The 70,974-nt window shown below is 37.2% G+C and overlaps 6 protein-coding genes across 12 annotated transcripts; 1 reads left to right on the top strand and 5 right to left on the bottom strand.

The window, feature by feature from the left end:
- Positions 1-13,425: 13,425 nt before the first annotated feature.
- On the bottom strand, positions 13,426-15,650 carry LOC122054232 (protein G1-like7). Its single transcript, XM_042616045.1, has one exon. The coding sequence runs from the start codon at positions 15,489-15,491 to the stop codon at positions 14,901-14,903; it is 591 nt and encodes a 196-aa protein (XP_042471979.1). The 5' UTR covers positions 15,492-15,650; the 3' UTR covers positions 13,426-14,900.
- Positions 15,651-20,936: 5,286 nt separating this feature from the next.
- On the top strand, positions 20,937-27,903 carry LOC122053325 (protein TONNEAU 1a-like). The gene is made up of 8 exons (XM_042615335.1): positions 20,937-21,076; positions 24,337-24,469; positions 24,750-24,838; positions 24,943-25,053; positions 26,889-27,022; positions 27,109-27,134; positions 27,208-27,361; positions 27,643-27,903. The coding sequence occupies exons 1-7, from the start codon at positions 20,990-20,992 to the stop codon at positions 27,282-27,284; spliced, it is 657 nt and encodes a 218-aa protein (XP_042471269.1). The 5' UTR covers positions 20,937-20,989; the 3' UTR covers positions 27,285-27,361; positions 27,643-27,903.
- A 339-nt stretch (positions 27,904-28,242) lies between these two features.
- LOC122053324 (aspartokinase 2, chloroplastic-like) lies at positions 28,243-35,962 on the bottom strand. 6 transcript variants are annotated; one of them, XM_042615330.1, is made up of 17 exons: positions 35,823-35,962; positions 35,187-35,621; positions 34,984-35,066; positions 34,854-34,894; positions 33,640-33,794; positions 32,871-33,020; positions 32,683-32,778; positions 32,417-32,533; positions 31,963-32,082; positions 31,777-31,869; positions 31,558-31,686; positions 30,959-31,075; positions 30,777-30,839; positions 29,618-30,677; positions 29,343-29,530; positions 28,356-28,437; positions 28,243-28,290 (listed from the first exon to the last, which is right to left on the bottom strand). In XM_042615330.1, exons 2-14 carry the CDS (start codon positions 35,586-35,588, stop codon positions 30,525-30,527), a joined length of 1,719 nt encoding a protein of 572 aa, XP_042471264.1. In that variant the 5' UTR covers positions 35,589-35,621; positions 35,823-35,962; the 3' UTR covers positions 28,243-28,290; positions 28,356-28,437; positions 29,343-29,530; positions 29,618-30,524. The 6 variants fall into 6 exon arrangements, with proteins under 6 accessions (XP_042471264.1, XP_042471265.1, XP_042471263.1 ...); XM_042615331.1 differs by having other exon boundaries at positions 29,615-30,677; positions 35,702-35,918; XM_042615329.1 differs by having other exon boundaries at positions 35,702-35,918.
- Positions 35,963-38,386: 2,424 nt separating this feature from the next.
- Positions 38,387-39,607, bottom strand: LOC122054231 (OVARIAN TUMOR DOMAIN-containing deubiquitinating enzyme 4-like). 2 transcript variants are annotated; one of them, XM_042616043.1, is made up of 5 exons: positions 39,453-39,607; positions 38,999-39,120; positions 38,889-38,929; positions 38,715-38,813; positions 38,387-38,612 (listed from the first exon to the last, which is right to left on the bottom strand). In XM_042616043.1, exons 1-5 carry the CDS (start codon positions 39,496-39,498, stop codon positions 38,435-38,437), a joined length of 486 nt encoding a protein of 161 aa, XP_042471977.1. In that variant the 5' UTR covers positions 39,499-39,607; the 3' UTR covers positions 38,387-38,434. The 2 variants fall into 2 exon arrangements, with proteins under 2 accessions (XP_042471977.1, XP_042471978.1); XM_042616044.1 differs by lacking the exon at positions 39,453-39,607 and adding an exon at positions 39,263-39,291.
- Positions 39,608-42,215: 2,608 nt separating this feature from the next.
- On the bottom strand, positions 42,216-44,857 carry LOC122053323 (succinate dehydrogenase [ubiquinone] iron-sulfur subunit 1, mitochondrial-like). The gene is made up of 2 exons (XM_042615328.1): positions 44,090-44,857; positions 42,216-42,597 (listed from the first exon to the last, which is right to left on the bottom strand). Exons 1-2 carry the CDS (start codon positions 44,785-44,787, stop codon positions 42,429-42,431), a joined length of 867 nt encoding a protein of 288 aa, XP_042471262.1. The 5' UTR covers positions 44,788-44,857; the 3' UTR covers positions 42,216-42,428.
- A 14,948-nt stretch (positions 44,858-59,805) lies between these two features.
- LOC122053322 lies at positions 59,806-60,893 on the bottom strand. The gene is made up of 2 exons (XM_042615326.1): positions 60,222-60,893; positions 59,806-60,146 (listed from the first exon to the last, which is right to left on the bottom strand). Exons 1-2 carry the CDS (start codon positions 60,663-60,665, stop codon positions 60,084-60,086), a joined length of 507 nt encoding a protein of 168 aa, XP_042471260.1. The 5' UTR covers positions 60,666-60,893; the 3' UTR covers positions 59,806-60,083.
- Positions 60,894-70,974: the final 10,081 nt, after the last annotated feature.

Genomic DNA, 70,974 nt, shown 5'->3' with positions numbered 1-70,974 from the left:
AGTTTCACTCTTTCACAAATTTTTAATATATATCAAATTATTTTGTTATTTGAAATAATGTTTTTTTAGACCAAGGAGACAGGGAAGGAGCCTTCTTTCATTGATGCTTTCACTCGCACTTTTAAAAAAAAAGATAACACATGGAGTGGGGCGAGAGCAAAAGCAGTCAAGGTTGGAATTAATTTTTATTTTACCTTAATATATGGTTTAAATTTAATTATTTACCTACCATTATTGTCTTAATATTATATGTGTTTCTATTATATCTAGTCAATATCGCATGTGTTTTACAAAACAGGAAAAATATGATCAACTCGATCTAGCCCAAACATGCTCACAAGCTAGTATCGATAGTCAAGGGTCTGAGGAGTCCGTTGGCAATAATTTGAGTTTATGGTTAGAGGCCAGTGGAGGACCAAAAGGGGGAAGGATATTGGAGATAGGTTCCTTGAGTAGAACCCAAAGATTAGTTGGAACATCTTCCTCCACATCAGCACTTACGACCCAAATAAATACCTTGACTGATGAGGTTAGCCATCCGAAGGAAATAATTTCGCAAAGAGACCAAGAAAGGGTGCAAAGAGACCTAGAACGGGCTAATTTGGAGAAAGATATTAGAGAAATGCGCCGACAACAAGAATTTATCATGCAACACCTTCAGTTGAGCTCCGCTCAATGTCAGAATCCTCCCAATGATGACGATGATGATGCCTACGATGATAACGATGATGGCGGTGATGATTTTTGATAATTTTAATAATGTATGATGATTTTTTTTCTTATGTTTACTGCTTTACACATTAATCAATGGTTTTTTAACTTTTCAACTCTGCCATTTGTAGGTTAAGTCTGTTGTCTTCTTGCACTGTTCCACTGTCAATGTATGAGATGACTTATCTTTGACGTAGACTAATCTATATGATTCTTAGTTGTGTACCAGTAACAAAATTAAAGCATAATTAGGCAATATGAATGAAGTCTCTAATACTCTGACTTTATTTTTTTCCTGATTTGATAATGTTGTTTGTGCAGGTCTCAAGTTGGTCTGATCTCAGTGTAGTTGAAGACAGCTGTATTTGTTCACCTCTTTTCGGTATTCCTAAGTTCTTTAATATGCATTGACTGATCTATATATAAAGTTAGCTTTAAATAATTATGTTATAGTTGTTTAATTATATAAAGTTAACTTTAAATAATTATGTTAAAATTAGCTTTAAATAGTTGTTTAATTGTGTTCATTCTTTTTGATAAGTTGCTCTTTCTTGTTTTGTCTTCAATGATAATGATGCATAAAAGTTCTGAATTTGATCTATGTATAGTTTCAAAACTATATAGATACATAAAAGTTTTATATTTCATCTAGAATTACATTACATTATTCTAAAATTCTTTACTAGATAACGATGCATCCTCCTACCTTAATATTTTGTAAAGAGTTGTTAAAAATGTGCTAAAGTTATTCATATGAAATTGTCAACTAGTTAACACAATGAAATGAACAATTATTTTAAACATCCTTTAGTTTACATTAAATATCAACCAAAGACAAAACTATAAATTCAGCAAATTAAAATGAAAAATAAAGTTAACTAAGTGAGAAAATTTAAACCCTAATATCATACTTCACAATATCTCTCTCTCTTTTTCTCTATATGATGTGTCAATTATATTAGGTTGTATCGTAGTTACGATACATGTACTTAGCTTCAAAATAATTCTTATAATTTTATTTACCGTTGTTATGACATGGATGATTCATATCGTTGGTAAATATGACTTTTATTATAATTAGGGCTTTTATTAGAATGTTTAATGAATTTCATATTTATGTTTTGTTTCCAATTATTCTTTTTACATGGCCATATCGTATAATATTTACAATCTTTCTTGTTAGACATGATCTAGTTTATTTGTTTGTTGTTATGTAGGCAAAAGAGATTTGATGGGGATCAAAGATTTTGTGACACATGAAGATCATATGACTATATGTATTCTTAGTGTTGTTGGTTGGATGATGGATTTATAAAACATTGGGTTGTTGAACTTTGTATCATATTTTCTAGTAGCTTGAACAAGATGGATATTGTAAACTTTGTTGCAAACTTTATACTTCTTGAATTATGAGTTGATCGATGTGTTGAATGTTAAATTAGGATGTGTTGAATGCATATTATTTGTTATTTGAATTTGGTTTGTATGTATTTGGATTGTATTGTAGAAAGAGATTGAAGCTGGAAAAAATTATTTGAAATAGGGATGAATTTGGCAACGAAAATTATTTGTCCCAATTCTATCGTAATTTGGGACAAAATTATTTTTGTCCCAGAATTCGTTCCAGATTTTGGGACGAATTTTGGGACGAATCCACAAAATTCATCCCAAATTTCGTCCCAGAATCTGGGACGAATCCACAAATTTCGTCCCAGAATTTGGGACGAATTCTGGGACGAAAATTTATCTGGTGTGCAAGGAAGTTGGCAAGTTTTTGTTGCGAAATTCGTTGCCAGTTTTGCAACAAATTTATTATTCGTTGTAAAATTAGGAACAAAGATGGCAACAAAAATAATTTTGTCACCGAATTTGTCCCCAAATTCGTTGCAATATTAGGGACAAACTTGGCAACAAAATATAATTTGTCACCGAATTCGTCCCCAAATTTGTTGCAAAAATCAAGACAATTTTGGCGGAAAATTTATGTAAATTCGTCCCTAAATTTGTTCCTAGGTTTGCAACAAAAATAGTTTTCGTTGCAAATTTCTATACTTTTTTGCAACGAATTTGGGGATGAAAATTTTTTTCGGCGCCAAATTCGTCCCCAAATTTGCAACAATCCATAATTCGTTCCAAAAGTTGGCATCAACCATTTTGGGACGAAAAAATTTTCGTCCCAAATTTTGTCGCAAAAATTTTTGCAACGAATTTTTTTTCAAAATTCGTCCCCAATTTTGTCCCGAAATCCTTTATTTTTTGTAGTGACTATCGTTCTCTTCCGATGGAAGAAAGCGAAGAATAAGTTGACGAGGGATAAATCGAGAGAAGGAATTCTCATATTGAATCTTTCCTAGGATGGCTACTTATAGCCTCTAAGGAATACAAAGAGTTAAGGTAGCAATTAATTCATCATTTATAATATTCATTAATTAGGAAGATGAAGAGTTATAGCCTCCATAAATTCTTTATTTATGACTTTCATTATGATGACTCTTCAACTTCCCCATTAATTATTATTATGATAACTCTTCGAATTCTCCATTAATCATCATGATTATGGTTATTCGAATTCTCTCTTCTTTGTATCAAATAAATTTGTATTTGATCTTGATCTCGACTAGCTTCCAATACCATTGGTTCATGTCTACGTGCTATGCGTACGACCCTCTAGGTTTTACATGAAGGCAGTGTAAATCATACGCAGACTAAGGTAACCGTCTAGCAACAGTTTTTAACTACCCAACGCAATAAAATTAATATCAGTCATAAACTGTAAACTACCATGAACCGATTACTGTGAAATTCAATATCTTCATCTAAGCCTACATTCCAATTAATTCGGTACATTATGCATCATTACCAAATTAATTATTTTACTTGATTTTCAAGATATAATAGACTCCCCTTGAATGATAAATCATTCCTCCCATAACCATGGATTTTGAGTCACTAATATATCTATCAAGCGCCCAAGATGTTAACTCCTAATCCAAGAGAGCGATGAATCCTCTATTGACTAACACTATTCTTTTTACGCTTTGTCATACACCCAACTACTGTATTAATCACAATCCGATTAAAGACTGCTTTTAACGGTGCCAAAGCACATAACTCCAAGCATAGAATAAATGAAGGTCTTAAGTCAAAAGATAAGTTACACTCATTCATAGGAGGAATGACCAATGATTCTTAATATGTGGTTTCCTCTTAAGCGGATCGTGTCCAATGTACCTCTAAACTCAAGGCACCCCTTAGTACACCTTGGATATCCATCCCTTGATCTATCTCGACCTACTCATACTCAGCATTGATCTAGATATCCATGTCCTCTCTAGATATCTATCTGATCAAGAATTATTTTTAAATTAATATATTCATTAATTTGTGAAACTTTATCATTAATCATATACATACAAAAAAATAAATAATTAATGATAAATACTTGTCTTTATAAAATAATTATCGATAAAATACATAAGGAGCGTCTTGGCATATAAGTGCACACACTAACAATCTCCCACTTGACTATTGCCAAACACTATGGACTCTCGGTCCTAGGCTCCTCACATGGGTCTCATGTTTCTGTAGAGGTAAGGCCTTTGCGAGTGGGTTTGCGATGTTCTCACCAACACATCACCCCTCTAAATAATCTCTCTAAGGAAGTGATACTTTCTCAGTACATGCTTGGATCGTGGTGAGACCTTGGCTCCTTTGCATGTGCAATGGCCGTCATTATTATCATAGTATGGCACAACTAGATTAACAATGTTAGGAACCACTTCAAGCTCCGCTATGAAATTCTAGATCGACACAGCTTCCTTTGCTACCTCTAAAGCTGCTATGCACTCAGGCTCAGCTGTTGAATCTGTAACTGTCTCCTGCGTGGAACTCCTCCAGCAAACAACTGCACCATTCAAATAAAACACATATCCTTGCTACGATTTCAGATCATCCTGATCTGTCTAAAAACTTGCGTCAGTATATCCTCTGATGACTAATTCCTTGTTTCCTCTGAAAACTAAGAACATGTTCTTTGTTCTTCTAAGATACATGAGGATAGTTTTATCGTAGTCCAATGACCCTCTCTAGGATCTGGCTGATATCTACTTGTCATGTTTAATGCATATGAGACATCTGGTCGTGTGCATATCATAGCATACATTATGGACCCTATAGTTGAAGTATAAGGTATCTTGTCCATTCTATTTTTTTTCTCTTGTGTTCTTGGACACATAGTCTTGGAAAGATGCACACCATATGACACTAGTAAATATCCTGTCTTGGAGTCCTGCATATCAAATCTATTCAGTATTTTGTCAATATAAGTACCTTGACTCAACTCTAGTAACCTACTCTATCTATCTCGGTATATTCTAATACCTAAGACATATATTGCATCTCCAAGATCTTTTATTGAGAAACACTCTCCCAACCAAGTCTTGGTATATTCTAGGCTAGGGATGTGATTGCCTATAAGAAGTATATCATCAACATACAATACTAGGAACGTAATCTTACTCTTACTAATCTTTTTGTAAACGCAAGGTTCTTCTGGATTCTTGACAAAAGAATAATCTTTAATAGCTTCGTCAAATCGTAGATTCCAACTCCGAGATGCTTGCTTTAGTCCATAAATGAACTTCTTGAGCTTACATACTTTATTGGCATTCTTAGATTTTATAAAACTGGGAGATTGCATCATATATACTTCCTCCTGTAACCTTCCATTTAGGAAAGTAATTTTAACATCCATTTGCCTACTTTCATAATCCTTGTAAGCTGCTATAGCTAACAAAATTCTAAAGGACATAAGCATTGCAACGGGCGAAAATGTTTCATCATGGTCAATTCTTTGATGTTGATTGAAACCCTTTACCACAAGCGTAGCTTTATAGTACTTTTGTTCCCATCCATGTCAATCTTTTTCTTGAAGATCCATTTGTACCTTATTGGTTTTACCCCAACTGACACATCAATCAACTCCCAAACTTGGTTGGTGTACATGGAGTTCATTTCAAATTTCATGGTTTCCAACTATTTCTCATAATCATTTGAAGCAACTACTTCCTTGTAAGTCGATGATTCATCATCTTCAATGAGTGACACTTCCTCATCTTGGGTTACCAGCCAACCATATCTGTTTGGCTCTCGGTGTATTCTTGTAGACTTACGTTGATCTTGTATTTCTTGAGCAGTCTCAGATGAAGGATACACTTGTACTTGTAGCACTGTCTCATTGTTCAACTATTCATCTTCCAACCTATTTGTAGAGTCTATAATTTCTTCAAGACTTATTTTACTCCCACTATTTTCTTTAGAAATAAATTCTTTTTTCAAGAAAGTAGCATATTGAACAACAATAACTTTGTGCTCACTTGGGAGATAAAAATAATATCCCGTTGTAGCTGTGGGATAACCTACAAACGTACATTTTATAGATCTTGCTACAAGCTTATTAGAATTTTCATTCTTCACGTAAACATCACAACCCCATATCTTAAGGTAAAACAAATTTAGTTTATTTCTAAATCATAATTCATAAGGAGTCTTATCTATTGTCTTGCTTGGAACTCGGTTAAGTGTGTATGGTGTTGTTTCTAAGGCATAAGCCCAAAATGACATTAGAAGACTTGCATGACTCATCATCGATCTAACCATATCTATGAGTGTGCGATTTCTCCTTTCCAAAACATCATTCCACTCTGACATTCTAGGAGGTGTAAGTTGGGAAATTATCCCACACTCTTTTAGGTAATCAATGAACTCTTGGCTTAGATACTTGCCACCTTGATCACTCCGAAGGACCTTAATCTTCTTACCACATTGATTTTCTACCTCATTCTTGAACTCCTTAAACTTGTCTAGAGTTTCAAACTTATGTCTCATTAAGTAGATATATCAATATCTACTTAAATCGTTAGTAAAAATCACGAAGTAAGTATACACTCCTCTAGCCTGAATTTGTAATGACTCATAAACATCACTATGTATGAGTTCTAGTGGTTCCTTTGTCCGTTCATCTGTGCTTCTTGGTCATTTTTCCTTGTAAACACGCGTCACATGTATTTATGAGCTTTAATTCAAAAGAGTCCAAATACCCATTACTAAGTAATCTAGCGATGTGTTTCTGGATTATATGACCAAATCTATAGTGTCAGAGATATGTTAAGTTTGAGTCATGCAATTTCTGTTTCTTACTTTCAATACAATAAACCGGTTCATCTAAGTTAAGAATATAAAGATCATTATTCAATGAACTATTCTCATAGACTACATTGTTCAAATAAAAGGAACATAACTTGTCCCTGAATTGAAATACAAATCCCTTATCATTCAAACTCGACATCGAAATGATATTCTTTGAGAAACTAGGAATAAAATAATAATTTCCTAAATTCAAAATAAGTCTATTGGGCAAATTTATTGAATAAGTTCCTACAGCTAACGTAGTAACTCTTGCTCCATTAGCTACTCATAGGTCCACATTCGCCATTGGACAACCGTTTGTAGTCACTTAGACCCTGCATGCTCGCACAAATGTGAGAACTACTTCCAGAAAGTAGGACCTATGATGAAGAAACAGAAAGATTACATTCTATTATAAAGATACCTGAAGCATCCGCTCCATTAACATTCTTCTTTATGAAAATATAGTAATTTTTCTTCTAGTGACCTTTCATGCCACAATGGAAGCACATCTGCACATGACCTCATTCTCATCAGATTAGGGTACCTGCATCCCTTTTTTAAGCTTCTTCTAAGCTTGATATTTAGGATTCTTCATTGCATTAGCCTTGGGATTAAACTTCCTGGTGCTAGGACGCTTGTTGGTCTTTCTAACCATCATTGCAAGCAGTGAAGGATTTACCTTCATATCCTCCTCAGCAGTTTTTAGAGATGTAAATGAACCAAACGGTTCACGAGCTATTCGAAGCTCGATTCGGTAAAAAGCTCGTTCGAGTTCGTTCGTTTATCTTATCGAGCCGAGCTCGAGCTCGATTTCGAGCCGAGCTCGAGCTCGATTTCGAGCTCGACAGTTTTATTGAGCTGAGCTCGAGCTTAAGGATATTCGGCTCGTGAACATGTTCGTTTATAGCCTTGCGGGCCAAAAAAATGAGCCTTAAAACAAGTCTTAAACCGAGCAAAAAAACAATCTCAAAAACGAGCCAAAAACGAGCCCGAAAACGAGCCCGAAAATGAGCCTGAGCTCGCTTAACGAGTTAGACTCGTTAACTTTGATAATCGAGCTAATAACGAGCCGAGCTCAAACTGTTCGCGAGTTTGATAATTCTAAAACGAGCCTAGCTCAAGCCTTGTGATAAAAGCTCGATTCGAGCTCGAGCTCGAATATAACTTAAACGAGCCGAGCTCGAGCCTAATACTGTTCGGCTCAGTTCGGCTCGTTTACATCCCTAGCAGTTTTTAGCTTTATCATTAGATTAGTCAAACTCTTGTCCATGCATGTTGTTCATGTCAAAGTTCAACACAAATTGGAAAAATGATGGAGGCAGTGACGACACTGTCGACCCAAAAGGTCTCATGCCAATGGAGATATTTTTTCTTATAAATACATAAAATACATGATCTTTTCCATGTGTTTTCAATATGAGACTATGTTGCAACCTTGCAACCCCAACACTGTCGACAATGGAAGCAGGGTATGTGACTTGTGCAGTGGTTATACAAGAAATTGTCTGGTTAAAAAGGTTCCTGAAGTATCTGAAAATTGCTAAGGACAATAGGAGTATTGTTACATTGTATTGTGACAATCAAGTTGTAATAGTTTGTTCCTAAGATCCCAAATATCACAACAAAAGCAAGCATATAGAAATTAAGTATAATTTTGTAAGGGATATTATTGTCAAGAAAAAATAATTCTTGAGAACATCCCTACGCGTAATATACTTGCACATCCTTTTACTAAAACATTGACTAAAGAGTTATTTCAAGAACATGTGAAGTCTTTAGGACTTCAAAGAATGTAATATATTATAAAGACATTTAGATATTTAAAAATATCATGATCTATTCAGTGTATATATTTTTGTTACATTTGAATAAAGTCTTGATAACATGTTGGCAAATTGAGATTGGTTCACTCACACAATCATTTTTATTTGTTAAGCATAAATAGAGGTAAGGTCATTATTTAAGGGACAACTTATATAGGTATGGATAGAGACATACCCATAAGTTAAGGTTGCATTGATAATTGTGTCAAGATGAGATCATTTATGTAATGATTGGAGTAAATGAACCTACCATTTACTAAATCTACTTAAGGCCAGATTGAAATTATATGTTAAATTCAGGATTAAACATTAGGTATGTTTAGATCGAAATATGTACGATGTTAAATTTTGAAAAAAAAAATATGAGTTTTTTTAGTAACAAGAATAACATCATGGCATGTGATTTATATCACATATGTTATGTCAACGAGAAGGGTAGTAGGAGAATGGATCTCTGCTTCTCTACTATGTGAGACCTTTGAGATTATAAGTTAATCTCAATCTTACCTTAAGTGACTATTTTAACTGTCTACTTGAAGTTCTAATCAATGTCTGCTACATTATCATGTATCCTATTGACCATGATTGATTCAGTCTATGGAGCATAACTAAAAAAACGACTGATTAGAATGAATAGATTCTACTTGAAAAGGAATATTAAGATTAATTTACATGTTTAGCATTTATTCACTAGTATCAGTTATATTTTTTTTCAGTATATAAAATATAATTGTAAAGATTGAAAATGTTGAACATGCTCTCGACATAATAGTCATTATGAGGTAAGTTATTGATATCTCTAATTCATTCTATAGAGCAGTTATATAAGTTGTAACAATCTTCCTAGTAATAATTGCTTAGTGTGTTTACTGTCGCACGAACCATTTTTCCTAAAAGTATGGATTGGATTTCTTGTTTGGTCTTTATAACTAATTAATTTTTTTCTCTGGTCTTCGTCACTTGATCATCTTATAATCTATGTGATTAACATGGTTTTTGTGACTATATAACCTTTATGGATTGATTTAGATAAGTGGAAGATGTTTAACGATTTGAAACGTTGCAGAATTTGCAACGTTAGACATGGAGGAGATGATTGGTTCATCACCCTCCATTTATTACAATGAAAGATCATTAAAGCATCGATTACAAACCAATGCAATCTTCCTATATATCTATGCGTCAAAGAGCAATCAAAGAGGGAACAAAGGTGTAGGTGAACATAACAATCGAAAAAGGATCTAGTGAGATTAGGATTTAGCTCGTGAAATCAGAAGAATTCTTCGGTTCATCTGTGATTACTCTTTCGACGGTAAGCATGAAGCTAAAGATTTGTTGCCGACATCCATTCGAAGTAAGTGTTTATATTTGATGTTGAATTTCATGCTCAATAAAAAAAAAGATTAACCAGGTTGGGTAACGTCGAGTCTGGGGTGATCGGCCCAACCCTACGGAAGTTTCCCATTGGCTACCAGGGTAAATCGGGAAGCGCTTGGAGCGGACAACCCAGGAGCCTAACATCATTTAATTGCGTGTCTCATTTGGAGAAAAAATTATTAAAATTTCATGCTAAATAGATGCTACATGTCATGCATAATGTATAAGATTTTGTTGTAAAATTTATCAATTTTCATTATAGAAAAAACGACGAAATTTGTTTGTCACTTATTTTCACCAAAAATGATTTTCATTGTTAATTTGTGATAAATTTTATGGCAATTTTTATTTGTTACAAATTTTATAATAAATTTTTATTTTTTCCGTAAAATTTTGTGAAGAAATATTTTTCATGGTAAAGAAAAATTGTGATAATTTTTTTAAAAAATTTGTCATATATCTGTGTTTTTTTAGTGGAGTTTATATATATAAAGAAATAAATTTATTATTTACTTATTCCTCCATAAAAATTGTAGTCAACTTAGTCACTTAACTTTCATTTATTCGGGGTAACAAATAAAATCAATAATTTTTTTAGGAGCTTACTAGAAGTTCATGACAAATACTCATCTAATTGTATAGTTAAGCTATAATAAAAAAAAAATACACTTAGTTTACTTTACTGATGGCTAAGATTAATGGTGAGTAAAATTTTATTCAGTTGAAATACTCAATCAAATCAAATTCGGTCCACTCCGAAGATTATTTTTTTAATATCGATCATTTTTATTAAAGCAAATTAATTTTGGTTATTAATTTTAAATTTTGATTAAATCTGTTAAATCATTTTTATTAAATAATAAAAAATTAATATTTATTAATTTTTTATTAAATTGATTGTTTTTATTAAAAAACTTTAATGTTTTTACTTTTTTTTTTTTAATTAATTAATTTGATTATAGATCGAGTTAATTGATTTTTTCCATTCGATTTGTTTGTTTGATTTTAATCAAACAAATCTCGACTGATAGAAAATAATAATTAGTTCAATTTTAATAAATTTAATGCCATCAAGATTTTAAAGATTCCTCTCCTTTGTTAAGAGTTTTTTCAAAACAAATTTATATATATATATATATAATATAAAGTTAAAACTAGAATGTGGATGAAAAAAAATCAGGTTAATTGCAGGTTTCTTTATATTAAATTTTATTTTTTTAAAATGAAAATTCAAACTAGAAAATTCTTAAGCCACAAAAATTGAAAGATTCCGTTTAAGATTTACTCCCCGCTCTGTAAATATAACTACTAATCATAACAAACTCTTAATTAAGCATTCTAACGAACTAGTTCTTAAGACACACAAAAAAAAAAAAAAAAAAAAAAACCTTATAAATGAACGAATGAGTTTGATTTTGTCCGGTTTTTCTAATTCATTATCATCTAGCCGATTGCGGCATATTAGAAGATGAAGAACATAAAAACTATAACACTTCAAATGGAAGGAAATTATTTCTTATCATCTTTCCCTCATATGAATTGTTAAATACATCATCCTAGGAGTCATTCATGAATCCTTCAAAAAAAAACCCCAATATAATTCATACATATAATATTAAATACTTAATTAATCTGATTTATATTTTCAACACGCGCGGCTGGGACAAATTAAATTATTTTTTTACTTTGCTTAATTATTGGAAAATATTTTTCAAGCTATTTCTAGAAAGAAAAATGAAAATAAAAACATGATTTTAATTTTATCTATAAAAAAAATTTCCTTAAGTGTAAAATTAATGAGTGGCATATAAAATAAAGCATGATAAATGAAAAAAAAAAAAAATTCTATTCGAGATGAACTCTCTTGCTTCATTTAAAGGGGAAGACAAATATTTGAAAGATTTTTTTTTAATTCGTCCTTCCTAACAAATCATCAATGGATATAATTATCATGAGAAACCAAAAAGGGAAAATATATTTTATGATAACGTACCAGTAGAGCTGACAAAATATATTTTTTATACTGAGAAAAAAATAAAACGAATAAATAATAACTTTACCTTGCTATGATTAATGTTGTCAAAGTTTCTATTGTCGATAAAAAAGAGTTGTTGATGAAAAGAAAAAAAAAATTATTGTTGCCGAAGTTGCCAGGGTTGCCACATATGGACGATAATATTAAACCTCGATGTAGAAGAAATAGGATAGAGAATAAATTGATATTTACTAAAGTCAATAAACTTATTTATACAAGTTGTCTAAAAGATTAAATATGATGTATAAGTTATAAGCATAGTAATAAATATAACAGATTTAGAAGTATTATTATTTTTTGCTATTTGATTCATGTGATCTAGATTATAGTGTCGATCTTGATTATGATGTCAAATATAATAAATTTCAATTGATTAAAATCAATTGGAGATAATTTTTCATTATTGTCATTATCTCGATCTTTAGACTCTTCGATGACAATTACGATATAATTAAATTTTGAATCCAAATATCTCAAATTTTTTTCAACAATTCGATCATCTTTCATATCATCTCCATATCTTGTCAATTGATTAGTGACCACCAATACTCTTGAGAAATAATCCGAAATGGATTCAGAATCCTTCATACATAGAGATTCAAACTCTCCTCTCAATGTTTGGAGGCGTATCTTCTTCACTTTATCAACACCTTTAAATGAAGCTTGAAGAGTTTCCCATGCTTGCTTGGAAGTAGTTGTCGCAACAACTTTCTTGAACATCTTTTCATCCAAATTGTAATAGATGAGGGTGAGCATCTTTTGGTCCTTTTTCTCGACGGATACCTCATTTTCATCAACGACATTCTCCGCGGGATCCCAAACTTCATATGCTCCAAGCAAAGCCTTTATTCTTATGCACCAATTATCATAATTTCCCTTGGTGAGAGATGGAACAACAATGGAGTTCCATTCGATATTTTTCCTTCAAACTTTGTCTCCAAACGCAAATGGTGTACTCTGATACCACTTTGTTAGAAGATGAAGAGCATAAAAACTATAACACTCAAGATGGGAGTAAAGTACTTCTTATTATCTTTTCTTCACATCTAAATTGTTAAATACATAGAGTATTTATATGGAATACCCAAGATATATCTACATAAATACATGAACTAATAATAAATGACATACATGCATCATCCTAGGAGTCATTCATGAATCCTTCAAACGACCTCCAATATTTTCATGTACATAATATTAAATATTTAATTAATCTTGTTTATATTTCGGACAAATTAAATCATTTTTTTAGTTTACTTAATTATTGGAAAATATTTTTCAAGCTATTTCTAGAAAGCAAAATAAAAATAAAAACATGTTTTTAATATTATCTATTAAAAAAATTTCTTTAAGTGTAAAATTAATGGGTGGCATATAAAATAAAGCATGATAAATGAAAAAATTTCTTCTAAAACAGATGAACTCCCTTGCTTCATTAAAGGGGAAGAAAAATATTTGAAAGATTTTTTTTTGTACTCGTCCTTCCTAACAAATCATCCTTAAAAATATTAATTAAAACACTATTATAATTATTCAAACCAAATCAAATTTGGAAACAAAAAAATAACAAAAAGGACATGATTCGGCACTTATTAAGACTAGCAAGAAACTCTAGCATCCAAGCCATATGCGCATGAAATTAAAACATCATCATAACATGCCTATCTCTAAACCAGTTGAAAATCGATCACGATTAGTAATAATCTGCTTGGTTTGAACTTGAACAAGACTCTCTCAGCACCAAAATTAACTCCATGCCCAAACCCAACAAGTTTTGAAGATCCTTATTTGTCTTCCAAGAAATTAAAAGAGACAGAGAGGATCTCCAGGCACACTATTAATTTGTCGCCAAGAAGCTAAGTGAAAAATGGAAAGCTGCATCATTACATCTATGTATGATTCAGTACTACCTCACTTCTCTCTTTGCTAAACGTGTTGCTGTTCCATTAATAATTCTATACGTACGAACCAAGACTATACTAGAGTCAACAATTACAATTAATCTAGTACTGGAACTGAGTAGTGATGAATGGAAAGCTGTAACATTAAAATCCAGTCTGAAAAAGAAAAAGGAATGCAGAGGCAGCTAGCAGTTTAATGATGATATATACATGTTGATGGAGGAGGTCAAGAATTCAATTGGTATATATACTACTGAAGTATAATTAATGTGCAAACATGTTATTAGATCCATCACATTTCAGATTCTTGCAAAACATATATAAATAGGGAGAGAGACAAGATATAGAAACATTAGGGTATAATATAACTATCATGAGAGAGAGCATTGTGCAGCGAGCAGTGAGCAAAGGTGTGATGATTGCAAATTGCCAAGAGAAGAGATCAGTAATGAAAGAGAAGGCAGCAGCTAGCGTTATCCAGAGTCTCAACCAGAGACCAAAACCTAAGACTGAATACTTCATGCGCTGTTTCTTCGCATCAGATCAGTGTCAGATTGATCCAGACACATCAGAGAACAAACCTGTCAATTATTATAACTTTTTTTTTCCTCCAAAAAATCTAGTCGATACGTAAACTAATAATGTGAAATGAGATGGAGGAAAAGATGTGTTTTTAAAGACGATAATTAAAAGAAATGATAATGTTCTAAAATTAAACCGCAAGAGTTGGCTGCCATAAAAATAAAATCTCTCGATTAGTTAATTATTTGTTTTTCCTCGAAAATATAAATCGTCAAAGTAATGCAGGCTTACGAGAGAGATCAGACAGAAGAGAGATAGATCTTTAATTATTAGAGCTAGTAGCTAGCTGCCACCAGGAGCGGAGCCACCGGAGCTGTCGCCGCTGATGGCGGCGGAGGAGGAGGCCGACTCACCTCCGGGGGCGTCGGCTGCGGCAGCTCCCTTTCGGCGTCTCTTCTTGTGGTAGGGGATGCCCCGGGCCTTGGCCTGGGCGTCGCGAACGTCGCGGAGGTAGATGCGGACGGCGCGGGCGGCGAAGGGGTTGGTGTCGGCCGTGCCGGAGCCGGACTCCTCGTACGCGGCGCGGAGGCGGCCGACGAGGGCGTCGAGGGAGCCCCAGGCCTGGCGGAGCGGGCACCCGCAGGTCGAGGTGGGGTCCATTGCTAAGTTACCGGCATCCACAGCGGCGGCGCCGTAGAAGGGGCAGCGAGGGACGTGGACCTTGGTCTTGCCGTACTGGTCGAGGTGGCGCAGGAACTCGATGACGTGGGCGGCGCTGCAGCGCGAGAGCACCAGCGGCGGCTTGTGGTTCCGGAGGTACTGCAGGAACGTGTTCCAATCCCGCCGCTTCTGCGACTCGTACCTGCTCGGCCGCGACGAAGACGAAGACGAAGACGCCCCTCCCGGCCCTGCCGCGGCCCCCGACGAGTCCATGCGGCTCCCGGAAGTTGCTACAAAAACGCCGGGATCGAGGAGGAGGAGGGGAGCTGGCTATTCCGTTAGCGCCGGCCGGAGGGAACTATGAGATGAGAGGGCGATAATGTCACATGGTGGCCCAAATTAGAGCATGGGAGGGTTATTGTTCTGTCGACTATCTGGCGGGGGCACATGCTCTCGTGGAAAAAAAAAATCAGAATTAATTTGCCGATCGATCATAAGTTGATCCTATGATTTACTTCCTTTCATATAATCTATAGATTGCAAGGTGTGAAGTCGCGGGGTCGAAATTCAAGATAGTCGGGGCGTAAATCTTCAGTTCCTGTGCAACTCACCCCACCTGTCACATGCTCGCTCATGATACTGTGATTTACCTCCCTCGTGATAGCCTTAGGTCAGGTGTGACAAGGACACTGAAGGCGAGCAATTTCGCCTTTTGCCCATATAGATTGCAAGGTGCATCTTAGATGAGCACAATTACCTTTTGCTATAATCTATCTACTATCACTTCCCTAAGGCCAAATTTCCTCTTTTTTTTCTCCAACAAAAAAACAACAATACATTTTATTTTGGTATTTTAGAGCAATTATTTCCGATTATTTAATCTCCACTGCATGTACTTATAGTCTTAGATAACTTAATGAAGGTTATCCGTTCTTAGGTTTAAGTATTCTTAGGGATCTATTTGCTTATTATAAATTAGGGTATTTTAAAATGCAAATTAGTACGAAAGTTATTTTCTTTAATTTTTTTCTTTCTTAAAGTATTAAAGGACAGTTAGATATAGCATTTTTTAAGTAGTAAATATAAATGGTAGAGAGACTGAAAGCATTTTTTTACTAGTTATTAAGAGATATCACTTTAAGTTTATATTGGGTAATGTTATAGAAAAAATGATTGATCATCCCAAACAAAGTGATTGAGATGCAATCAGTCTTAAGAAAGTACTACTGATATTGTTATCTAGAATTAGTTCTTTTAACTTTATGATAAATCTAGTGAGGAACTAATGCATGAAAGGCACTATTGAGTTGCCTGTTAATTTGAAACAATTAGGAGTAAATTTTGAAAGTTAAGCTTCTTTTGGAATAAATCACCTATTTATTTGCATGTTTAAGGTTCTAATGAGTTCACAAGAGACACCAAAAAAATATATATAAAGCATAATTCATACATATCTCAGGGAATGTCAAGGGTAAAACCTGTGCTTAAGTACTTAAGTTAATTAGTAATATAATTGATATCCTCTTTCCAAAGGCTTAATTAATTATAGTTGGATCCTTATCTCTCTATGTTTAAAATTTTGAAATCCTGATCCCTAATATATAAAGGATTTAAGTGATTAAGTAGATAATTACTCTCAGTCTACCTCATCAGACAATGTTTATATATCAAATTGACACCACATTAGGCACAAAATTAATGATTTATCTAAATAATAATTAATATGTTTCTCAAGAAAATTTTAATGTGGTATCTTATTAAAGAGTCAAGTCATATTATGGATGAAACAATCAATCTTTTTTAAAGATTTATAGTAATTTCCTCTTGTTTGCAAAGGTAATAAACCAGATCAAATTAAATTGATTTACAGTAGTACTCAACCAAAACCAAGATATAATGTAATTGGAAGATCCCAAATGGGGCAATAGAAGGTTCTTACTAGTCTCACTCCTTTGTATGTTTACCTTTCAATGTATGAGAGTGAGAAATTTATTGTGAAGCCACTAAATATCGATATGCCACAAGTAGATGTAATATACAATTAGCTTCCGCTTGAGAAAATAATAATGTGTTATTAGCATATATTGTAATATATGAAAAATTGATTTTGAGCATTATCCTGTGATGCCGGATATAATAGCAATTATTCTAGAGGTTAGTTTTCACAGAAAAATTTTAAAAAGACAAGAAATCGACAAACACAGAGACATCAGCTAAACAAAGGTTTAAATAGTCTCAAAACACTGACGATATTGTAAAAGTAAAAAATAACTATAAAATAATGACAAAAATTATTCGAAACCTTTGACAAAATTTAAACAATATTTTTTTGTGTTTTAAACTGGGTTGTTACGGGTTACATCGATCATCAAGTGTAGATTTCTAAACGAGATTCAATTTAATATATTAAAGGTCTCATGATTCAATCTAAGCTAAGAGTTATGACCTCTTGAAACTCGGATTCATGTATCATCGTGCTACCCTGTTAGGGGTGTCAATTAGAGTGAGTTAAGTTAAATATTTTTTTAATCTCAACCCGAACCAAAACCCTAAATCTGAATCTGAATTCAACTCAAAACCCCTAAACCTAAATCCGAACCTAACCAACTAGACCAACTCGAACCCGAGCCGAATAATACGATCGAAAGAACCGACTCAATCTGATTATTTTTTAGGTATTTTTCTTATAATTCTTTATTTTTATCTATACTCCATCATTATCATACTAATATTAATATTAATATACATAAAAATATCTTAATTTTAAAATAAAATTTTATTTAATCATAAAAAATCTACTAAATTCTAAATTCAAGTTAATCGGACTGACCCGAATCAGCCAAAAAAATTTTCACCCCCGAAATCCTCCAACTTGAATCCGACCCGAATTCAAGAATTTCTAATCCGAACATGATTTTTTTTAGGTCAACTCAGATCAGATCGTAGGATCGAATTCATTTTTGACATCCCTATACCCCCTTCAATAAATTCATGATCATGTGCCAGACGTTTCCTCGGGACGGTCTAGTGATCAGTGCATGAGGTATTGCCACCATGAGGTGATGAGGTATGGGGTTCGAATCTCGACAAAATCGAGATAAATGTCTCCGCCTAGTAGCCACCTTTGATTTACCTCCTCCGTGTTGATCCTGTGACAAATTGGCGGGGATGCTAGGGATAAGCATATTCGCATTTTGCTTTGCCACCATGATTATGTGCCAGACAAAGAGATATGTGTGATGTATATATTTGTCAGTAGAATGAATAGGCAGGACGAAAGAGGATTACCCTACTACCTTAGGTCTCTATCATCATCAAACCAAGAGTTCGGTCAATTGTTCACAACAATCACTCTTTCTGCTCTAGTCACAACACTTTTCACCCTTGAGAGTCATCGCTTCGGAAAAATCTCCAAGCCCTAGAACATGTTTAAATGTTATCTGATAGTTAATCATAATTATCCTTAAACATTGATTAATTAACTAATTGCTCGTATAATTAACATCATAAATATCAGTTGATAGCATTAATATATATACTCCGGATCATGCTAATAGCTCAGATGTTTTGGTGAATTAAGTACCTAATTCATTGTTGGAGCTCGATGATAGATCAATATTAACTGCAGTGTGATGATAAAAAGGTGATAACTTTCGTCCCATGAATTCTTCCACGGTCCGTCCTAATTCCTAAAGCATGTGGAAGGATGGTAAATGAGTTACTTTCATGTGATACATATCGGAGTACCAACTCCTAGCTATGCATGCATGTACCTGAGTTCTGTTCCCTACGTCACGCATGCATGCATGCGTGTTTCAGACAAATACTGAGGGCTGAGCCATGTTAAGGAGAGGGCCAACTTGTTCAGGTACCTCCTGTCCCTCAAGCCCGACCTCAGTATACGCATGCCTCCAAAACCCTCTCTGCCAATCCCTCTTCGCCACCTACCTTGTGCATTGATGGCAAACCCTAGCTGGGCGAGTCACAGAGACAATGGCAAACTAACACGACTGCTCGACTAATTAATTTCATTGTCCAGGCAGAGCAGAGAAACTGCAGTGGCCAGCAGCTCTCGTACACATAAATTACTTGTATGCATGCGCGCAGTATTAAATCAGCAAAGGATCCATCTTGTCACGCTCATACATGTACATGTATGGATTCTCATCGTCCCTCCCTGCACCTGCTGCCATGCATGCCGATGGGCCATGCCCTTGCTCTCGCCGGACACTGCCCCGGCCCCAATCTGTCATCGTCTCCCTTCCTACTGTAATTCTAGCCGTAGACTTGATGATTAACGGACTGAGACCACCAACTGCCAGGCTCGGCAGGACATCAGAATGAATGAAAGCACTGTTGGATACATGTGAATGTGAGACTTTAATTAGTTCCACATTGAAAATTTTAAATACATCAGATGATTTATATTGTCATGAGCTTGTGGTCGATCGATTGGAGACTTGGATGGTGCATATAACACACGTGTCTTGGTCATAAAGATACTTTTAGTTTGAGATTTAGTCTGGTTGCTAGATTGCTGAATAGGCGCCATCGATCCTTCAATTCTTTTATATTTGGAATTAATTCCACATGTCGGTCTTCTTGGTTCTCTCTAGTCTCTCAAGTAAAGAACGTGGTCCAATTCCAAGGAATAAGACAAAAAATAATTAATGTGATCAATCACATCAACATAGAGCATCAATCTATTGGCGAAAGGTCAACCTAAGTTTTTTTTTCTTTTATAATAAATAAATATATATATAGTTTCTAGGGTTATTAATTTGCCTTGGATCCCTTCACTTTAATTTTGCCTTGGATCTCATAAATGAGTCTCAAATTAATTGTATGAAATTTAATTACTTCTTAACTCATTTTAGAATATTATTATATATATAAATATCTTAGCCAGGGCGAATTAAACTTTAAGATTTTACATTTCAGGTATAAATAATTTTGACCCGGTCCAATCAAATTGCAATAAATATGGTACAAAAGTGCAGTCACTTTTCCTCATGCAAACAGTTAGATCGTGTTCAATATGAATGCACAGTGATACTGTTGCAGAGGCAGAGCGGATGTCAGATTAACTGGAGCAAGCATGAGCTTTCATTTCAAAGGAAGAAGACAGGAATATCTGTCTTCTAATGCATCCACAATCTAAAGTTGGAGGTCACTGTGTGTGGATTTTGAAATATCTCCAGTCTTCTCATGCTGCATAGTGGTTGATAAATATATTCTCTTAGTTTGACCCTAAATATGATACACTTGATTTGATTCAGTGCCAATTTCAGTAGCTGCACTGTGCTTCCACTCGCCTTCTCCGATCCAAACCCTCATGATCGAATGATTATTCTAATCGAGGGGAAACAGAAGTAGTATTAATCATGCCTTATCAAGCAGCGGTATGGACTGAAATCCACACGGAAAGTAGTAAAAAAAACAAGTATGTCTAAAGTTAATTGGGCTGATAGGCAGAAGACAAGAATTATACTATTGACACACAAATAGCATACATGAACGATGTGACAAGATGGAATATATAAGGTAATTAAATATATTTAAAAATAATAATAATGTTACCTTCAGAAATTGAATGGTTTGCTACAACTTGAACCATCTCGATCCATTAATAGCCTAATGGGCCAGATAAGTATCTCATGGGCCGAGCCCATGCCAAATGCACATTTATTCTTGCATTTAAAAAAAAAAAATACGACTGAGAAAGGGGGAGTCCCTCGACCCTTGGGAGAGAGGAAGAGGAGGGCGACGAGATGGACGACTACTCGAGGGAAATGATGGAACTCAAGACGCTCGTCACCCGTACCCTTGAGAAGAAAGGCGTCCTCGCCAGGATTAGGGTAAATCTCTGCTCTTGACTCTGTTGTCTCCCTCCCCGTCATCATTTCAGATCTTGTCACAGAAGTTTTTCTCGCTGGAGTTGGGAGGTGTTAGGTCTCTGATATTTTCTCAAATTGTGGTTCTCTTTGATGCCCGATGAGGTGTGTCTAGTGTTTGAAGTTAAAGATTGTGTGTTATGGAGCACTGTTTCAATGGGGATTGATCGAGCTATTTTTTCCGTCCTTTTGTCTCTTTTAGTGGGTTATTTCTTAGGGGTGGCATAGCGGTGTCAAAGATTTTTTATTTCTGTTATCTGATTACAGGTTTTTATCAGATCTTTGAGTGTTGGGACATGGATCTGCAGATAATTGGTCTCTAGAGCTTTTTTTCTTAGAAACCCAGAAGTTGAGAGTCAGATTCTTCTGACTTGCATTTTACATCTTTGTTTTTTTTTCAATGAACATGCTGTTTTAAATCTATGTGCATTTAACTTTGATGCTGGAGGATCCATAAATTATTATCATTTTTTTTTTATAATTTTCACTTTTTTGGTATTTAAGGTATTTTAGATATTTTTGGTAACTTTTATCCTTCGTATTTTTTCGGATTCGTTCATTTAGAAATTTTAGGATTATGAGTTTGTTAATAATCTTTTTTTCTTTTAGAATTTCCTTCCTTTACAAGATAGGAATTGTAATATATATATTAGGATTTTTTTTTTTATTTGGGTCTTAGGGTTAGAGTCTATATAAATATGTGTTTAGTTGTTTGAGGAATTAATCCTCTATTCTGAATAAAACTTTTTTTTTTTTTTGTAAAACCTAAAGAACGGTGGTTTTCTCTTTGTTTTTTTTTCTCTTCTTGTCTTCTCCTTCAATCTCCCTTCTCATTAGCCCGTAGGATAATCGTTATCTTGTCCGGCTTCAATTGGTGTCAGAGCTGAGCGTCAGGTCCAATGGAAGGTTGTTATGGTGGTGCTCGAGTCGTGCCAGGTAGGTTCTTGTTGAGAAAGTCTTGCACCATGGTCGTAGCACCCAAGATGAGCTTGGGGATTTAAAGAGGCAAGTTGTAAATTTAACCAAGCGTGTGAAAATTGATGATATATAGAGGCAAGTCGTAGATTTAACCGAGCATTTAGTGGTGTGAAATCTTGAAGATCGGGAGGTATGTGGTTGAGAGGATCGACATGGAGACCTCAGATTTCGAGTTAATTTACCCGTATTTTTTGGTACATCGCCATCATAAGGCTTCGTTGATTGGATTAACGAATTAGAGAGGATTTTTTATTATGAGAAGATTCCCGATCAGGTGAAGGTAAAATTGGTGGCCTTCAAACTTAGCGGTTTAGCATCGGCATGGCGGAAGCATTTGCGATGCTCATATGACTGGTAAAGCAAAGGCTAAGATCAGAGATTAGGAGAAGATGAAGAAGAGGATGAAAAGTCACTTTCTTCCCTTTGGTTACGCTCAAACTTTGTTCAGGAACGATTAGGTTTCACCATGGCAGACGATAGCTTCGACGCCCAAGATGATCTAGACGGATTCAAAGATGACGTTGAGGAGGAATTTGACCTAGAAAAAATTGAGGAATCTCAATCTCAAATTGGAGACGAGATCGAGGTGATTGGTGAGATGGTATATGGTGATTATGGAGCGGATGAAGTACTTGATGAAGATCATTTATTCGTTCCGGATTCATGTTCTGAGTGCAGCAAGGTAATTCTGAATCTTTTATCAAATTATCTCAAGCAATTGATTGTACACTATCTGAGAAAGACCTAGAAGACAAGATCGAAGAGATTAGCGAGCCAGTGTACGACAATGACGAGTTGACAAGGTAGTCATTTCCGTCCACACTTCCTTCCTAGCTGTCGGATTCTCACTCGTCACTGTTGGTGCAAGGACCCTCTTGGATAAACCTCCTACTGATGGAGAAGTGGTTGAAATCGATGGGTGTAATGAACGTTAGTATGCCTATGCCTTCGTATACACGAAAACTAACAACGGTTCGAAGAAGATTGTGTCGATAAAGTGCTTGCCTATAGGGACGTACTCACTTTTGATGTATTGGATCTTAATGAACACCAGAAGGATCCTTTGAATCTCCAGATCAACATAAAGGAATACATGTCAGATGTGGCAGACCAGAGTAGCAATTATCCGAAGATATATAAGAATCTTAATGCTCTTGTTGATCTAGCCAAGTTGGAGCCGCGTCTGGTGGTGGTTTTTTATGGAGGTTTTTAAAGGACTAGTAGAAGCGTAGTAGCTGCTAGTAGATTATACAGATTTGATGCCAGATGATCTTCCTTTGGGCTACCACTTGAAATTTCTCTAAATTCGAGGACGAGTTCTTTCAACCCGAGGTGACTCATGCAGGAGGATCCGCAAAAACTTATTATTATTATTATTATTGATAATTTTCACCTTTTTATATTTAAGGTATTTTAGGTATTTTTGGAAATTTTTATCTTGTATATTTTTTTATATTTGAGTCCATTTAGAAATTTTAGGATTGCCTATTCCTTTTCTTTTGGAATTCTCTTCCTTTCTTTACGAGATAGGAATTGTAGTCTATATATTAAGATTTTTTTTCCTTTATTTGAGTCTTAATGTCTAGAGTTTATATAAATATGTGTTTGGTTGTTTGAGGAATTAATCCTCTCTTATGAATAAAGCTTCTTTTTTTTGGTAAAATCTAGAGAATGGTGGTTTTCTATTTGTTTTCATCTTTTTCTCTTTTTGTGTTCTTCTCCAATCTCTCTTCTCATTAGCATAATCGATATCCTACCGGCGTCAAACTTATATTGGATAGTTTAGGCGCATGTAGACAATACAAATTGTTCTGTGTTAAGGGGCTTTACTCAGCCATTACCAGGGTGTTGGAAGCCGCTCCTTTTTAAAGCTCTTTGGTGTGCCTTTCAAGTCTGTCGTCATCCATAGTGAATGCTGAATAATTCCTTGGTGATAATCTGCCCTACAGATAGGTGTTGTCTTTGAGTCATTTCCTTGTGTTATTCTACCTCCGATTATGTTTTTTTTTATGACAAGGTTATATCAGTCAAGTGTTATGCTGTTGACGATGCCATCCATTTTTTAATTCTGTGGATTAATTATTGTATGAAAATTAGGGCACTTAAGGAAATTTTCTTTGGTGATGCTTAACCAGAAATTTTAATGAGTTTTAGCTGTTAATTGGTAATTTTTGTTGGTCTTTAATTATTCCGCATAATGATACACTTTGGTTGTTGGTCCTGTGGCTTCTTCTGGTTCATGTTAGGCCGAGCTCAGAGCTAGTGTATTTGAAGCCATAGAAGAAGAAGATCAAACTCTTGAAAAAGAAGACAATGTTCCTCCTGCATTATTAGGAAGCTGCAACGATCGGGCAAAGCAACTTCATACCTCTCCTTCAGGTTTCATTTTCTACAAGTGAATATCTATATGGTAGCTCTTTGGAGGGTGTTCTTTTTCTGTGCTTTGGAGTTCTTTAATGGAATGTCTTGACGATTAAATAAATTTCACTTTTAGTTTGAAATTGGCATGGGGTATACAGGAAGGTGAATAATGAAGGCCAAGTTTTGTAGTAATTATTATTATTATCAGTGCATTGGTTGGTAAAAATTAATTACAAGGATCTTGATATGGTACATTGCCCATTTCCTTTCAGCAATATTGAGTTTATGTTGCTTTCAGGAAGGTTATTAACGGCTTTAGTTTCCGAATACTTGGAATGGGCCCAGTTAGGTCACACCCTCAAAGTTTATCTACCTGAGTGTAATTTGGTAATCGTGCTTGATTTCCTTTTTCCATTTTACTTTTGCATGAGAATCATATTCTAAAACAGCAAGACTATAGCTTTCATCTTGATGCTTATCTTTTATGGCAGCCAAAAGACTTCTGGCAACATGAATTGAAGGAATTTAATACCAGAACAAACAAAAACGGTGAAAGTGGTCCATTACTGTTAGATGTTCTTGAAGGATATCTAAAATATGAGGTTCAGTGCCTTGGTTCCCTCATATGATCAACTTTCTGTTCTCTTGTTTTTTTTGCTTTTTAGAAAAATATAAATTTTTATATATCCTGAAAGTCATAATTGCAGAACCATTTAGTATTATGATTTAATGAGTATTATGCATACCCCTTTTCGAAAGAAGCAATATATTATCACTAGTCCTACCTTCATTTTACTCTCTTTTGTTGCTTTTATTTTTAGCTGCATTTGAAACTATTTGAATGGCTATTACTAGAGGAGTATTAGCTAATATATACAGTTGAAAAATTCCTACCTGGAGAAAAAATGTTGAATAACCAACCTGGGCAATTTCAAATATTTGGTTTTAGGTAGCATTTCTTTTTCTAAAAAAATGCTAATAAGCTATTAATTCAATCCAATTTTGTTCCTGCACTATTCAGCTTTTCCACAACAAATCTAGCAAAGTTAAAGCAGACTTGTGTTTTATTTAAAAATCAGGTAATCACCAGCATAAGTAATCTCAAACTAAAATTTATTTCTAACTTAGTTATTCTCTGGATATGCAATTTGATGTCCATTACTTTGTCAGATTACTGCTTGGAAAATCTATAATAGTATACTCGCTTTTAAAGCAGGAAAACTTTAACTATGATATTTTGAATTGCGGACTCGGCAATGCATTCTCCATAACTAGACTGTATTATCTTGAAGCATTTTTTGTTGCATTTACATTCACCATATGACTAACGGTAAAGTTGTTGCCATGTGACCAAAAGGTCACGGGTTCGAATCCTGGAAACAGCCTCTCATAAAAAATAGGATAAGATGCGTACAATGGATCCTTCCCCGGGACCTCGCATAGCGGGAGCTTCGTGCACGGGCTGCTCTTTATTTTTTTTTTTTACATTCACCATATGAATCAAAATGGAATGTCTTTTTATATATATAAAGAATGTTAGCTTAGAGTATAAATTTATGAAATATTCGTATTATGTACTTATTACAGTATTTGCAATTCCTTTCGTAGTTTCTGTTTTGTTTACATTTTAGCAATAAAAAATTCATCCATATAACCAAAATATGTTGAAATGAATATCAATGAGTACTCTGCTTTCTCACCTTGCTGTTTTTCCTTTACTATTTGTTTACATTCTTCAAATTTGTTGCTCAACACTATTACTCATGATTAGCTCCCAACCTTTGCCCAGAGAAGTCAGCATTTAAGTTTAAAATCTAGATTCCTGTTCTCTACTTGAACGAGATGGAGTTCTCACCGCACCTTATGTCCTCATCTTAAATCCATAGTCGATGTTTCTTTTCTCAACACAAATTGTTTTATATAGGTTAAATAAGTTGAATCCATTAAAATTAGAATATAAGTAACAGGATTGACCATTAACTAAAAGTAATTTCAAAGATCTTAATATTACAACATTAATGTCCGGAAAATGGTGCATTTGTTGAATCCCAAGTTTTACGAAAATACTATCTGATTTTGAATTTCTATAGAATTGCATGCAAAAGTTTGAAGCATTGCTAAGTTTAGGGGTTTCAGAGCAAACTCTTTTTTCCTTTCAATCCTACTACTATACTTGAGGTACCCATATATGACAACGGTTCAAACTCCATATAAGGAATTTACATTTGTAGCTATATATATGCTTCACTATCATGAACCAAATTCGCAAATTCCCAAGGGTTGAAGGCTTGCATTTAAAAGTATTGTTTCTTTGAAACAATGGTACTCTAGTGTGCGTCCATTCTTTCTGCCATTTTCTTACGTCTAGTGTAGATTAAATAAATGATCGATAGATTCTTTAAGTTGTTTTGAGTATGTTTCGACGAATGTTGCACAGAATTTGACTCAGAATAGATTGGCTGGTGGGAGGTTACTAGATCCAGATAATGATTCATCATCTAATTTTGAAGTCAGGAATGTGCGTAGGTCTTCATCATCAGCTGTATCCGGAGGATTGCCTGCATTGAGCAGGTTTAGTTACTGATTTTATTTTTCTGTTAGTTTCTCATCTGGCAGTTTCCTAATTATTTTTCCCCATACGGATTACACAATGCCAGACCTTTACCCCGCAACTCATCTTCAGGTAAAAACAACAAATCTTCTTGTTTTATGCTATAATTAAGTGGTGGCTCACTTCAACTCATTTGCGTTTTCAGATCGAAGGCCAAGTTCCTCGATTCCCATGTCCAGGAAGGCTGATTATGGATGGAAATATGATGTTGATGAAGTATAAGAAGATGTAATTCGTGCAGCAAATGCTTTAGAAAACATCCAACTTGATAGAAAGGCTCGAAATTTGACAACTTGGAGGTATATGGCCGACCAATTCCTTTCATAAGTTAATGTTATATCACGCCCATGCTGAACTTACCGCACTATGAAAATTCAAAAACAATTTGACGTTCTTTGTCGTCAACATTATCAGTCATCTAGGAGCTTTCCTTTTACTGATCCTACTGACAGTCAGTGCATTTGCCACCCTAATAATCACTTGCTAGATTCGGTTGTGCTTTGATTCACTAGTTTTGTTGAGAAACATGTCATGGTTTAAAATGCGTCAGATTTTAATAGCTAATGGTTAAAAAATGCAGGCATTCAAGTGACGATATGATCGATGGCGATGGAAATGTTGATCGTCGCTGACTTAATTGTCAATGGTGCTAACGTACTTGCTGCTCGTTTTGTTATCCTGTAGGAATAGGATAAGAACAAGAACCTGTGCAGATTGTAAGTGTTGTTTATCCTTTTCTATTTAGATTTGTTTTTTCTTCTTTTAGATTCATGTAATTTAATTCTGTTTTTATGCAACCTAATGCTGGTCTTGTAGTTTGTATCTAGTTCTGTTTCTGTGACGTGCGTTTTCCATATCAGAAGTCCACGTCGAAGTAGTAAATATTTGATAAGGAAATCATAATTTAATTGACCACAGCAAAACAAATGTCAAGGTTTGGCAGAGAGAGAGGAAAAGATTATCCGTTGATCAGATCTGATTTTTTTTTATTTCTTTAATTATTTCCTTTTTCAAGAGTAAAATAATAAGAACAAAATACACATTTCATTTTGATATTATTGCTCAGAGCTAAAAGCACCGAAACAATGGCGGAGTCCAAAGGAATGCGATGGTTTGCTCTTGTTGGAGCTTTTTCCTTCATGTGCTCTCCTCTTCTTGTTCTCTTCCACAACTCCTCTCACTGTCGCTTGTTTCTTCTTCAAGTCCACCACATAGTCCAGCAACCCTGCTAGAATGATTAATGACAATTTATTAGTTCCATGCAATTAAATTAATCACTTAATTAATTCTTACTGTTCATTTTGGAGAGGAGCTGGGAGACCCTCTGTCTGCAGTGACTGCATTCCATATTGGCACTGATCACAATCACTTGCACCTAAACACGAATCCAATCAAATATAGTAGAGTAACATTGATAGAATGGAATGTAAAGATATTGATAAAATGCTATTATTTTCTACCCCTTTAGTTCATTTAATCCTGTAAGATAGTAGTTTCTCATGCTCAGTTTGATCATTAAATTGACACACTCAACTTGTTCGGTTTACTCGATCCCCCTGACTATACTAATTCATTGATAGGTCCACCTTGCTTTGTGGGCCATAGCATGGTTTGACTAGCCGTGATATAAGAGGTTTGCTTGGTCTAACTTAATCGGTGTCTAGCTTAGCCACTTTACTAATCCTTCTTATTTGCTACTTTATCCATTATTTATTTTTCATGTTTTAGTTTTAAAATGATAATCTATGTTTTTTTTTTAAAAAAAAATTATATTCCAGAATGACTGCAGAATGTCTAGCAACCAAGATAACTCGAAACAAAACTATTCATCCTTTTCCAAAGTATAGAATAGGTGAAAGAGAATAAGTCATTTGTCAGGTTGTATCATTGAAACTCAAATATCAATTCCAACACTAAGAGGGAATGAACCATTCCAGTTCCATTTTGTCAAACTCACCCCTAAGTTTGACTTGAATGCTAAAGTCAACGAGTGATATATATTGTATTACTGTTAATTACTTGATAGAGCAAGTAGTAGTCATGAAAAGAGAACCATTTGTAGAAATCTTCACAGAGAAAAAGCAAACGTTGACAGTCAGAAACCACCAGATACACCACACAACAATCACAACAGAAATCGAAGAAACAAAAAACACGGAAACCAATCTCCAAATTTGCTGCATGCTGAGTTAAACACCGATTCTCGAGCTAACGATTGCTCAGTGAACAGGAAAATAAAACTAGAGAGAAAAAGAAGAAGATGATGTTGAATGTTGATACCTGAGGAAGACTCAAGTTTTCTGCAGACCTCAAGGAGCTTCGTGTTCTTCTCCCTTCCCTCTCCATGGCCTTAACCTGCTGCTCTCATTTCTACCAACCTCCTTCCTAATATTTTTTTTCTCCTTCTCCTTCTCCTCCTTCTCCTCTCAGCAATTAAGTCTGAAACCAGCAGATGCAGCCACCTTTTCCTGTCATTTTTTTTTGTCTGTTTTGTTTGCAATTAAGTTCGCCACCAAAGCCTTTAAATTATGTCAATGTTGGAGTGACCTCACCACGCTAAGCCGATACGCCACTAGAAAAGTCCTCGCCTCTACACAACACTCCACATGACCAACCTTACTGCGAGACAAAAAAAACAATTGTATTACTGCAGACTTTTTCTCAGTGGATTCATACATAATGACTAACAGCCAGAGTAATAATTGCTAAATGTAAAACTAATAATTTTCTTGTGTGGAAAGGAGACATGCACTGAAATTTCATCTCTAGTTTATGTTTCAGTCCGACCCCCCAACAATCCCCACCCCACAGCCTGATCTCATCATAAAGAATAAAACCTTCATTCTGTTCTGTTTACCAGGAAAACAGATAATTGCATGTGTTGTAGTTTTCATGAGCATCTCACATGATACTGGTTTAGAATAAGGTAGATGAAGGCTTGCGTTAACGCATGGAGGATGAGAAAATTCTCAAGTCTGACACCTTACTGGAGCTGTACACATGGCCAACTCAAATTTCTGTGTATTTTTTGCTGTTTAATTATGCTGTTGACCAAAGAATAATGGAACAATTTAATTGGAAATTAATAATAAAGAATTGCTGTCAAAAGTCTATCATTTAAATAGAGGACAAGTTGTGATGCCCATGACTGTCGGAATAGCAGCATTCATTGTAGGAAAAAACCAGTCACGTACCCGTATCATTCATGCTTGGACCAATATAGTATAATACTGGTGGCCTCATGTTGTAACAAACAGTAAGTAGCATGTTAAATTAAGAGTAAGTACCATTAGGCATTAAGATTTAATTAACACTGTCATTATCGATGAAGACATCCACTAGACACTAAGATTTAAGTTTTAGACATTAAAATTTTAATTTAGGACGACTACCATTATCAATTACATCATCCAAAAATGAATCCAATGAGGAATGAAACATATCTATCCATTTAGTAGGTGGCTACAGTAGAGAAATGGATGGCACTGGTGCTCCATTGTCGCTAAATCCAGCTTCCTCAAGCTCTGGGAGAGAATCACTCTCAAAGAACGCTGCATGTAGAGCAGGCACACACTGCTTTGCTTCACTGTCTTGAACTATTAAGGAAATGTTCACCTGTAGTAGAAGGTATATATGAGAGAAATGGACCAAACTAGAAACAAATATAGATGGAATTTCCATGTCGAATTTACAAAATGAAGAAGCTAAATGTACCTTCGATGCTCCCTGAGATATCATCTGGACATTCACTCCATTCTTGCGAAGAACATTGAATGCCTAATGTGTTGCCAGACATATTTTAGTGAATGCTGAGTATCGAGTACTTTTGCTTTATAATTTTTCATACTTCTGGCAGAGTAAAAGATAATTGATTCTGTTAGTCAAAAGAGAAATACCTTTTCTAGTATCAATGATGAGCGTTGTACGTTTCCAATAAGAGAAATGATTGATCGATGCTGAAGGAGATGAACCACTGCAATTTTCTCTAGTTCTTCAACCACATGATCGAGTTCCTGCATTATGAATTGGAGAATCATGGTAGTAGATGATTTTTTTTTTTTTTTTAAAAAAAAAGTTGTCTAGGTTTGAATGGGGGAGAAAAGTAGATAATGATGGCACTACAATCAGTACAATCCTATTATCTTTAATTACTTTACAAATTCTACGAACAAACAAAAACATTTTTGGAACATTAAGTGGGAGATCTGAGAAGAACAATTGCATGCATCATTTGTTTTCACTTCAAAGCTCAAAGAAATGGGCACTGAATTAAGCATGCTACAAGCTGCATGCTGCATGCAACAAGAGAAGGGCAAAAGATGCCTATCGGAGTGTGCTCCATATTACATTTTATGTGCCTAGGTGAACTAGCATAGCCTCAAGTTTCAATCTGGAGCCTTGCTGCCTTACAGCCTACATGCCCCTTCTCAGAATACTAAGCTAAAGTAGTTCATTTGATCCAACAGTGAAAAAGAAGAATTGTAGTTGTTCATACTTCTGTACTTGCCTGCTGAATTAATTCCCTACTCCAGAGTTTTGAGGGATCCAGTGTCACAGAAATGCTAACTTCGCTGGTTGCTACACAATCGACAGAGATCCCTAAATCTTCAAATATGGAGAAAACCTGCACTCCAGAGCACAAAGTTGCTTTAGTGAACCATAGGAAAAACATAAAGCATACAAAGAATATTTATGCAAAACTACAAACATATACCTTGGCTAAGAAACCATACTGACCAAGCATTCGAGTGCTCACTATATCCAACATGGTAATATTTGACTTCAAAACAATGCTGGTTAGGACAGCCTGCACTAGACCCAAGAAGATGGTTTCACTAAAAGCATAAGTAGAGTTAGCCACAACTTTATAAACTAAATTAGATAAAGAGATTGTTCTCACCTTACTCATATCTCTCTCCTTTGTAATAACAGTACCAGGAGCTTGAGGATTGTAGGAATTTTTTACTCTCACTGGTATATCACCTTCTCTAGCAGGTCTCATAGATTGGGGATGCAAAACCTGTATATTAAAAAAAAAGAAATTTGCAATATGAACAGGTCAGAAAAGAAACCAGAACATCATAAACTGAAGAATGTAAAATGAGTAGAACATTTAAATCACCATGAGGATATGTGTCCCATAAATGAAAGCCACAAGATTCTACTTGATTTGTTTTTAAAGAAGAAAGAAAATTTGATATAAGAATAGGATATATTCATTAACAAAGATGAAAGGTCCTATGCGGCAGCAGAACTTGAACTTTTTTTATATTAGATAAACATAAGTAATGAGAAAGAAGAACAAACAATTCAGTCGGAAAAAAATCATTTATGAATTACAGAAGCAGGCATACCTGAGCACCAAAATAGGCAAGCTCAGCTGCCTCTTCAAATGTCAAATGCGGAACAGGCCTTGCTTTGGGATATATATTAGGATCACAAGTCAAGACACCATCAACATCCTTCCAGACCTGTAGATAATGAATGATACTTAATAGCTAGAAAATGAATTCCCGTAATTCGTGGCAATTATAATTATTTAATGTTGATCGAGACTTGACAGTGCAGGAAAGAATAGGTTAATCTACAATAAGACCCTTCAAAGAAAACAAGATTTAACCTGAATTTCACGTAATCCCAAAGCTTTGCCAATAGTTGTAGCAGTCAAGTCACTTCCTCCTCGGCCTAAAGTTGTAACAGCACAAGTTTTCCAACCCTGAATCAAGGAAGCAAAAGCAAAGACCTTTCAGATACAATTTAATTTGTATAATACTGCTGCAATTGTACAAAGGTAGCCTAAGAGTTTACCTTCCCAAGAAAGCCAGTAACAATAGGAATTGCTGAATCCTTAATCCAATCACCATGTAACTTCTTGGCAACGGCTGGATAAGTTGCTTCCAAAATGTCTGCATTTGTAAAGTCATCTGTGGTTATGAAACCAATATCAAACGCATCGTACTGCAAAAACATTTAAGGCAAAACAATTAGTTAATTCCAATATACCACTTTAGGAATCAATTGAAAAAAGAACACCAAATTTCACCGACACAAGTATATGCTACCTGATCATCCAAACTTAGCCTAACATCAGTTCATACAAGTCCCTCCAATGGGTTACATTTAGTCAAAATATGAACGACGAATCTCATTCGGGATTCCATTGATATTTAACACTGTTAATAAATGAATAAATTCCATTCTGATATTTTACTGCATGTGGATTTGTTCGAGGCCAACAAACCTAATAGTTCTACCTAGTCTCAAAATCTTGATAATTGCATTCAAATTTGATACAAAATGCATCAAATATAAGAGAATATCCTATACAAAATAACTGTCATAAGAGTGAAAAGGCGAGAATAGTTAAAACAAAAAAATGAGAACAACAACAAGAGCATCCTCGTGTGCAAGTCAAGTAAAAGAAGTATAAGAACAAGCCAAGCATAAGAACTAGCATACAAGCAGATTGTGTCAGCTATATATTTTTAGTTGGCAAACATTAGAGTATATTCATAATCATCCAATTTGAGACAGTTTAATTTTCATGCAATGAGACATATAAGGAGGAATGGAGTACCTGTCGTGCTTTTACACCAATTTTGTTTAGATATGCCGCAAAGATTCGTGTAGACATGCATTCTCCAAATGAAACCAGATAGTCTCTTGTGCGAAGTGTTAGCTCTTTCATCATTGCAATACCTTTCAGAAGTTGTTCTAACTCATCCAACAAAACTGCAAAATGTTCACGTTTAAAAAAATGCAGGATAAAATCATTCTTTGACAAAAATGAACATTCTGATTATGATTCACAATAACTATCCATGGGCTGCATCTCGAGTTTCTTTGGAGGAAAAAAATGCAGGATGACTAAATATGCACTAGCTTCTGAATGGTTTAAGCAATTTACAGATTGTCTGACAATGGAATCAATCACCACTCTATATACTTAGAATTGTTTAAGCAAGTGGCCACTAGCCATTCGCCTAGATACTCTACTATTGGCATTCCACCAAGATAAGATAAGATGAAGTTCCAGAGAAAACCAATCTAAATAGTAATGATGTGTTGAACCCATATCATAGTCACAGTTAATTAACAACTCTGCACATTTAGTTTTGAAATTTTCTGCTTATTAGTCTGAGGTTCGTTGTTCTTTAGTCATTAGACATATGTCAGTTTTATGCAGTGTTCATGTTAATTCCCTATTCATCAATAATATATTATGGTAAAGAGGGCTACCTAGGCTTCCTTGAGGAGGAAAACTAATTTTTCCCTCAACAACATACATAGCCTTATATAGTTTATCTAGCAACTAACCCACATTCACCAGCTTCAATTTTGTATAATCATAACTAAGATGGAACTTTCATAGCAGGCAACCTTTTGAAACCATCTCTACATGTTTTCATATGAAGAATCACGCAACCTAGCTACTATTCGTCAAATTCAAAAACTAAAAGTCAAAATTAGTTCAATCTAGAGATCGCTTTATAATAACAGAAATCTTATATACACCCAATCTTACTAATTATATCAACCAAAGAGTAATACCCACTTTCCAAGTGAAAACCAAATCTCCCATCCCATAAACCTAGCTCTTGTTTCCCAAATAAATGCATCCTTAGATGATGTTATGGCTTATAGAATACAAATTTAAAGGTAGTATAGACATTTTGTGCAACAGAAAATACCAATCGTCACCAACCTAATATTTTGTGCATTAATACATAAATATATAAACCGATACTGAACAAAAAAATCAAATAACATGGTGGAAGAAAACAAGTTCACCAGATATGATAGACTTGTCAAGCCCGAGTTCAAGAACTGCCCTGAGAATATCAATAAAAGAAAAAACAGATATATTATACTCTAAATACAATATAAGCGGGATAAACCAGGACATAACAAAATTACATACTTGAGGTGAAGCTCTTTTATCAATCCTAACTCACAAATTTCTGATACATTAGAGACGCCACAGCAAACTGCTTGCTCACCAGCCTAAGTTAATTAAGCATTGAACATTCTAGATATCAGGAAAAAAAAAAGTGTCCTGTTCTTTTTCCAATTATAGAAAAGTTTGGGCGCATAGATGGAAAGGAAGCTTCAAAGAACACGAACCAGCAAAAGTTTATTAGTCGTCTTTCCCATGGCAGAGAGAACGATCACCGGCCTTTCCTCAGAAAAGCTTATAATGAGGTCAGCTACCTCTTTCATCCTCTCCGCCGAAGCGACTGATGACCCGCCAAATTTCATCACAACACTCAGTGGCGTTGCTTCACCGTCCAAACTCTGCTTCCATGCCTCACCCTCCTTGGAGGAAGACGTTACTCCTTTCTGACAGCTGACCGTCAAAATTCTTCTATCATAACTACACTTCCTCTTTCCACAGACCCATCTCATAGAAGGTTCAGTTCCGAGCTTAATATAACAAAATCTCGATGATACGCCAATAGAGGTCTCCGAATTCCTCTTATTTCCGGTAATAGGAGATTGAAGGGCAAATTGGATAGACGCTGCCATGATTCCAGACAAAGGGAACACTCTCTATAATATCTGCAACACAAACAGGTCAATCCCTAACCGATTTCAACGCAAAGAAGAGGAAAAGGACGAACTTGAAGAAAGTTTCGAACCGGAGCAGAAAGATCGACACGAAAACCAACAAAGGTTTAGAATAATGCGCAACTAGAATCAGATATTGGCCGACTGCACGATTAGAAGCAAGAAGCAAGAAGGCAAAGAATGAGACCGTACCACGATTGGTATTTGGAAAAGGTAGGGATTAGGGTTGCCGCTGCTTCACCTCTCAAAGGCGGCGGAGTTCCTCGAGCAAGACAGACACACCACACGAACACGAGGAAGAAATGCGTGAAAGGATGGGTGGGACAGTTTTTTTTTTTTTTTTTTTTAAATTATTACTTTGAAAATATTATTATTGACATTTCAATTAGCCACAATCATTTCAACTATTTACCCAGTTTAGCTCCTAAGTTTCTGTCATGCATATTTTAAAATTTTAAAAAATTAATACTCGATTTTCATAATTTAAAATTTAAAATTTGAATTTAAGAAATAAAAAATAAATTTAAATTCAGAAACTTCGACTTGAGTCTGGTTCTAATTAAAATAAAATTCATCAATCAGACAATCAAAGTCGGAAAAATTAATTTTACTTCCCGGTGATATTTAACATTCATCATAATTCTAATCTATATAATCACCTAATTAAAAATTTAATAAAATAAAATTTATACTTTACAATTCTACGGTAAAAGAATAAAGAAATCAAAGCATCCTTCGATCCCGAGGCTATAATGTCACGGTACGATATTCAGATTATCATCCAATTTCCACGATTCGATCTCCAATTATAATATATTTGTACGAATTTTTTCTCTAAATAGGATGTGCTATCAAAGGATGTTGGATTATTCACCGCGTGCACTTCCTAATATATCCTTGTGGTCGGTGGGACTGTTCGATCCCCAACTTTATCTCGTTCATACATTAGTAATCTCGATTAGCTCCGATGAGCTCGGCTCGGCAACAATACAAAGAGAGCATGACAAAATAAGGTAAAACAAAATTATTTTTTTTTGTGTCAATAAAATTCTAGAAAATACAAGAAGAGAAAGAAAATACTAGAACTGATCTTGCTGCTGGAAGAAAATAACAGCTGATACTACCTTTTTTTGCTTGATAGAGAAGAGAGAGGAAGAGAAAAAAGAGCTCTTGTACTTGCGAAGATGAGAGAAAAAAACTACAAATTTATTGTAGTTGGAGAAGAGAAAGAGAAGATGGAAATATGAAAGAAGAGGAAGAAAAAAAAATAAAATAGGGGGATGAGTCAAGGCATGACAGTGGCGTACGACATGATGAGGGCTATTGCATGTGTAGAGAGAAAAACAAAGAAACGAGAAGATATTCTCAAAAGTATTTAATTCATTTTAAATTGACTGAACTCATTTAAATCTTAAACTTAGTTCAATCATAATTTGACCAACATAATCCTAATCTTCAAGATTTCTCATTGGATTTAGTTCGAACCTGATCTAATTTTAATTTATCACTCTTACTTCGTTCTACGATTTAATTCATCTGTTGTTTATTATTATTATTATTATTATTATTATTATTATTATATATTTTTTAAAAATTTAATACTTAACATTCCAAATCACGGTATTTTCTTGTGGTACCAATTGATAACTTGAGTAGAGGGTTTTCTAAATATGTGGTCAATTTTAATTTTTCGACTACGAGTTGGCGAATCGGACAGTCAAAGTGATGATTAGGATTTAACTACCCCATATTAAGGGAAATTCATCCGTTGAGATTTATTCGTTAGATATTTGAAAAATTTAGAAGATATATTGCCACTACTATACCATGAGCATGGATCCTTTGGTCCTGAATCTCTGAATTAATCTTGGGCTCATGCTCATTCATTGGTGGGATGAACTATACCCTACCTGTTAAATAGATAAGATCCAGTTCATCCCACCAATGAACTTGTAGGACTTTCCCTGATCCAAAAGATCTGAACTAGAGGATCTAACCTCCTATACTATTGCCCTAGGCATTACTATCCATTGTTAAAATATACTTAATTGGTTAATACATTTTATGAAGAAAATTATACTTTTAGACTCGTAAATTGTACTTTTATTCAATTTTGATCCCGTTATTTATAAATTCACATGCTTATTTTTAGTACTTAACTTAGGTTGTTTTTCAATTTCAATCATTTTTTTTTTAAATTTGAATTGATGACTAATAATTACTTAGATGGTGACGATCTGACTTGAAAAATGAATTTGGATATTTTTATTTTTAGTGAACAAATAATTACATGATAAATTTTTTAACTCTATCTAGACATTAAAATAAATAAAGAACATAAAATTTAAATCACGTCACCTAAAAAAAATAAAATCGATAAAACAACAGGATCAAAATTGGAAAAAAAAATCAGGGATTAAAAATGATTTGAGACGATTTTTTTTTGTCCTAAATTTTGTCGCAAAAAAATTTACCATGAAAATTTTTAGAAAATTTGTCCCTAAAATCCTCCTTTTTTATTTTTTATTTAGTGTTTGGATATTTTTATTTTTAGTGGACAAATTAACTGCAAGGTAAAATTTTTAAATCCATTTAGACATTAAAATAAATATAAAAAAATAAAATCAAAACCACTATCACCTTAAAAAAAGGTAAAATCCAGGATCAAAATTGAAAAAAAAAAGTCAGGGATTAAAAATGTAATTTTCTCCCTTTTATGCTCTGCAATACCCCTCAACGTTAACAATCACAGTGCCTGAAATATAATAAATTTTCATTGCTTGAATTGATCCTTTTACATCAGTTCAATGACTCAACCATTTTGATTTTGTTTTTGCAAGAGGCATCTGCAGTGCATCATAGTGCCCATACCCATGATACAGCACTCGAATCGGATTCTCTTTGCTATATTCCTGACCATACTCAGCTATGATTTTTAGGCCATCAGGGTTGTTGCTCGACATGTAAACCGTGATCGGCATCCTGCAAAAACTCGGCTTTATGATCATCTACAGAAGTTGTATATTCAGCGTATATTCAGCAAGCAATTCATATGATATGATGGTTAATTGGATTGTTACTGACTGAAGAACATGAGAACACATGAGCAGCTCTGGTTCACCTCCCCAAATGTGAGGCTTCCTGATCTGCCTCACATATGTGTCAAAGTCTCCCTCAAGAAACCTGCACTCTCAAAGAAAAAACAAGATTGACGAGCTACAAAATTTAAGATTTTGAGGAGATTTAATTTCTACTAACCATTCTGTGTCTGTCCTCCTCTTGATGAATTCATCAGCCACCTGATAAAATGAGCAGGTTTAATTTCATGAAGAAAAAAGGAAAAAAAAAAAATTTGGAAGTTTTATTACTTTTGATCTCAGCTCATCTGCAAGTTCCTTCTGGAGGTTTTCGCTTGGAGATGGCTTCCCTTCTCTGAGGCAGGCACCATGGGCTATTGATCTGAACAAGCACCTTCCATCACCAGGTATTCCTGCAACGATAATTAATGCAGCATTATATATAAATGCTTGTTAATTTTCTGGAAGCTAGCTAATCACTTCGACGAATTAACATAAATTTCTCTGTCTCTCTCTCTCTCTCTGGTGATCTAAATAAGATATCTTGAAACAAACCCAAGCCACTTCCCATTCTCACCGTTATGAAAAGCAGATCAAAAGGCATGAACTGAAACAGAAATAACACAAAAGCAGCTAAAGTTGCACCAAACTTTGGGCAGAAGAAAAGAATAGGAGTGCATGCTTGGCTTGCAAGCAGAGGACTAATAAGCTAAAGCTTTCTCGTCGATTGGAAAGGATGACATACGAATGGATCGCAGATGGCTACGGGAGGTGCGCTCCGATCCCGACATGGATTGAGGAGCACGGAAGGCAGGCGTGCATTCATGCAGCAGGCAATTCTCTGAAGGAGAGCTGAGAGAGAGTCAAGTCGAGTTAGCTGACGATCAGGGGAGGGGGAAAGGGGAGGGAATCCACGGAATGATTCGTGGCAGAGAGGAAAGGGTGGAGCAAAGGAGGGGAATCGAATTCCATGCATGGGATTCTTCATTCTTGCCTACTTTAATAGCTCTTTTCCTCAGTTTTTTTGGTTTTTTTTGGTGGCTTTTTATTCTGGTATCGGAAGAGCTTGAAAGCTCTCTGGCGATGGAGTAGTGGAGGAAGATTGATATATATATATTCATGTTCTTTAGAGAAGGAGAGCAACATGGCCAGCTGGAGATGCATGGCATGGTTAGAGCTCCCTCTAATGGTGACATTAACGATGGACAAAATGTGAAACCTAACTCGTCCAAGTTAGACGATCGAATCGAGTTAGATTGTTTGAGTCACCTTTTCTATATATCCATGTCAAATTCAAAATATATATAAAGAATGAAATTAGATTAGAAGATATAAAGTTTTATTAAATAAAAGAAAATAACTTTTCTAGATGTTTAAAATTCAGTTTAATGATTATATATATATATATATATATATATATATATATATATATATATATATATATATATATATATATATTTTGCTGAGCGATTATGCACGACTTTCACCGTAATAGATTTTTTTACTGTAATAATAACAGATGCCAAATCTATATTGTAGTACGTATACGGAATAATCTTAATTGTTACAACATTATTGAGCCTACAAATTGAGAGAGTCTAAATTTTTTTTTTTTAGTATTATATATTATAGACATGTAATTGGGGCCTTAAATAGTTGAGCCCAAATTCATATTTCAGAATCTTTTAATATTGTCTTTTACTTTTATCTTTTTAGGCATGTAATTGGGCCCTTGAGTAGTTGAGGTCCAAATTTATTTTGGACTTTTTTTTCCCTCCCCGGGCCTCCTCTGTAGAAGGACCGGAGCTGGGTTGTAGCTATCGTAACATTAAGTCGGTGGTGTGGTAATTATAAATCTGTAGCTGTTACAACGTGAACATGATTTTATTTAATCACATGATATAACAGTTATGAGTCTGTAACATTTACAATGTTAAATATGTATTGTAGATTTGCAGCAACTATAAAAACGTATCTGTTACAATGCGGTCATGATTTGTTCAAGTACATTATAATAGTTACAAGTCCGTTGCTATAACGTTTAGGGTTGTAAACAAGCCGAGCTGAGCTGATCTTTGGGGTGTTCAAGCTTGTTTGATAAGATAACCAAGCCGAGCCGAGCCGAGCTTAAAATGAACCAAGCTTTTGAAATGAGTGTTCAAGTTTGGCTTGGTTTATTTTTTATGAGCTTGAGCTTGTTTGAAGCTTGGCTTGAACTTGGTTCGTTTAGATGTTATCAAGCTTTCAATTCAAGCTTAACTTGAGCTTAGCTTGAGCTTTGTTCGAGCTTGGTTCGTTTAGATGTTATCAAGCTCTCAATTCAAGCTTGTTTGATTGTTCGAAACTTTTAGTTGTTTGATTAGTTATTGAGCTTGATAATTTAAATTTATTTATTTATTTAATTTAATTTTATTGTGTATTTAGCATATTAACATGAGTTTTATTAATGAATATGGTTCGTGAACATTGTTCATGAACGTTATTTACGAACATTGTTCACGAACGTTAACGAGCTAAGCACATATGTGTTCAAGCTTGTTTATTTAGTTTAACGAGCTGTTCAAGCTTATTTGTTTAATTAATCTTATGTATATTGAACGAACATAAACAAACTTTTACCAAACCGAACATCAAATTTATTTACGAACGCTTGGTTTATTTACCGCCCTAATAACATTAAACTTATATTATTGTAGCTATGAACTCGAAATTGCTATCAAGTGATTAAATAAATCACAACCAGCTTATAATATATAAGCTGTAGCTATTATAACACAGATTTAACGTCCATCACTACTATAAATATTTTTTTAAAAAAAAAATGAATAAAAATCAAACATAGTGGCACAGCGGGAAATCCCTCAGTTAATTTCGAGCTTCCTCTTTCAAAATCTCTCCTCTTCCTCCTCGCTCCTCCGCCTACTACTACGGCGGCACGTGCACGGCAGCAGTGAGGGGGTTGTCAGCCTTGATCTCGCACGTTCTCAACCCCCGGAAATCCGGGTTTTGACTGCATTCCTACCGTTCGGACCGAACCACCGGCCCCTGCAGCAGCAGCTCTGGCCTCGCAACCACCGCTGCCTCCTTTCGGTGGAAGAACATCGGCCGAGCTCCGGCTGCTGCCGACAGGAGCCGGTGGAGCAACCAGACAAGCAGAAACACGAACCAATATGCAACACTACGTGTTTGCTCTTGCATTCGTATGGGAGGCATAGTTAATTGTACTTGTATATATAAGTCAACAAATGCACCACAAATCGACAATTTAGTTTTTTAGGTAGAATGTCCTGACATGTGAAAAATGAAAAAAAAAAAATTAAAAAGGGTGGTAGAAAAAGAAAAGAAGAAAATTGGACTGGGTTCATCATGATCAAGAAAATTTTCTTGCATCGTCTTAAATATTTGAATGAGTCCATCACTTCCTGAGCATGGAGTTTTGAATTCCTCACATTGTGCATCGCACAAGCATTATTCTTCAATCATTGAATACAACAAAAATTAAACAAAATTTGTCCTCAATATTACTGCTCATTAATATTAATAACGTTTAAATATTAAGTATTGAATGAAATACAGCCTGCCTGCGCCTCAAATAAAGTACCTTCATGGTATGGCATAAGTAACAAAATCAAAACAATCAGCAAACCACCCGAATATTAAATATGAGCGTTCCTCCTTTATTTTCAATCACGATTTAAGTAGAAGACGTCTTCAGAAACATTTACTGAAGCTGAAGCTTCTTAATGGATTCAATTTGTTTTGCAGGATTCAATCCCTTGGGACAAGCATGAGCACAGTTCATGATAGTGTGGCATCGATACAGCTTAAACTCGTCGTTAACTGCATCCAGACGCTCCTTTGTGTACTGATCTCGACTGTCCTGTATCCACCTGCAAAAGTACAATATGTTGCTTCAACTCCATACATGAGCATTACTGATGTATTCAAACAAAACAAAATAATCATCAAAGAAGAATGAACAAATATCAACATTAACTAGTTATTCAATGTTATAACTTCACAGGCCCTTCTATATCTAGTTCATGAATTAGCACAAAGCTGCATTCAGAATAGAGGCACCAAAAGACGATTTGCCGTATTCATCTTCAAGAAATAAGAAAAGTTCAAGGCATTATCGGATGCACTCAAGGATAGCCAACAGTATTGACCAACATTAACATTCTTCATAGTGGTCACAATTTTTTTTTTTTAAAAAAAACAAGTTCTATCATCAAACGTTTGTGAATTTTAAACATTTCAAAATAGACAAATTCAAAAAAGTAAGATTGTGTTAGAAGAAATTCAACTACAGTCTGATTATCTGCAATTTTAGTACCCAATATAACCACAATCAAACCATCAATTAGTCCACTTTCTAGATTGTCTATAATTTCAACATAATGAAATGGTTATATGTTTAATACCTCCATGACAAACAATAGACATATAGTAGAAAGATATGCACTCATATCCCTTGATGTATATTGTCAACGTGATTATATCATTCATCTAAATACTCCAGGTTATTAAAATTACAGAGAATTGAATAAGTGGACTACCATATGGTTACAATTGATATAAAAATTTATGAAAACAAGTCATACAATTAGAAGTTCAGGTTATATTTGTTAAAGAACATGAAAAAATCAAGCTATAATTAGCAATTTACCATATAAAGAAACACTAAAAGATTCATTACTTGCGGACAAAAGAAAAGGATCGCCATCAGGAAACAAGATCATCCACCCAATAAGTTTCATTGTCTAGTTTCACGGACGAATAAGACTGAAAGCTCAGTCATTAACAAATAAGAAAAAATAATCAAAAACTATTTAACTAAAGATTTAGTAATCCATTGATAATGTGTTTCCTGAATTAAACAAACTCTAAAACAGCAGCATGGCCATCAAAAATCCATATATTTCAAATATTATTCATACAACAAGAGTCTCCCGAATATACAAAAAGTATTAAAATTCATTGTTTTTTGTAGAAAGTAAACATTATTCTATTATACAAACAAAATTACCATACAATTCCAGATCCTGCATTGTGTTCATTCCATTCTGCTTCACATTCCAAAGTCTCAGTAGATGCTACAAAAGGTTACGAATTTCTAGGTACCACATTCTAGCTTTAATGTAAAGGACTTCCTCAAGATAACAATGAAACTTTAAGCACTCAAATAAAGACTCAATCTTGTAAAGATGAAAATCACACCATTCCAACAACAAAAATTTGTCTACACCATCATGAAAGCATAGATAAAATTCAGGCAATAAGCATAATATGAAGAAGGAAACTATTCTCCTTAAAAAAATGAAGATTTTTGATAACTTGAATAATCAATAAGCTGTCACTTTCATTCAAAAAAATCATTACCTGTTGGCATGCAAGAGAGCAGCCGGACCTAGATAGGTCTCAGGGTTCCACCAGTAGCTAGGGCAGGATGTGCTACAACAGGCGCAAAGGATACACTCGTACATACCATCAAGCTTCGAGCGGTCCTTCTTGCTCTGCGGAATCTCCTTCCCAGGGTTCGGCGACGGATCCTTCCTCTTGAGCCATGGCTCCACGCTCTTGTACTGGCTGTAGAAGTTGGTCATGTCCACCACCAGATCCTTGATCACGTACATGTGCGGCAGCGGGGTGATGGTGGCGGAGGCCGAGGAGGATGGGATCTTGGTGAGGCAGGCTAACCCGTTGTCGCCGTCGATGTTCATCGCGCACGACCCGCAGATGCCCTCGCGGCAGGAGCGGCGGAAGGTGAGGGAAGGATCGATCTCGTTCTTGATCTTAATCAGGGCGTCGAGGACCATGGGTCCGCACTCGCCGAGATCGATCTCATAGTTCTGGAGCTGCGGCTTCTCGGGATGATCGGGATTCCAACGGTAGGTGGAGAAGGTCTTGGTGCGCTTGGGCTTGGATGCGGCAGCAGCGTCAGACTGGGAGGAGTGGGTCTGCGCCTGGAGGAGACGCGCAGCCGCGGGGGCCATGGCGGCGGTCGCCGTACCATGGGTGGGGAGAAGGCTACGCACCGCGGCGGAGCCTCGGCGGAGAAGAACCCTTGCGGTAGCCATTCAATGGTCGAGGAAAAATCAAGGGCACAGATGAGAAACAATCGAAGGTGTCTTTTTCAGTATCCTTCAGATAATTAAGTAGTGCTTCAGATAATTTGATATTATTATCAAATTCTTAGTAAAAACTTAGAAAACTTTTATAAAAAAACTTTTATAAAACTAAACCGATCACAAAATCACTAATGACGGACACTCAGAAATTTCGATATATCGTAATTATACTTCTCATTTAGAATAAAAATTCTTAGAATGCATTTATATATCGTAATTATACTTCTCATTTAGAATAAAAATTCTTATAAATGCATTCTAGTTTGGGATCAATCTGTAGAAGTCTGACTCCCTTTTATTACACTATAGCCCCAGGGTCAGCGTCTACCTGCTGCAACTTAAGAGAGAGACAGAGTGTTAATTCAGATCAAATGGAATCAGATTAAATCGAAATAAGAATATTATAAAAAAAAATTCAATCCGAATTCGAATCGAACACAATTTGAAAAACTTATATCCGAAATCAGATTATACGGCCAATTTGATTAATCCGACCAATTTGATTGTGTTTTTATTATTTTTCAAATTTTCACTTTAATCTTTAATCTTAATACTTTATCAGTATCACACTAACCTATAATATTATTATGTAAATAAAATATTTTAATTTTTAAAATAAAATTTAATTTAGTATCATACTAACCTATGTTATTGCGTAAATAAAATATTTTAATTTTTAAAATAAAATTTAATTTAACAAAAAAAACTTATAAATTCTAAATTTGGATGAACTGGGTCAAACCAAATCCAATTCGATCCTAACGCAACTAAAAAGACCTCAACTCGAATTCGAAAATTCTCAATCTTATTTTGATATTTTTTAGGACGATTCGAGTTGACAGGTTAGATTCATTTTTGACACTCTTACTCCAATCTGTAAATCATATATCTAAGGTTTGAATCATAACTCCAAATGTTAATCTGTCTTTAGTAGAATGACAAATTCGCTGACTGATTTAGATGGACAATGACGAGCACTTTTTAATTTATCATTGTGGTCGATGAAAAACTTCTGTGTGTGTGAGACGGCCAAGCGTGGGTGACGAGCTTAGCGCCCCCCCACCCCAAGAGCGTCGTCTACGTGTGTCGTCCAAGGTAAAAATCCTCTCTTATATAATAGAGGTTTGATATGTCGCGGACTTTACGCAACATACACCCTGTGCGAACCTAAAAATTTTTCTATTTAAATTTTTTTCCTTAATATTGTAACTTGACCCCTAAAAATAAAACTCTAAATGACATAATAACGAGCTTAAAAAAAAAAGGAAACTACACAAAAAAAATATATATATATATATAGGTGTGATATACTGGCCACCCAGCTTGGGCGATTGAGTGCATGAGATAATACGCAGGGCGCTCGAAACACTGAGTTGTCTAAGTTGGGCACTCACACTGGGTGCCCAACATATCATTTTTCATACACACATACACAAAAGAATGTTATCATGCACTCCTTTATGCGAATAATTGTGAGCGATATCTGACGTGAGTCATCTGACGCGGTTAAAATCTAATTTTTTAATTCACTCTCTCATTTGCATGTAACAATTTTTTTTCTCTTTTCTCTTAAATTAAAATAAAATTCTCTCTCATTTGATTGCATGCAATAATCACTATAGTGCTTAATTTTTTTAAAAAAATAGTACCAAGGTTTTGCTTGTTTTTAAAAATCAGCACTCAATATCACCTTGATGCTAGAAAACCAGTACCAATATGGTGATGGTTTATAGAAACCAGCACAAAAGGTGGTGCCGATTTTTTACAAATATAATGTTGGTTTTTACAAACTAGCACCAAGGTGGTGTTAGGTGTTGATTTTAGGGTTTATGATTTAAAGTTTAAAGTTTAAAGTTTAGGGTATTGATTTTGACAAACTAATACTATCTTTGTAAAAATCAGAGCAAGCACCATGCATCTTGGTACTGATTTGTAAAAGTCAGCCCCACCTTGTGTTGATTTTCAAAATCCCTAAATTTTATGGAGAGGTATATTTTACTAGTGTCTATTTGGAAAAAAAATATATTTAAAAATGTACATATCTCAGATCCCAAGATTGACATAAAATCCAAAACTAGTAAAATGGTTCAATTGAACCTTAACCTAAAGTCCTAATTTTAGCTTCCTCTTGATGTATCTGCTCATACCAAATTATAATGCATCCCTAACATTAATTTTATATGACATCTATACATCAAAAACTAATTTTCATACAATATGAACCCAATTCATATTTTCATGCATAAAATTTAACTCAATTGTGTCAATTCCTTGGATTTGAGATTCAATTTCATCTCTAAATTCTTTGGCACATTTGATGATCCGTCTATAATCCCAAGCACGGTTTGTTGGTGCAACCTTAGGTCAAGGTTGACCTCGTTGACCCGACTCGAGGTGACTTGACTCGAGTTGTATTTTGATGTTTGACTTGGGAAGATTGTCGGTGCAACCTTAGGTCAAGGTTGACCTAGTTGAGTTGCATGTCGATGTTTGACGAGAAGAGAGTTGTATTCTTGATGTTTGACAAGAATAGGTGTTTGGGAGATTGTAGGTGCAACCTTAGGTCAAGGTTGACCTGATTCGCGAAAAGTCCAAGCAGGTAGCTTGGCACGCGGAAAGTCCAAGTATGGAGACTTGGCACGGGAAAAGTCCTAACTGGGATGTTAGGCAGTGTGGAAAGTCCTGGTGAGTGAAGCCAGGCAGTGAGAAAGTCCTAACTGGGATGTTAGGCAGTTGGAAAGTCCTGGTGAGTGAAGCCAGACAGTGAGAAAGTCCTAACTGGGATGTTAGGCAGTGTGAAAACCCTGGTGAGTGAAGCCAGGCAGTGAGAAAGTCCTAACTGGGATGTTAGGCAGTGTGAAAACCCTAGTGAGTGAAGCTAGGTGAAAGTCCTGGTGAGTGAAGCCGGGCAAGGGAAAATCTAGATGGATCAAGGATGATCGGACATCTGGTGTTGAGAAGGTCAAGTAGGTCAAGGGAGTGACCGGATACTTGACACGAAGAGAAAAGTCCAAGTGGGTCAAAGGGATTGGCCGGACACTTGGTGAGGAGTCTTAGCAGGTCAAGGGAGTGACCGGATGCTAAGCATGATGTACCAACAGGTCAAGGTTGACCGGATGTTGGTTTGGGAGACTTGGGACTTGGTTTGGGCAAAAACCAAGCTCTGGATCGGTCTGCAGACCGATCGGCGATCGTTGTGTATCGATCGGTGCGGTGACCAATCGGATAACAAAATGTGGGCTTCTTGATCGGTGCGGGACCGATCGGCGTAAACTGATCGGTCCCGGGACCGATCAGGGTGGATCGGTCCGGGACCGATCAGATTCCACGAGAGTTGGGCAACTCTGCGTGAAGCCTTCGATCGGTGCGGGACCGATCGGCCCTGATCGGTCCCCACGACCGATCAAGCAAGGAACCGATCAAGCTTCACCTAATCGGTCCACGTCCCTGCGTAGCAGCTAGTTTCTTCATTGTCTTCTTCGCGGTATAAAGGGTCGGGCTGCTGCTGTAACTTCTTCTTTTCTTCTAGAACTTCTGTTCTTCTGCTGCTGAAGCTTTTGCTTCAACTGAGCTTTGATTGAGCTCGCCTCCGAAGCTTCGCGTGAGCTTCCAGTCGTCGACCAGCTGCTGCGTTTGGGTTGTGAAGTTGCTGCTTCACCTCCAGTCGACAAGAAAGCAAGCAATTGGTAGAGTGTTATTGTATTCATATTGTATTGCTTTTCTTACTGTTCTTGTACTCTTTGTTTGCTGTTGCAAACGTTTGTGGCGAGGTTTCTCCACCCACAAGGAGTATATTGTATTAGCCGGTTCTCCGGGGGCTCATTCACCGACGGATTGACTGGACTCGTCCACCTTACGGACACGCCGAGGAGTAGGAGCCCTAATCTCCGAACCTCGTTACATCCTTATGTTAAGGTTTGGTTCTCTTCTCTTTCGTTTCTTTGTATTTTCCGCTGCGCTAACACGTTTTGTAGAAAGAAACGACGATTTGGGGTCGGCTATTCACACCCCCCCTCTCTAGCCTCCGTACGAAGGATCCTAACAAGTGGTATCAGAGCGAGGCCGCTCTTCAACGGATTCACACCCGTGGGAGCACAAGCTAGAGATGGATCAATTCGGAGAAGACATCACCATTCCACCCTTCTACAACGACAACTTCGCATATTGGAAAGTAAGGATGATGTATTTTCTTAGGACTAATATGTGGAACTGGTTTTGTGTACAAGAAGGGTTTACTCCTCCAATGGATAAAGAAGGAGAACCTTTAGAGAAGAACAAGTGGACGAAGGAACAAGTCCACCAATCCACGATCAACAATGAGGTAACTAAAACAATTGAATTTTCATTACCTACTAATGTTTTGTGTAAGATAGGTAAATACAACAATGCCAAGGAGTTGTGGGATAACTTGGCTAAGTACCATGAGGAGAGCTCCACTTCAAGCCATGAAGAGGAGCCTAGTGAGCCAAGTAGCTCACATCATGGAGGGAGCGAATTGGGAGTTGAGGGCTACTCAACATCCAAGGAAGAAGAGGAGGAGAGCTCTTGTTCAAGATCGGAGCAAGAAGAGGCATCTACCTCCGGAAGGGATGAAGAAGAAAGCTCATCTACATCCACAACCCTAGGTAACTCAAACACTGTGATTTCAAGTAAATTGCATATAATGTGTTTTGAGTGTAGGGAATTTGGACATTACAAGAGTAAATGTCCAAAGAAGACTAAGAAGACTCCACCGGCGCCAAAGATCAAGGAAGTCGGAGTCCCAAAACGCAAGGGCAAGGAGCACGTGGTGTGCTTCCAATGCAAGCAACGAGGACACTATAGGAGTCAATGTCCAAGGGGGAGGTAATCTCACAAGGACAAAAGACCAAGCACGTGTAAAGGGGGAGCAAAGGCAAACCCTAAGGTATCCGCTAAGGTTCATTCTTGCACTTTTAATAAGATACATGCTAGTAGTCTTATTGCAATTGTCAAGAATGATAAGCATGATAATCATAGAAATCAATACATGTGTTTAGGTGCCAAGCATGTTAGCCTAGATAAAGATAACACTAGGAATGCCAACCCTAGGATTAACTCATCTAAGGTTAAGGAGAACTTAGGTAGGAACCCCAAAAGAACTAGACATATGCCAAGGAATATCTCAAGGAAAAATGACCAATTAAAACTTGAGGTATTAGAGAAGGAGAATCAAGTCTTGAGGTCAAGACTTGACATCTTAGAGAAGACCCTTAAAAATTTGGAGAGGTCAAATTTAGGGTTTAAGGGTCGAAAACCTAAGTCCAAGGACAAGAAAGGTTTGAGTCACAAACCTAAGTCCCAAGTGGTCAAGCCCACTTACCATAATGTTCCATTCGATTATGGAACAAAACCTAGGGCTAGGAAGACCACCACCAAGGTCACAAGGGGAGTCACCCCTAGAGTTGATCTTGATGAGTCCCAAATGACCAAGGCTTTAAAGCCTAAGAGGGTCATTAGGAGGGTTGCTAGGGAAGTTATCCCTAGTGAATATTTAGTGAACCCAATGAGCTCTAATAGGTATTGAGTTCCTAGGAGCATCTTCTCTACCTCATAAATGGGTTAGAGAGTGTCAACTCCGATTAGAAGGGTAGTTAACCCAACTTTGAGGAAATTGACACTCAAGGAGCATTTTCAAGGTTTTGAGAACTTTTGAAAATGAAATGGAATTATCATTTACTCCTTTGAAGAGTTAAATGTGCCTAAAGATTGGAAATTTCATTTTTAATATCAATTGGCACAATTTGGGAAAATCTAGAGAACTCTCGAGGAAAAATGAAACATGCCAAGTTTTGAGGATAAATTTGATCTTTAAGTGGCATGAATTAATCTAGAGTTCAAGAAGTGTCAAAATTAGGATTTTGGCATTTTGGGGCAATCTAGGATTAAATTTGAAGTTAGCCAAGTGGTTAAGGATACTTAGATAGGTAATATAGGTATATTTATTTATGCTAAATCTTGCCATGATTGTTTGCCCCCACATGTCATGACATCATGTTTAGTTTCATTATCATTTGAAATGTCATGATAATGCTTAGGCTAGTTTTTATGTCATGCTTATTTAAGTTTCAAACTTTATGGCATGACATCATGACATTGGCACATGTTTTCATTTATGATACCATTTTATGCCATGTCATCATCTCTTGCATTAATAATCAATTGAATTGATTTAAGGATGAAAAACACATCTTGATATTGAGATCAAATTTGTGTTTTGAAAATGCATGAGACCTTAGTCTAAGATACCTAAACCCATATCTCACATCAAAATTGCCATGGATGTGTTTGATACACTTTAGATGTGTGTGAGATATTAGGATCATGAATTAGGATCAAGGTGCATAGTTCTTGTACCTAGATGAGCCTAATTCAAGAAATGGAGGATCATAGGGAAAGCTTGTGTACAAGTCATGTACATTTAGCCCTAAGATTATGGTCCTAAATTAAAAGGATTAAAATCATTTTGAAATTGATTTGGAAAACCTTGATGAAGCCATCTTAGTGATTGCATTCATCATTGAACATTGTGATACAAAGTTGAGTTAAACTTGAACTATTTCAAAGTTTTTGAACTTTGTATCAAGATTGAAAAATAGAAGTTATTTTCATAGAAAATTATTTTTCCATGATAGTATATGTTATGAGGAATGTATCCTCAAAATTTTATAATTTTTGAAATTTTCTGGAATTTTTAAAGGGTTTCTGAATTTCGGAAGAGGAAAATCAGAAATCTGTGTTTAGAGCCTTGATTGGTCTGCGGACCGATCCAGGGAAGCATGGATCGGTCTGCAGACCGATCCAGTGAGATCCAGTGCGATCAGTGAGGTGTGGATCGGTCACTGGACCGGTCCAGATGGACTCTGATCAGTCTGGGGACCGATCAGGGCGTGCCAACTTGCCTGATTTCAGTCTGTTGTCTGAAAGTTCAGCTAGAAGTTGGGTTCTGTGGATTTCTAAAGGTTTGGAACTCACAAAGACATTGTTGGTGCAATGGTCAAGGGGGAGTTGACCTTTAGGGGGAGTTTTACCTAATTGTCAAGGGGGAGTTGATTTTTAGGGGGAGTTTTTACTCCTTAAGACTTTTGAGGATTAGTGATATGGGATTATCACTAAGTTGATTGTTGAGTTTAGTATCAAGGGGGAAATTAAGAGTTTCAATGAAAGGTATGAGACTTTCATTAGGAAGAAACTCTTGACCTTGATACTCTCCTTTTTCTTTTTGATGTGTGTCAAAAAGGGGGAGAATTATTGGAGAACCCAAGTTAGGTTATCGGGTTAACCTAAGGGGAGAATGTTCAAGGAAAGAACATTGGACATTGGAAGATGGTTGGAAAACCTAAGTTAGGTTATCGGGTTAACCTAACTTGATTATGGGTTTTGTCAAACATCAAAAAGGGGGAGATTGCTTGTGCAACCTTAGGTCAAGGTTGACCTGGTTGACCCGACTCGAGGTGACTTGACTCGAGTTGTATTTTGATGTTTGACTTGGGAAGATTGTCGGTGCAACCTTAGGTCAAGGTTGACCTAGTTGAGTTGCATGTCGATGTTTGACGAGAAGAGAGTTGTATTCTTGATGTTTGACAAGAATAGGTGTTTGGGAGATTGTTGGTGCAACCTTAGGTCAAGGTTGACCTGATTCGCGAAAAGTCCAAGCAGGTAGCTTGGCACGCGGAAAGTCCAAGTATGGAGACTTGGCACGGGGAAAGTCCTAACTGGGATGTTAGGCAGTGTGGAAAGTCCTTGTGAGTGAAGCCAGGCAGTGAGAAAGTCCTAACTGGGATGTTAGGCAGTGTGGAAAGTCTTGGTGAGTGAAGCCAGGCAGTGAGAAAGTCCTAACTGGGATGTTAGGCAGTTGGAAAGTCCTGGTGAGTGAAGCCAGGCAGTGAGAAAGTCCTAACTGGGATGTTAGGCAGTGTGAAAACCCTGGTGAGTGAAGCCAGGCAGTGAGAAAGTCCTAACTGGGATGTTAGGCAGTGTGAAAACCCTAGTGAGTGAAGCTAGGTGAAAGTCCTGGTGAGTGAAGCCGGGCAAGGGAAAATCCAGATGGATCAAGGATGATCGGACAGCCGGTGTTGAGAAGTCCAGTAGGTCGAGGGTGACCGGATACTTGACACGAAGAGAAAAGTCCAAGTGGGTCAAAGGATTGACCGGACACTTGGTGAAGAGTCTTAGCAGGTCAAGGGAGTGACCGGATGCTAAGCATGATGTACCAACAGTCAAGGTTGACCGGATGTTGGTTTGGGAGACTTGAGACTTGGTTTGGGCAAAACTAAGCTCGGATCGGTCTGCGGACCGATCCCGACACGTTTGTATCGGTCTTGCCGACCGATCGAACCAAGCAAGAAGTTCGGGAGAAAAGGACGGGACATACATGCTGATCGGTCCCGGGACCGATCGAGGAAGTGGATCGGTCCGGACCGATCAGGGAACGACAGACGTTGGCAACTCTCAGTGAAGCCTTCGATCGGTCCGGGGACCGACGACCGATCGGTCCCCACGACCGATCAGGAGGCTCTGACGGTCCACGTCCTAGCCGTTGCGTTGCAACGGCTAGTTTCTTCGCTGTCTTCTTCGCATGTATAAAGGGTCGAGGGCTGCTGCTGCACTGTAACTTCTTCTTTTCTTCTAGAACTTCTGTTCTTCTGCTGCTGAAGCTTTTGCTTCAACTGAGCTTTGATTGAGCTCGCCTCCGAAGCTTCGCGTGAGCTTCCAGTCGTCGACCAGCTGCTGCGTTTGGGTTGTGAAGTTGCTGCTTCACCTCCAGTCGACAAGAAAGCAAGCAATTGGTAGAGTGTTATTGTATTCATATTGTATTGCTTTTCTTACTGTTCTTGTACTCTTTGTTTGCTGTTGCAAACGTTTGTGGCGAGGTTTCTCCACCCACAAGGAGTATATTGTATTAGCCGGTTCTCCGGGGGCTCATCCACCGACGGATTGACTGGACTCGTCCACCTTACGGACACGCCGAGGAGTAGGAGCCCTAATCTCCGAACCTCGTTACATCCTTGTGTTAAGGTTTGGTTCTCTTCTATTTCGTTTCTTTGTATTTTCCGCTGCGCTAACACGTTTTGTAGAAAGAAACGACGATTTGGGGTCGGCTATTCACACCCCCCCTCTCTAGCCTCCGTACGAAGGATCCTAACACGGTTCACTTGAGATTTATTGAGCATGGGTCTCTAAAAGGCTCTTTGAGCTCTCCTAAAGCTCTTAACCTTAATTACTTTCCTAGGTGGCTCATCTACTATAGTTATACCCACATGGTATACCTTAGAAAATTTCTTTTTTTTCTACTTTACCTTGGGCACCTCATCCTTGTCATAATCATATGCAACCCTTGCATATTTCTTTCCATTAGTCTTGGATGACTCTTCCTTACCCTTGGTCACTTCTTTCTTACCAATATCATGTGTCACCCTAGCACTTGGCCTCCTTTTTGGCCTTGGAGGATCCAATTTATTATTTTTAGGTCTTTGACCATCCAGACACATATCAAGTCCTCTAGGTCCAATAATGAACCTATCTAAGACTTTCTCCATTTCCTCAAGGCTTGCCTTCAAGGTTTAATTTTTCAATTATAGGGTTCTAACCCTAGAATTAATATATCCACCTTGGACATTCCTAGACCTATCATTCCTAGTCATATATCTCTCTTTCTTAGGCTTAATGCCTAGGTTTTCAACCACCTTTCTCTCCTTAGGCAAGGTGAGTTTTTCTTGCTAGGTCTATCATTTGAAAATGATTTCTTAGGGTTATCATCTACATTAACCATATTCCTATCAATATATCTAAAACCATGATTTTACATGGGTAAATAAAAACTATTCCTACCATGCATGAAAAAATTTAAATTTGAATTCAAATTTAAACTAGGGTATACCTTCCTTACCCTTGAAGCTTCTCCTTGACATGAGTCTATCTTCTTCTCCCATTTCTTTAGGTACGCCAACTTCTTAATCTCTCCTCTCCTTAGGCACTTCGTGTGGTAGTGATCATGCTCACTACACCTGAAGCACACTATGCACTTCTTCTCCTTGACTCCATCCCTACAACCCACATTAGTTCTTAAAGCAACTTTAACGGGTTTAGGATTTACCTCCTTTATATTCTTGAGCAATGGGTGCCTACTCTTGTAGTATCCCACCTCACCACATTCAAAGCACTTGATGTGTAATTTCCTTCTCTTCTCAGTAGTTGAGGTTGAGGGTTAAACTTTCACGACTTCTTCCTCACTTGTCTTGGACTCTTCTTCCTCACTTGAAGATGTGGACAGTTCCACTTCTTCCTCTTCTTCGGATGTTAATCTCGTCTCCACATCCGATTAGTCCTTCTCCTTTTCTTGGATCAATGAGCCCTTTTCCTTGGGCTCCTCTACTTTTCATTCTTGTGTAGGGTTTTCATGAAGAGCAATTACTCTACTCCATAGCTCATAAGCACACTTGTACTCATCTACACGTGACACAATATTAGGAGGTAATAAATTTAACACAATTCCAGTTACCTCTTTATCCATTTTTGATTGCTTCCTTTGCTCCTTGGCCCAATACCGAGGTCGAAGATGCTTTCTCTTCTTGTTCGTTGGAACTTCGAAAGGAACTTTAAACGTGGTCCAATGGTTCCAATCCATTTGAAACTATGTCTCCAACAACTTCCTCCAATACTCAAAATCATCTCAATCGTATGGAGGTGGGATTCGGATATTCCATCATAGTGGTCCTTCCAACTGCATCTTTTTCCTCTAGCACTTGATCCTTCCGACGATTGGTCCTTCAAAAGCACTCCTTGCTATGATATCAATTGTTGGGACCTTTGACATCGACTAGAGAGGAGTGAATAGACCATCCACCCAAATTGTCACTCCTATGTATTTGTTAGCGTAGCGTAAATATAAACAAATATCAGTACGAAAGCTAAACCCTAATAGACAAGAAAGAACACCAAACCTCACACATTCATGTAACGTGATTCGAAGATAACTTTCTCCTACTCAATGATATTTCCGTAAGGTGGACGATCCCTATAATCTTTCGGTGGATAAATTTTCAAAAAACCTCCAACTAGCACAATCTCCTTGTGGGTGGAGAAATCTCACCACAATCTTGCTCAAGAACACTTGAACACACCTTGGATTTCTAGAGCATTTGGGAGACTTCTAATAGACTTTAACTAAGCCTATTTCATCACCAAGGTCAGCCATCCCAAGCTCTAATAAATAAAGCTCGAGGAGAACAACAAAGTTGTTCCTGTCGTTACCAGTCAACTGGTCACATCACCAGTTGTCTGACCCTTTGTGGAATTCAACCATTACAATCTAACTGCTCGATTCTAGTCAACTGGTGTCAGGACCAGTCCACTGGTTCACTTTGGTTGAGAGAACATAATCATTCTATTCCCTCCCAGTCCAACCACCAATTGACTGGTATTTACACCAGTCGACTGATAAACCCTAAACCTGGGGTTTATCAAAGTACATTTTCTTATGCACTCATACTCGCCAGCACAACCTTGACCTTGCCTTCTAGTCTCCTCCATCAGCCTTGCGTCCCTCAGATGCTTCCCCATCCTTCATGCTTTGCCTTCAAGAGTATCTGTCAGTCTTGTCCTTGTTATCGGGTCTTCCATTGCCAAGAGGCTCCTTACCTCCGGGATTTCATCCTTTGCCAATAGTTCCTCGCTCCGAGGTTTCAACCTTGCCAAGCCACACTTGGACTTACGTTGCCTTTGTTGTACCTGCATCCTGCGCACTCACAAGCACATATCAAATACAACAACAAACCTAACTTAAATCTTTATCCAAACATCAAAACCTAGGATCACATCGATTACTTCAACAAAAACAAGCACTAAGGTGCTACCAGCACCACTTTGGTGTTGGTTTAGTGGTGACAGTACCACCTTTGTACTAGTTTTCCAGTATTAAGGTAGTCCTAGGTGTTGGTTTTTAAATACCAACAACATCTTGGTGCTAGTTTTTAAAAGCCAACACCCAGGTAATGTTGTTTTTTAAAAACTAGCACCACAGTGATTGTTGTATACAATCAAATGATAGAGAAGAGAGTTATTGTATGCAAATAAGAGAGAGATTAAAAAAATTTAGGTTTTGACTACGTTATGTGCCCACATTGGATGTCGCCTATGGTCGCTCACATATCCTAAACACCTTACCCTACACACCCAATGTGCACCTAAAAATTTGTGATAGTATTTAGGTGTGCATCCTTATCGTGTAAACAATGCGCATATTTTCACGATATATTATAACAATTATGGTGTGTTGATTGGAAGTAATGATTTTTCTAGTTGAAAATTGTGAAGCTAGATCTAAAAAGTCTATTATCTGAAAGTCTATAGAAGTCATTCATGGTTTGAAAGATCTTAAGGCTCCTATACCAATATTTATATATAAAGGTGTTCTGTTGGGTGCTCCTTGTGTGCACCCACGCTGGGTGCTTGAGTGCAGCGGGGCATCCGAATCACTTCCAGTATATGTATAGACACAAATGTCATGCTGCACACCACGAAGTGTGTGCCTATGTGCGACTATGCGGTGTGCAACATTTTTTGTTTTTTGTTTTTTTTTTAAGTTTAGGGTTTATTTAGAGTGTTGACTTGTATTTTAACAACAATTAGTATATATTCCAATTTCATTCCCCTGAGCAATTATTTAATATCAATAATTTCTTCTATATCAAACTACCACCAATTTCTGATTTTGAAATATATTTTTTGCCATTAAAATAGTTGCATAAAAATTATTTATCATCCTTTTTAGAATTTGTCATTTATGTAAAGAAGAAACGTTTCCGAGTGTTCCTTAAAAATATGACTTTGTTTCCATTCATGTGAGGAACTAAATTAGAAGAAATATGATGGAATAACACTTCAAAATTCATGTTTTAGTATTGTTTGCATTCTGTGATCTTTCTTGCATCAACACTAAAAGGGCAAACTCTCTTTGACATCGCCATTAACAACATCTCTTTTGCTGTCCTGCGTTCACAGAATTCCTTCTAGGCTCCAGCGTTTTTCAGTTTCATGTCGAGAGCCATACTAGTCGATCTCAGAAATAGAAATCTTTACATTCTGAAGAAAAACAATTGAGGGCAAATAGGCAATTACATATTTGCTGAACTTGCCGTAGGAGTAGATCACAAGGAAGTCGCCCTCTTCTGCTGATTGTTCTTGTTGTTCGTCCAGGATGTGAAACGTCATTGCGTCAATATAAAATTTTTAAGCTAAATTGCAAGGATTATTATCAGACTGATGAAATGACAAAGATTGCAGGTAGGTGTGCCAATGTCTTCCATTGGGATGGAGACTCCCATCTCTTGCATGAAGCTCTGGTAGGTGTGCCACTGCTAACTTCCGTTGCATGCAAAGAAATTAAGCACGCAGAGGTAAGTTCGAATTATATTCTTCGATGAATCAAGATATGGAAGAAGGGAGAAGAAGAGTATTTTGATATTTAAAATTAAACAGTTTGATCACTCTGTTTCAGCACAACTTCAAGTTCTTTTCAGCCTGATGAAGTTGCTGGTGTTAAATATGTCGATAGAGATCAGTTGAGAGAATTGTTGAAAAGCTGATGCTGATGATCGGAAGCTGCTCCCCTGGTTCAGATTGGTTGTGTAATAACCTCAGGGGCTTCTGCAATACTTAGTCTGGATATTGCCATCCTTTCTGCCCTATTCAGCTCTGTTACTGATACTCAAAGGAACATGCTTGTAGATGACAGAAGATACGTATGACATGCATCTGTATATTTGATAAAAAGTATTATGCAAGAAGAAAAATAAATTTTTAGGAGGTGGTGGAGTAATGGAATGTAGTCCAGTTATTGGAGGAATGCTACAAACTCTAATTTCTGTCAAGTTCTTCAGCAGCATGATAGCCAAAGCCAGAACTCCACGTGCAGTTTCTGCAAGCTGGAACTAGCAAACAACAATTTGATGAGATGTCACAAGCACAACATTATACCTCGAAAAGCTCTTGTTTTTTTACCTCCTCTATGACACTGATTCACCTGCCTGCTTGATTGATCTGCTTCACTCGGACCAACAGATGATATTTCTCTCCTCCTACTGTGTTCCTCGTTTGAAACAATCTGAAAGGTTATCTATTCTGCCACCATGTTATCTCTGTAGAGGCTTTGTCTGTGCATGCAACAATTTATGTCTTAATTTCTAAAGGCTCGCGATATTGAAAAACACCAAGTCTTCAAAGTTTCATTTGGTAGCTTCCAGCAAATGCCATGGCTGGCAACAACTTGCCTGCTGGTGGTTCTCTTTCAATGTGCATGTGTTCTTAACGACTGATCTCTTTTCTTGTAGATTTGCTCATCCGAAATGCCCAAGTCAATGAAGAAGATGAATATTTAATTTGTCTGGGTGGTTGCTGTATTGAACTGGATTTCTGAAGTGGTTGAAAATTTTAATACGATGGATGCACATAAACCTGTGGTTCTTCACGACTTGGTGAAACTAATTCTTCTCGCCAAACTTTTAATAAGTGAATCACAAATTCAAACAGGTCAAAAATAAAACACTACTACAGATGCAAGGGATTCTGAATATTTATCTCTCTTATTAGCTTTGTATAACTTGTTTAGGCATTTGAAGTTTTCTATAGAAATATTTATTGAAATCAAAACAGAATATTTAATATACTTCATAATCATAATTCATCTACTACCAGTTATTTTTGCCAGTGTCTGCACTAAGTTTGTAGTCCAACTTGGAGGCTATCACTCTGACACACCTGTCAGAGCAGCAGTAAAGCAACAGCTATGCATACTATGAACGAGAAGAACACACCGCCATGCTTGAAATCAGTTGCGATTTCTACTATTTGTTCTGCTCAATTCGATCCATCGAAAAACTCACCGCCAAGATAGTTTCTTTCTTTGAAAACGGCGATGAATCAATTGTACTAACCAAATACGATTATTGATTCTGATAACAGTAATCGATATGCATGCTTAAAGATCCCACAATGTACAGAACATGGACTGGAAAAAAAATACTCACAATAAGTCAAATAACGAGGGAGAACAGAGGAGGGAGCTCGCTTGCTGCATTACATAATCATATGATCCTAAAGATGCATTTTTTTTTTTTTTTGTCACTGCTTCGATCCGTCTTGCCATTACTTCTGCAGCTGATTGCGGTAGCTACACGGCCAAAATTGAAACATTCTTCATTCTGGAATGGAAGAGACAGCGGATTCTCTCAAATTGCAGCTTTTTTAGCAGCGTCTCGATCGATTTCGTATTGGGAGTTGTCAGATTGATTCTGCGCAATAAAAAACGAATTTTGAGTTGCAATTGGGGGAATCGGAGTTGTTGTGAATTAGGGCGAGCAGACGACCTCGGCAGAATTCGAGAGGGGGGTGCAATCGGGAGGGTCCTCGAAGAGGGAGAGGGGGAATCGCTTGTCGACGACGCCGACATCGAAGTGGATGATCCCGGAGGTGTTGTCGTCGAGGCGGATGGCGAGGACAGGGAACCAGAGGAAGAGATCCTGGGCGGAGATGCCGGAGAGGGAGGCGATCTGGCCGTGGGAGATGGTGCCGACGACGCTGGCATTGTAGCGAACTTCGCTCTCGAAGGTGGCGGTGCAGGGGGCGTCGAGGCGGGCCTGGAAGAGGCCATCGGCGTCGATGGAGAAGTCGCTGACGCCCTTGGGCAGGAGGCCGATGGGGAGGCCGTGTGAGCGGAGCACATCGTAGGCGTTGTCGCCGGCGGCGAAGTGGAAGGTAAGGGACAGGAGGGGGAGGAGGAGGGAGAGGAAAAGGAAAGGAAGGGAGATCATGCTGTTGGCTTTCTTGGTTTTATAAAGGTCGCTTTTTTAGATTTCTCCGAGGAAAGAAGGGGAAGGAGAGAGAGAGAGAGAGAGAGAGAGAGAGAGAGAGAGAGAGGAGGAGGAGGAGGAGGAGATTGTGGTGTTGAAGCAAGGAAGGGAAGGTTATGAATGCTTGAGAGATTGTGAAGGAAGAAATAATGGAATGGAATGGATCATGGATGGAGAATGAATTATGGTAAGCTTTTTTATCGTGCCCTAACTTTGAAACTATTTTTACAAATAAATACTCCTTACTTTTAACATTTCTTAAATTACGCTTCTTCCTTACACGATTTGCTCAAAATACCCCTCATCAGCCCAATAATTCAAATATTATAAAATCTATCGAACCGACCTAAAAGTCTTGGGAAAACTCCTTTTTTTTAGAAACAAACGTCTGATATGAAGATAATTATTTTTTGCTATAATTTGATACACTAATATTATTGAAATAATTAATATTTGACCATAAATATTACTTATTTATGGTAATGTTTCAACTTAAATATTTTTTTTAAGTTTTAAAAGTCTTGGTATTATGGAATATTAGCTGCAGCACGGATCCGTGCGATTTGGTGCGGTGTCAGTCCACTTACCTTATCTTCTTGTGTTCATCGTGCCCTTCCACCATCGGCGGCCTCCGACCACCTGTCTCAAATTTTACTATAACCGGAGGAGAAGGTGAACCTAGAGGGTTCCGGCCACGGTTGGGACTGGATTGCAGCCGGAATCTTCCACGATCACGAGACGCGCACAAGAAGACGAGGGCATCGGATCGATCCAACCCCGGTTGGATCGATCCACCACATGCTAAAAACAGACAGGCGGGACTAAATCAATCCTTTGATTGATTCAGCCACGTTTGATCGATCAATGGATTGATCCATCACAACGTTTCCCACATATGCGTGCCGTAAGATAATATTTTTGTGTAGTATATATATAGCACATTTAGCCTATGGTTCTTTACATGCGGTTTGGTGCGGTGCATCCCTCGTGGAAATGCCACGTTTTTTATAAAAAAAAATGCTACTTCTCGTCTTCTTGGCTGACTCGCCACAAGCTCCAAACCATAGATTGCTGCTTGCTCGTCGGCCTTCCGTTGGACGCCACGTCGGCGCCCACCCACCACCGGTGGCCTACGGCCGCCAACCCAAACCAAAACTACACCCTACGGGGAATCTGAACCCTAGGGGTTTCAGCGCAATTCTGGCCGCAATCCAGTCGTGATCCATTCGGAATCTGATCGCCACTGGATTTAGGCTAGATCGCGGCCAGAATCTGACCGGATCACAGCCAGAATCAGCAGTGTTGCGTCCACTAGAGTCGCGACCGATTCTGACTACGAAACGGTCGGATTCTGATCGCGAATCGGTGGGAATCCAGTCACGATCGGATTCCGACAGGATCTCGGCCAGAATCAGCGGCGCTGCTTCCACTAGCGTCGCAGTTGATTCTGGCCATGAAACGGTCGGATTTTGGCCACCATCTGGCCAGATTCTGGCCTCGATTCGACCGGCATCCGGCTGTGATACGGTCGCGATCTGGCCGAGGGTGATCCGTCGATGTCCAATGAAGATTAGCGACGACTGACGGGAGGTGCGACAGAGAATAGCGATCAACGTTGTAGACCGTTTTCTCTTTGATGTGGCATGCCATGTCAGCCAAATCACATGCAACCGATAATATTTTCGTGTATATATATATATAGATAAAAAAAATTTAACTCAGGAATAATGTGCCCCATGAATTTTGAACCTTGTTGTAAAAAATCCATCCCACCTCTTAGTTATAGTAATGTTTCAGTATAAATATATTTTTTGAAGTTTTAGAAGTCTTCATACGCTTTTTATCGGATGTGGAAAGATGAGCAAATGAACGGAAAATATCTTTTGATTTTTTTAAAAAAAATATACGGTAATTTACCAAAATGTGTACTAGGTTTAATATATTTATCAAAAGGCGCATCATGATTTTGTATTTACCAAAAGGTGCAGTTTACCAAAATCAATTCCCAGATTATCCCTCTGACTAACCTGACAACCGCCTTTTTCAAACACAATTTTCCAAGCATCCAAGCTGAAATTAGAATTGAAAAATAATTTGTGGTTCGGATGCACGTCTTTTCACCGTCTCTCTCCCTCAATCCCTCTGCATGGTGTTATAAACTTGAAAGAAATATGAACCCTGCGCTTGCCATTACTGCTCGTGCTGGTTAGCGGGATTGCAATAGACCAGTTAGGTTTATGGCATAATGACGTAAGAGTTGCTAGAGGAGACCAAGGACAAATTAAGTTAAGAACGTCAGCCGAGAAGGACAAACTTCTTGTAAGAGGGAAATTAGTAAAAGTACACATTTAAAGATTTAGACATGTATGTATTAATTTTTTTTACTGTAAATTAGGGTAGTGATGGTAAATAAAAATGACAGTATTGGTGGGAAGGGTGGCGGCAAAAAGTGTTGTTATGGTTTATTTTGGTTGTGTGAGGAATAATATTCAACAACACCTGAATCATGATGTAATAGAAGACTTAATCAATTTAAGTCATGTTAGTTTCTGACGTTGATAGTTAAGTTTGACTAAAAATTATTTATTTATGGTTTAGGGTTTAGTCAGTGGTGGTCCTAGTTTACAAGAAGTATCTACTTCAAAAGGGGCCTGATATCGATAACGTGTTATGTGGTTAAAACTTTGCTTTTACATCAGACCCTTCCTAGTTTGAGCAAAATTACAATTTAACTACAGCAATAGATTTTGTAGTTGCAAATTTACTAAAATAGTTTGTAATTTATTTATCAGGGATGATCATATAACTGAAGAAATTCTCTCTGAGATATGGAATACTCTTGATGCAAATTCTAGCATTGGACATGCAGCTAATGTAGGAGAAGTATCCAGAAAAATATTCCATTATCTTCGCAGTATAGTTGTGTGCCTAACACAAATAGAAATACAAGCAGTAATTTCACATTTGATCTAAATGAAGAAGCTAGTATTCAAGAAGATGAGGTTCTGAACCAGTGTGCAACACTTGTTGATTACTATGAGCCTACTTGGAGTGAGGAGGAAGGGTATTATAACCGAAATGGAGAGGAAATGCAATGCAATACAGATGTACAAGAATTCTTTGCTGATGATATGCAGATTGAACAATATGAAACATCTCAAGAGCAGTACAGTGACTTAGAGGAGGAGTTCCCAATAGCTGATGATCCATATATTCTAAATTCTCGATTGCTTGAAGAGGCAACAGATCAGCATGAATTTTTTGTAGGACAGATATTTCCATCTCGACAAGAGTTCAAGAATGAACTTGTGAAGCATGCCATGGTTAAACATATGAGATATAACTCAATTGACACTCGGAAAAATAAAGTAAAAGCTGTCTGCTTCAATCAACCGTGTAAGTGGAGAGTAGTTGCCCGGAGGGATGTAGAGTTCATTGTTACGAAATATATAAAGGAACACCAATGTGGCACCATTAGGGAAAGTGCTGATCATCGAGCATGCTCTTCATCCTTTGTAGCTTCTTTTGTTGAAGAGCAATTTCTTGTTAATGAACAATACAAGCCAAGTATGATTATAGCAGATATAAAAGCCAAGTTCAGAGTGACCATATCCTACAGAAAAGCATACATAGCTCGAAAGAAAGCGATGAAGAAAGTTGTTGGAGATTATGACCAAGCATATAGAGATCTTCCACTATATCTGCGTGAGTTAAGAGTCAGGGATCCTGAAACCTATGTGGCACTACACAGGAATGGAGATAATAAGTTCCAACGCTGTTTTTGAAGTTTTGGAGCTTGTAGAAGAGTATTCAGGTCTTATCTTCGTAAATTAATTGGAATTGATGCCACACACCTAAGAGGCAAATATTCGGGTGTGTTGTTGATGGCTACATCAATAGATGCTAATGACAATATTCTTCCAGTAGCCTTTGGAATCGCTGAAGTTGAATGTGGGTATGCATGGGAGTGGTTTCTGAATCATACGAAGAGATTCTTTAATGTTGATCCAGAGTCAATGAGTATAGTATCAGATAGATATCGTGACATTATATCAGCAATTAGGAAAGTCTACCCTACTGCCCATCATGCTTTTTGTTGCCACCACATGTCTTGCAATATGGTAACAGATACTGGTAGTAGGTCAGGTTTAGGGTTGTTTTGGGCAGCAGCTCGAGCAAACACAACACTACAATATGATCTCATAATGCAGTCCATGCTTGAAAAACATCCAGATGCTCATAAGTGGCTTCAGAACATTGACCCTAAAAGATGGACTAATGCACACTTTAGTGACAAAAGGTACACAATACTAACCACCAATTGTGTAGAGAGTTTAAATGCTTTGTTCAAGGAGACGCGTGAACTTCCGATAAACAGGTTAATTGATAATACCAGAAGAAAGGTAGTTCAATGGTTCTTTAACCGTAAGGAGGAAGCATTGAAATGGTATATTGCGTTGACACCTCATGCTACCAAAGAAATAGAATCAAGGAGGGAGAAAGCTAGACGATATAAAGTTCACCCCTACTCTCAATCCGAAATGGAAGTAGAGACATGGGGTTCTTCATATATTGTTGATTTGGAGAGAAAATATTATAACTGTGGAGAGTTTCAAATTTCAGGATTGCCTTGCTCACATGCAATTGCCGTCATAATTCATCGGAACATGGATACACTCCCATATTGTGAGCATTATTTTCATTCACACAATTGGAAAACGACAAACATGGATCATATTTACCCTTGTCGAAGTAAGGAATTTTGACCTAGTGGAGTCAACAACATTATAGTGCTATGCCCCCGTAACCTTGTGCAGCCTGGTAGGCGAAAGAAGGCAAGGATCGAGTCGAAACATAATGGGAAGGTAAAAATCAAATGCAGCAGGTGCAAACAACTGAGCCATAATCCGAGGACCTGTAGAATACCGCTAGCCCCTGGTTCTTGACTGAATTGTAAATTGGAGGAGTTGAGCCATATGTTTTGTATGAAGTACATATATAGGATTGTAAGAAAAACAGTTGTGGAAAGTGATGTTTCTGTTATATAAGTTTATGGAGTATTTATTTTGTGTTACAGTGTTATTGTAGGTATGAGAAGTGTAAACCATCACCTGCAAGGCAGAAATAATACTTCACACCATATCACCATTGTGTAAACACTCCAAATCTGCTGGGAACGTGATATAAACTGGGGCCTAATCAAACATTCTAACATTCTAATTGGGGCCTGATCAAACATTCAACACGTTCTATCTCCCCCTAATATAAACTCCAAACATTCTAACAGGGGCCTGATCAAAAAAATTAAATAATATCAATTTTAAAAGTCCTCTTCCATAGGGTTGAAAAGAAAAGTTGTGCACTGTTCCGTGCCAACTGGCACGGAGCAATACCTTCTTAGAAATAGGGTATAAATACGTTTTGACACCAGATATACCTTCTCCCCAGTAAGAACTTCACAGGGAACGTGATTTCAGGTAAATCCAAGTAAGGGAGGACCATCAGTAGTTTTTAGTCAAAACCCACTGATAGACCTAGACACCTCTGATTCGACTCATTTCAGAGCTAGTGGTATTATGGAGTTGTAAGGACTCCAAATCTGCTTGCTAATCCTTATTTAAAGCTCTATAGGTGTTGGGAAAAAAATAAAATATAATCAGCATCCGTTGGGTCTGATATGGCTAAATATCAGGCCCAACGTGGGCCTGATATGAGTGCATATCAGGCCCAACGTGGGCCTGGTATCGTATCATTTCATAAAGCTTGATTCTATCTCCCCCTAATATAAACTCCAAATATTCTAACAGGGGTCTGATAAAAAAAATTAAATAATATCAATTTTAAAAGTCCCCTTCCATAGGGTTGAAAAGAAAAGCTGTGCACTGTTCCGTGCCAACTAGCACGGAGCAATACCTTCTTAGAAATGGGGTATAAATACGTTTTGACACCAGATATACCTTCTCCCCAGTAAGAACTTCACAGGGAACGTGATTTGAGGTAAATCCAAGTGGGGGAGGGCCATCAGTGGGATTTGGTCAAAACCCACTGATGGACCTAGACACCTCTGAGTCAACCCATTTCAGTTCGAGTGGTATTATGGAATTGCAAGGACTCCAAATCTGCTGGCTAATCCTTATTTAAAGCTCTATAGGTGTTGGGAAAAAAATAAAATATAATCAGCCTCCGTTGGGCCTGATATGCTTAAATATCAGGTCCAACGTTGGCCTGATATGAGTACATATCAGGCCCAACATGGGCCTGGTATCGTATCATTTCATAAATCTTGATTCTATCTCCCCCTAATATAAACTCCAAACATTCTAACAGGGGCCTGATAAAAAAAATTAATTAAGATCAATTTTAAAAGTCCCCTTCCATAGGGGTTGAAAAGATAAATTGTGCATTGTTCCGTTACAACTGGCACGGAGCTATACCTTCTTAGACATGGGGTATAAATACGTTTTGACACCAGATATACCTTATCCCCAGTAAGAACTTCACAGGGAACGTGATTTCAGGTAAATCCAAGTAGGGGAGGACCATCAGTGGGTTTTGGTCAAAACCCACTGATAGACCTAGACACCTCTGATTCGACCCATTTCAGTTCGAGTGATATTCTGGATTTCCAAGGACTCCAAGTCTGCTGGAAAATCCTTATTTAAAGCTCTATAGGTGTTGGGAAAAAAAATAAAATATAATAAGCCTCCGTCGGGCCTGATATGGCTGAATATCCGGCTCAACGTGGGCTTGATATGCACTATCAGGCCCAACATGGGCCTGATATCATATCGTTTCATAAAGCTTGATTCTATCTCCCCCTAATATAAACTCCAAACATTCTAACAGAGGCCTGATCAAAAAACTTAAATAATATCAATTTTAAAAGTCCCTTACCATAAGGTTTAAAAGAAAAGTTGTGCACTGTTCCGTGCCAACTGGCACGGAACAATACCTTCTTAGAAATGGGGTATAAATACGTTTTGACACCAGATATACCTTCTCCCCAGTAAGAACTTCACAGGGAACATGATTTGAGGTAAATCCAAGTAGGGGAGGGTCATAAGTGGGATTTGGTCAAAACCCACTGATGGACCTAGATACCTCTGAGTCGACTCATTTCAGTTCGAGTGGTATTATGGAGTTGCAAGGACTCCAAATCTGCTGACTAATCCTTATTGAAAGCTCTATAGGTTTTGAGGAAAAAATAAAATATAATCAACCTCTGTTGGGCCTGATATGCTTGAATATCAGGCCCAACGTGGGCCTGGTATCGTATCGTTTCATAAGGCTTGATTCTATCTCCCCCTAATATAAACTCCAGACATTCTAACAGGGGCCTGATCAAAAAAATTAAATAAGATCGATTTTAAAAGTTCCCTTCCATAGGGTCGAAAAGAAAAGTTGTGCACTGTTCCGTGCCAACTGACACTGATCTATACCTTCTTAGACATGGGGTATAAATACGTTTTGACACCAGAAATACCTTATCCCTAGTAAGAACTTCATAGGGAACGTGATTTCAGTTAAATCCAAGTAGGGGAGGGTCATTAGTGGGTTTTGGTCAAAACCCACTGATGGATCTAGACACCTCTGAGTCGACCCATTTCAGTTCAAATGGTATTATGGAGTTGCAAGGACTCCAAATCTGCTGGTTAATCCTTATTTAAAGCTCTATAGGTGTTGGGAAAAAAATATAATCAGCCTTCGTTGGGCATGATATACTTGAATATCAGGCCCAACGTGGGCCTGATATGAGTGCATATCAGGCCCAACGTGGGCCTGGTATCGTATCGTTTCATAAAACTTGATTTTATCTCTCCCTAATATAAACTCCAAACATTCTAACAGGGGCCTGATCAAAAAAATTAAATAAGATCAATTTTAAAAGTCCCCTTCCATAGGGTTATTGAAAAGAAAAGATGTGCACTGTTCCGTGTCAACTGGCACGGAGCAATACCTTCTTAGAAATGGGGTATAAATACGTTTTTCCCAGCACCTATAGAGCTTTAAATAAGGATTTTCCAGCAAATTTGGAGTCTTTACAACTCCATAATACCACTAGCTCTGAAATGGGTCGAATCAGAAGTGTCTAGGTCCATCAGTGGATTTTGACCAGAACCCACTGATGACCCTCCCCTACTTGGATTTACCTAAAATTAAGTCCCCTGTGAAGGTCTTGGTGGGGAGATGGTAAATATGGTGTCAAACAGAAGTTATACACCATGAATTAAAAGGTATGGCTCCGTGCCAGTTGCCACATATTCCATATATGGCCATGCTATAGACTTAAACCCTATGGTAGCACCTTCAAATTAATTTTTTTTTTATTTTTTCATAAGGAGCATGGTAGCACATTTTGAGTTTATAGAAAGAGGGAGATAGTATAAATTTATAAGAAAGGATACCATACCAGGCCCACGTTGGGCCTGATATAGTAGATTATCAGGCTCACGTTGGGCCTGATATTCAGGCATATCAGGCCTATCAGAGGCTTATTATATTTTTTTCCCAGCACCTATAGAGCTTTAAATAAGGATTTTCCAGTAGATTTGGAGTCTTTACAACTCCATAATACCACTAGCTCTGTAATGGGTCGAATCAGAGGTGTCTAGGTCCATCAATGGGTTTTGACCAAAACTCATTGATGGCCCTCCCCTATTTGGATTTACCTGAAATCATATCTCCTGTGAAGGTCTTGGTGGGGAGATGGTATATATGGTGTTAAACAGAATTTATACACCATGAATTAGAAGGTATGGCTCCATGCCAGTTGCCACATATTCCACTTATGACCATGCTATAGACTTAAACCCTATGGTAGCACCTTCTAATTAATTAATTTTTTTTTCATAAGGAGCATGGTAGTACATTTTGAGTTTATAGAAAGGGGGAGATAGTATAAATTTATAAGAAAGGATACCATACCAGGCCCACAGGATATTATGACCTATATTTGACTAATCACTATGCAATATAATTAATATTCCAGTGCCAGTTTATCCTCTGTTAGAATGTTTTGATCAGTCCCCTGTTAGAATTATTTAATTTTTTTGATCAGGTCCCTGTTAGAATTTTTAGAGTTTATATTAGGGGGAGATACTGTAGGACCGTTAGATTCGATAGAGGGGGGGGGTGAATATCGATTCGAAAAATATCGAGTATAAACGCAGCGGAAAAGTAAAATAGACACAGGGTTTTTTACTTCGTTCAGAGCCTGTGACGACTCCTACTCGAAGGCCCGTACTCCTTAAGTACTTTCGTTGGGCAATTCACTAGCAATTCGGATAATTACAATTTAAGTACAAAAATATGCTAATGAAAAGAAAAACAAAGCTGTACCGACAGACAAGGAATTTGAAAGAGCTGGAACGTGTCGTCGAAGCTTTGTGAGCGTCGGTGGAGCGCAAAGCAGCAGAGCGAGCAATCTCAGAGTTCTCAGATGTGAAAGATGATTCTGAAGCTCCTGCCTGGGCTTCTTTTATATGTTGCTCCGGGCGCCTGGATTCCTTCCGGGCGCCTGGAATGTGACGTAGCTGCTCAAACCAAGATGCTCCACGTGGCGACGACTTGGCTGGATATAATTTGCTTTTCCGGGCGCCCGGATCCCTTCCGGGCGCCCGGATCCCCTCCGGGCGCCCGGACCACCTTGTTACAGAAAACTCTCTTTTCCTGCAAAACAAAGTTAGTCCGAGGCAATATATATCCTGCAAAATAGATTGTTAGCACATTTTATAATAGTATGAATTAGTACAAATAGTATGACTTAGATTCCGTCTTTCCGAGACCGGAATCTAGTCACGATCTCGACTTAGACATCCGAAATGGATCTAAGCCGGATCGACGCCTAATGTTCCCTTCCCGGGAACGCGTCCTCGCAGTCACTCCCCTCCAGTGACTTACCTGCCAGACGTTCGGTCAGCCCTTCGACCCGTCTGGACTTCTCGCCAGCTATCCGGTCAGCCCGTCGACCTAGCTGGACTTCTTGCCAAGCGTCCGGTCAGCCCGTCGACCCGCTTGGACTTCTCGCCAGCTATCCGGTCAGCCCGTCGACCTAGCTGGACTTCGTGCCAGACATTCGATCAGCCCGTCGACCTGTCTGGACTTCTCCTGCACACTCGATCAAAGTGTCATACAACAACAAAACTAACTTAACCTATTTGTCATTCATCAAAACCTAGGTTAGACCGTTAGTGCTACCCGCACCAACAATCTCCCCCTTTTTGATGGAATGACAACCTGGTTAAGTTAGTGAAAGAACGCAAAAAATAGG

The sequence above is a fragment of the Zingiber officinale genome, chromosome 3A (genome assembly GCF_018446385.1).
Source record: "Zingiber officinale cultivar Zhangliang chromosome 3A, Zo_v1.1, whole genome shotgun sequence".
Lineage (NCBI taxonomy): Eukaryota > Viridiplantae > Streptophyta > Magnoliopsida > Zingiberales > Zingiberaceae > Zingiber > Zingiber officinale.
Note: the sequence above shows the minus strand (reverse complement) of the source record. Positions and strands in the feature narration are given on the sequence as shown.

Excerpts from the sequence above, each read along its gene's own strand:
- LOC122053325 (XM_042615335.1), top strand. The coding sequence starts at position 20,990 with ATGGACGACTACTCGAGGGAAATGATGGAACTCAAGACGCTCGTCACC. Across the intron at positions 24,470-24,749 it reads ACTTCATACCTCTCCTTCAG|GAAGGTTATTAACGGCTTTA; the intron begins GTTTCATTTTCT and ends TGTTGCTTTCAG. Across the intron at positions 24,839-24,942 it reads ATCTACCTGAGTGTAATTTG|CCAAAAGACTTCTGGCAACA; the intron begins GTAATCGTGCTT and ends CTTTTATGGCAG.
- LOC122054232 (XM_042616045.1), bottom strand. The coding sequence starts at position 15,491 with ATGGACTCGTCGGGGGCCGCGGCAGGGCCGGGAGGGGCGTCTTCGTCT.
- LOC122053323 (XM_042615328.1), bottom strand. The coding sequence starts at position 44,787 with ATGGCTACCGCAAGGGTTCTTCTCCGCCGAGGCTCCGCCGCGGTGCGT. Across the intron at positions 42,598-44,089 it reads GCTCTCTTGCATGCCAACAG|GTGGATACAGGACAGTCGAG; the intron begins GTAATGATTTTT and ends GTACTTTTGCAG.
- LOC122054231 (XM_042616043.1), bottom strand. The coding sequence starts at position 39,498 with ATGTCGGGATCGGAGCGCACCTCCCGTAGCCATCTGCGATCCATTC. Across the intron at positions 39,121-39,452 it reads TAGCCATCTGCGATCCATTC|GAATACCTGGTGATGGAAGG; the intron begins GTATGTCATCCT and ends TTATCGTTGCAG. Across the intron at positions 38,613-38,714 it reads ATGTGTTCTCATGTTCTTCA|GATGCCGATCACGGTTTACA; the intron begins GTCAGTAACAAT and ends GAGTTTTTGCAG.
- LOC122053324 (XM_042615330.1), bottom strand. The coding sequence starts at position 35,588 with ATGGCAGCGTCTATCCAATTTGCCCTTCAATCTCCTATTACCGGAAAT. Across the intron at positions 34,895-34,983 it reads ATAAAAGAGCTTCACCTCAA|GGCAGTTCTTGAACTCGGGC; the intron begins GTATGTAATTTT and ends TGATATTCTCAG. Across the intron at positions 31,870-31,962 it reads AGGAGAGAGATATGAGTAAG|GCTGTCCTAACCAGCATTGT; the intron begins GTGAGAACAATC and ends GGTCTAGTGCAG.
- LOC122053322 (XM_042615326.1), bottom strand. The coding sequence starts at position 60,665 with ATGATCTCCCTTCCTTTCCTTTTCCTCTCCCTCCTCCTCCCCCTCCTG. Across the intron at positions 60,147-60,221 it reads CCCTCTCGAATTCTGCCGAG|AATCAATCTGACAACTCCCA; the intron begins GTCGTCTGCTCG and ends TTTATTGCGCAG.